Source organism: Mytilus trossulus, chromosome 6 (genome assembly GCF_036588685.1).
Source record: "Mytilus trossulus isolate FHL-02 chromosome 6, PNRI_Mtr1.1.1.hap1, whole genome shotgun sequence".
NCBI lineage: Eukaryota > Metazoa > Mollusca > Bivalvia > Mytilida > Mytilidae > Mytilus > Mytilus trossulus.
In genome coordinates, this window is record NC_086378.1 from 73302026 (window position 1) to 73374114 (window position 72089).

Genomic DNA, 72089 nt, shown 5'->3' on the forward strand with positions numbered 1-72089 from the left:
GTGATTTACAATCCTACTGAATACGATGAGATTCTGTCTTGATACATTTTCGCAGTCTGTGATTGACAACATAATTATCATGATAATCGTCTCTTATATTAATAGTACTTGATTTTTTTCGCTTGACTGGGCGGAGTTTAACCTGTTAGCTCATCATAGACCAGTCCATCTATAAACAGGTGTTTTGGGATAAATTGATCAATGAAGTGTCCAATTATGGTTATTGATCCACTTAAAATTTATTCTCCGCTTTTGCTTTTTGTCCGATAATTTTGCTTTTTGTCCGACACTTTTGCTTTTTGTCCGTTGCTTTATGTCCTTTTCGCTTTTTGTCCGATAATTTTGCTTTTTGTCCGACTCTTTTGCTTTTTGTCCGTTTTGCTTTTTGTCCGACACTTTTGCTCTTTGTCTGTTGCTTTTTGTCCGTTTTGCCTTTTTTGCTCACCTAGACCACAGCGTTAAGTAAGCTTTTCTCATCACTTGGCATCCGTCGTTGGCGTTAATTTTCAGAAAATCTGAGACTAATGGCAAAATTAAAGCAAATATGGCCACAATCATCCTAAGGGTATCTAGTTTCAAAAAAATATCCGATAACCCTGCCCAATAACCAAGATGGCCGCCATGTCTAAAAATAGAACATTGTGGTAAAATGGAGATTTTTAAAAATATTTATCCTGTCAAGATCTATCTGCCCGAGATTTTTCAGTTACAATAGACAACGCGTTTTTGGGTTGCTGACCCTGATATTTAAATTCTTAGATAAATTAGCATTTTTTTTTTAATTTGATTGGAGTTTTATTTTAAAGTCGTTATAACGAGTAAGCTTACTTGTTATAACGACTTAATTAACAACACTTTATTATCTTATAGCATACAATCTAACTCGTTTAAACCACTTGACTAACTTGTTAACTTAAAAACTACTTATTTAAAATACACAATTTTTTATGTGATATTTGATAATTGATAATAATATAATGATTAGATTTGATGCTTTAAGATAATAAAGCATTGATGGCGAAAATATTTATAACGGCCGAATTTAAAGTTTTGTCTTGGCTAACTTTTCTTGTGAGGCTATTCGTTGCATGATGGCTAAATACTGTGTATTACTGAAATCTAAATATTTTTTTCGCTGTTCTGAGTATTCAAGATGTCGCATGCAGCTAAAATACAAGTAAACCAATTGAAAAACAAATACTGGTCTGTTTAAAATGTACGCAAAAGTAAACGAAAAAAAGCCGCTGGAATGCACTTCTGGTCTCAGATAAGCACATTAAAAAAATATCAAAATCTATATTCAAAATGATAATCCGTTAAAGAAAATAATAAATATGAACATTTAAAATTTAAACGATAGATTTTAATTTTTCGGCTACAATGGGTATATGAAACATCCAATGTCGAATTATCAACATTGAGTTCTAAAAAAGAATGTTTTGTCACATGGAAGATGTAGTGACAACACAAGATGTTTAATAGGATCTGTGTTGGCTTTTGGTACACATACGATATTTTGTTGGTGAAAAGATATTTGTTTACACCGGACAGCTATCTAAACATCACCAAGGAAAGGTTGCCATGCTCAGATCTGTTCATTGTGACGTTGCGCACGATATTGGTGTCACTTTCGAAATACGGGTTTGAAGGCGGGTTATTCAAATTCAAGCACTTATCCTATACAATAAATATCCATGTTATGCATATCATTCGAAGGGAAATAAACCATAGAAATCAATAACATAGATTATTTGTGATTTGTCTATTTTTTAATGAAAAACTTTGCTCATTTCGATGCCTATAACGTCATTTCAAGGGTGTCCCGCTGTTACAATTTTGTTTTATGCGCGTCTTTGAAATCCCAGTGCAGATTCAGAAGTAAGAAGAATGGTTTAAAATTTTACAACTGTATTGTATACATTTAAAGTTAAACGAAGAAGCAGACGTTTTTAACTGTAAGGGTAGGAAGATCGTCAGAAGTGTTTAAATAAAAAAGAGAAAAAAATGTCCCAATTAGCTGCTCAACCCGCAAAAAAAATTTCTGCCTTAATTTTCATAGGATATAACGGACGAAAATAGATTTTAATGATATCAGATAAAATATACATGTTCTGAAGAAGCTTTCTGCAGTCACCATTATCTAACTGCGGTCTGATTTTAAAAACATCGTCATTTTTCCCGTGTCCAATAAAATGTCCCGATGTACAAAATAACACAAAGAATAATTCAGAGGCTTTTTATCAAACGAAATTCTACTGTATCGCAAGTTTGTAACACATGTAAACTGATATGAACGGAAAATACATTTAATTTTCTTTAAATTGATATGATATATACTTTTGTTTGAATTGCAAGTAGAAAATCCGAAACGATCTAAGATGTCCAATGACATGTCCCCGTATTACGGTTTAACCGTAATTTGACGTTCGCGTTATAATAACGTTAAACTGATACGACTTTTCTTGCATATTTGGCATAACATTATTCATGAAATGGTCTGATATATATATAAAATAAAGTTCTCGTTTAATACGCATTAAAATAAAGATCTGCATTGTTTCAAGGATACGAGATGTCGAAATATTTAACTCGGATACTTCATAAAGGCAAGACCCCGGAGCTATAACAAAGAGACAACTTACTTATGACCACATTCCCACTTTATAAAAGATGCATTGAAAAAGAAAATGCGATCAAAAGTGAGATCTCAATTTTCCTCCTTAGGCAGATAGTATTTGCAAAGTCATAGCGATGCTATTAAAAGATTCGAAGCTATACAAATGAATGAATATTCTCAGAAAATCTTATGAGAAAAAGTACTCCTTGGTCGTGAACCTTTCAGTAAAAAACGTGCAATCATTTAAAAAAAAGTTTTATCAGAGAAATACTCGTATGTCATAAGCGTGTCAGTATAGGTAACAATCATTTTTTTTAACAACTGTGAGTAGAACAATTCCTAGTCATCCACCTAGCAATGTGTGAATGAAAAATAAGGTTATTACATTTAGAAGTAGTGTAGCAGAATGAAGTTTATTTTCTCGAATCTCCAACAGAATTGCCTGGTACATAGGCATGTGATGAAACTAGTTTTAAAATTGAAATAGAAACATTTTTTTATCATAATTTGAGAAAGAACAAACGAGAGGGAGAGGGAGAGAAGTTGTCCGACACATATGATGAATGGCACATAAACATGCGGCAACAAGCTCCAAGGTATTAATTTACAGATACTATCAACTCTTTCGAGAAAAAAATATAACTAATCAATCTGCTGGGTGCAGATTATTTTATTTTTTGTGTGTAAAGCAGACCTCTTTCATCTTCGCAGAGCGCCACAAAACATAGCTGAAATAATGATTTTTACATCGCGATGACCGTGTAAAGAGTTTTCCATACTTTGCCAAATTCTATAATTTCAAACATTATAAAAAAGTATTGATTGCCGACCCTTTTTCGAAGCTTGAGTTTGTGAAAAAATATCAGATGAAAAGATAGCTCGTAAAATATGTTTCCTGTTGTCTACTCTGTGGTCAAATTGTTGTCGCTTGGACACATTCCCCATGTCCTTTCTCAATTATATTCCGATAGCAAACACAAAACAATACCATACCACTGTTCTCATTTTCATAATAAAGTAGAATATGCGGCCGTAAAAGACCAATTAATAATTTATATATGCAATCAACAATGAGCAAAACCCTTACCTTATAGTCAGCTATAAAAGGCCCGGCGAGAAAACCAACTGTATAAAATGTGTAAATTCCTACATAACATGAATTTTCTAAATTATTTGCTGGTAAAACAATCCTGATTTTAAAATTTTAATCAATGAAATCATTTTCTTTTTGAAAAGACTTCAACCAACTTTAAATCATTGAAAGCTGGTAACGGCAGCATAAGAGCACGTATTTCTTTTTCAAACTTGATGCACAATTTATTAAAAAAATTGTTAGAGATTTTTGAAAATATACTATTTTTAACATTTTCCATAAAATCGGGCTTGATGTTAATATTGTGGACTTCATAAATAACATGAATTATATAGTAGGTACAAAATGTATAAGTCACTGTTTAAGGAAAAAAGATAAAATTAAATTCTTGAACTATTATATCATCGGTAGTATAATAGTCCCAGGATTAAAGTGTTGATAAAATAAGATTATGAAAAGAAAAATAGCTGGCGATATACTACCTACACCTTTCACATAGTCAGAGACAAATCAAGAAGCATTTGATCATTAACGTACATAGAGGGAGCGTAACTACCAAATTACAACAGACATATGTAAACGTGTAATTGGAGAAAAGAGACAGAAACAAGAAACGAAATATTTACAATCTTACCAGCAAATATAGGAGACGTACTCTGGCAGATAGAACATTGCTTAGTTATAAGAAATAGAAGAAACTGTTAATACACAAATATCAAAAAGAAAAGAAAATAAGACATCAAAGGTTATAAGCAAAGACAGCTAATGTGATATGGCGTATGCACGCTCGTCCTAAGAGTAAAAAGGTTAGACTCAGATTTGTCCTGTATTTGTTTCACTCAAAGTATCAAACTAAATTTTAAAGATTTAAAACATTCTGAAGATAAAATAACGCCAAAAAATATACAAAACAGACTTTTCAGTTAAATTTTTAACATAAATTAGGCAGTTAGTTTTCTCGTCTGAATTGTTTTACATTGTCATTTCGGGGCTTTTTATATCAGACTATGCGATATGGGCTTAACTCATTGTTGAAGGCCGTACAATGACCTATAGTTGTTAATTTCAGTGTCATTTTGGTCTCTTGTGGGAAGTTGTGTCATTGGCAAACATACCACATCTTCTTTTTATATATTTAAATCAGTTTACAAGACATCAAAATTGCTATTGTGTTATTGTTGCAGACAATTCTTTGTATAAATTAAGAATTGTTCATGTATCTAAAATTTTGTTTTAATTCCATGGAATTTTGCATTTGCACCGGTTTGAAAAAATAAATCCATATAAAGAAGCAAGTTCGAAAATATCTGTACTTTAAGTGGCATTTTTACATGAGTAGAATATAAGGTCAACGTTTGAAACTTTCCGTGGAACAACGTCAAAATCGTTGTTTTATTTGGAACGTCTTGTAACGATAAGTGGCACCAATACCGTGCGTAACGTCTGTGTCTTTTTGTGTCGGGATGTATAAATACCCGGCCACGTCCACTTTTATTTTTTGTCTATCTGATGAGTTAAGCCTTTTTCAACTGATTTTTATAGTTCGTTCTTATGTTGTACTGTTATACCACTGTCCCAGTTTAGGGGAGGGTTGGGATCCCGCTAACATGTTTAACCCCGCCACATTATATATGTGTGTCCCTGTCCCAAGTCAGGAGCCTGTAATTCAGTGGTTGTCGTTTGTTTATGTGCTACATATTTGTTTTTCGTTCATATTTTTTTTACATAAATAAGGCCGTTAGTTTTCTCGCTTGAATTGTTTAACATTGTCTTATTGGGGCCTTTTATAGCGGACTATATGCGGTATGGGCTTTGCTCATTGTTGAAGGCCATACGGTGACCTATAATTGTTAATGTTTGTGTCATTTTAGTTTTTTGTGGATAGTTGTCTCATTGGCAGTCATACCACATCTTCTTTTTTTATATCTTTGTCAATTTCCATGAAACTAATATAGCCCCAATAAATTTGACATTCATACCAAATGGATACTCGTGTCAATTTGAATTCCAAGCGGAATCAATATCGGAGATGTGTAAGACAAATGTATCGATCCTGCTGGGCCTTTGTTGCTTTATATCTCCCTTGACATGGCCTATCATTAAAAAGTCCCTTTTGAGGAATTGTGGATTATTTGTTCTACTGTAGAGGGTAAATGTACAAATTGCATCATTGAAATAGCCTCCTTAAAAAACCTGAAAGATATCTGAGGGACAGTCAAACTCGTAAATCGGATATTAACCGAACAACGCCATGGCTAATAAAGGGCTGCGCTTTAGCGCATGATACGCCTGTTGCTCTTTTAACTTGTCTTTTAATGAATTTATATGATCAACTAGAAATAATGTGAGCCCTGTCAAATACCCCCCTCAAATAATAAATAAAAATGCACAAAAAAATTGGCACTATTAAGGCTACCTCAAATTTAATTAAGTTTGTTGTCTTAATTTTTCATCCATACATTCTATCTTGTTCACAACACGCTTTCTGAGTACCAAGTACCTTTTATATTTATAAAATGGAAAGGGAGCTTATGTGAGTTATTGTCTGAAGTGTAGACGACGACGGACAGACAGACGGACTGACCATGGTTCTATACCATAATACGTCCCGTCTGAAAGACGACGGGCGTATAAAAAATTCATGGAACCTATTTTTTACAAGAAATTTAATGTTTTAAATTGAACTAAAGATTTTACAAATTTTATGTTTTCATCAGATTTTATTAAGTATTATTTGTTACATCAATAGATATAAACAATTCACCAAAGTTTCATGGACATTGGTGAAAGCCTTTTTGAGTTATTGTCCGAAGTGTTGAAAATCCCCCCTTTTTTATGAATAAAGCCACATAAATCCAAAACTTAAAATCTGAAATTAAAAAAAAACGATAGGGAGCTTACGTCAATAGATATAAACAATTCACTTAAGGTCAAGTTACAGTAAACGGGCTATGTCACATATTTCAGTAAAATTTTGGCATACAACTCTGGCTCGATGAACTTCAACTGAAAATCGGAAAAAAAATGCATTTATCTCAATTATCATTTGAAATATTACTAATTGAATTCTTACAAAATTGGTGAACATTTGTATAGAAAGCACATAAAATCGGCGAAAACCCTTCTAAAATTTGTCGTAAAATCGCAAAATCTCTAATTCTACTCCATAGATTTTTCTTAAAAAAGTATATGTTTTTGATACATAAATTTCTGTTTTAATGATATAAAATAATCATAGGGTCACCGACTCCGTTTTTTGTCTAACAATCAATTTGTTATCTTGTTGGTAGTGAAAAACGTCAAAAATCAACGTTTTACGGCCTGCACCGCGATAACGTTACTATTATTTCGACGTTTTGTTGGATTTTTTCACGAAGAACGCAACTTTGAATGATGAATACCGTAAAAACGAAGTCGGTGACCCTATCTTTATTTTGCATCATTAAAACAGAAATTTATGTATCAACAACATATAGTTTTTTTAAGAAAAATCTATGGAGTAAAATTAGAGACTTGGTGATTTAAAGACAAATTTTAGATGGTTTTTCACCGATTTTATGTGCTTTCTATACAAATATTCACCCATATTAACAATAATCAATCTGCAATTTTTCAGATAATAAAAGAGATAAATGTATTATTTTTTTCGATTTTCAGTTGTAGTTCAACGAGCCAAGGTTGCATGCAAATTTTTAGCAAAATCTGCGACATAGCCCATTTACTGTTCCTTGACCTTAAGTTTCATGGAAATTGGTGAAAGTGTTTTTGAGTTATTGTCCTAAGTGTGGACGACGGACGGACAGACGGACGGACGGACAACGGTATACCATAATACGTCCCGTCTCGGGCGTATAAAAATGAAAAGGACAAACAGACAAACAATAGTTCACATGACACAACATATAAAACGAAAGAATACACAACACGAACCGCACTAAAAACCTCAGATGCCCCCGAAGGGTAAGCAGATCCTGCTCCACATGTGGCGCCCGTCGTGTTGCTTATGAGATTACAAATCCGGTAAATAGTCTCATTCGTTAGTTCACATTTATGAAAGGGACGGGGATTGTAGTTACGACGTAAGGAACATATCCGATATCATTTGTGAAACGGTTACTCCAGAACGGTCAACCAACTCGTGATGGCGTCCGTAAAATTTTGCCATTTGAAACTCTTGAGTTAACAACTTCCTTGTGAGCAACAGCCCTCTATCAAGAAAATCATGATAAGAAATCCAAGCACTGGAATATCGTATCAATTGGGAGATATATACACAGTATTCAGATGCTACTGGAATGTTGCTACCTAGAAATGGAAAGTTCACAATTGGAAAGCTGAAATCATCTCTTTTGTCGTAAAGTTTTGTTTTCAATCGACCCTCATTGTCAATGTCTAGATGTAAGTCAAGATATGAGGCCGACTTAACTGTATCTGTTGTATCCTTTATCTCTAGTTCAATGGGATAGATGCGTTCGACGTAGTCACCAAATTTTAAATTATTCAGTGAAAGAACATCATCTCTATAACGGAAAGTAGAGTTAAAGGATACTGCTAACTTCTTAAATTATGCCACAAATTGTGTTTCACTAGTTGTTAATAGAAAGACCTGGCATATAGTCTGCTGTCTATTGAAGTTTCGTTACAATAGGGGCGTGCATTCATGACATTAGCTAAACTTTACATGTCGAAAGTAAAAGCAAGAAAACGTTCGAACTCGAATTACGTCCGTTCAAATAACCCTGTACTTCTCATCTGTTCCAAAAATCTATCAGCGGAAATTATTTGACATTATTGTCTTAACAACAATTTTTAACCAATTATGCATAGTTCTAATAATAATAAACTAAATAGCCTTTGTGATCACCTGGGTCTATGTCCATATTCAACAAAGGAAACTCTCCAACATTGTACACAAGAATATTATTCATGACAAAATCTGTTTTGTTGATCATGTGTTGTTTGCATTCCTTCTATCTTGTTAAGTTTTGCTCAAAACACAAAAGAGGATAAAAAAATCCTCATTGAAGGGCAATTACTTCTATAAAGATTCACAGTCTACTTAACTTTGTCGACAACATTTGACATGATAGTAGATATTGACTTGCTGATCATTTTTGTGATTTAAAGTGTATTATACTAGTATCTATTATAATTTTCTATAATATATGACAAATCTGAAAAAAAGATAGGTGAAATTTTCTTTAAGGAGGTATGGAAGTTTAGATTAAAAATGCTAAAATGTGCCAAAACGTAGTATATATTGTGAAATGTTCAAAATTAAAAAAAATAAAATTTAGGTCATCGAGCATTTTTCGCAAGCTACAGGTTGTGACAAAATGGCACAATTTAAAGACCGCGCTGAAGTACGTCAATTAGCCATTTTCCATTTATATTCAAAATTCAATAATTATTAATGAAGTGTTCATTATTCAAAATTCAATAATGAATAATAAATTGTTCATTGTTCAAATTCAATAATGAATAATGAATTTTTCATTATTCACTATTCATCGTTAATTGGTGAATAATGAATAATGAAATAGTTTATATTTTAGAATTCAAGTTGCAAGTGAATAATGAAATAGAATAATAATTTTTGACTGTGACACTATATCTCGTATTACTGAATTCGTAATTTTGGTGTTATCTAACATAATATTATATTCAAATTGATATCAGACAACAAAAAAACCAACACAGTCTGAAACTTTTAACTTTGTTTATTTATCTAGTTTCGAAGGAAAATTTTGAACTAGAGGGTTCCCTAACAATTTTTAACATAAATTTCTTGGTTTAATCAGTCTTATTACATATATACCTTATACCTCATTCGAAAGCTTATTTATAGAGGAGCAAAAGGTATGTAGTCAGTACGTATCGCCTATTAGAGGAGAAACGAAGGACCTCAAAATCGAAATGTGACTATTAAGTCATAGCTTATTTGGAATAATGGAATAGACTGCAGCGACCAGTCAGCCTCCAATTAAAGAAACCCTAATACACCACTTGGAAGCTCATTGATAGAGTATTGAATATATACACAATTTTTTCTTACAACGTGTATTTTTGCACCTCTAATGGTCATTGCGGGACATATTGTTTATAAGGTACGCTTTTGACGTATAAGGTAGCAGTACCCAGTAAGGAAATTGGTTGAAAGAACGTATTTTGGCCTCGATGGATTTTTCAAATATGAAGTTATAGTGCAATAAAATTCATTTCTAGACAGCAGAGTACTAATTTAGCCTTCAAAGACAGTTTTTATACGCCAGACGCGCGTTTCGTCTACATTAGACACTTCAGTGACGCTCAGATCAAAATAGTTAAAAAGCCAAACAAATACAAAGTTGAAGAGCATTGAGGACTCAAAATTCCAAAAAGTTGTGCCAAATACGGCTAAGGTAATCTACTCCTGGGGTAAGAAAATCTGTTAACAATTTCAAAAAGGTATTACTTCTGGCCAAAGTTTGGGAGGGTATGTGCCATCTGATATGCATATGCATGTGTATGACACAAATATTAAGCTTTATTTGCAAGAAAGCAATTCAAAGTGGATGGTAAACTTTATGAGGGTAAATTTGAATATCGTTTTATTAACTTTTTATTGCTACCTAATTTTATAAGTAGCGGAAGGGTCGTAGCTCTCTATTCAATTATTCAAAATATCTTTTTCATTATTAAAAATTAACTGTTACTCCATTTTCACTCGTATTTTAGCATTTATGTCCACCGTAAACCCTCTAACCGGTCATTGCGGGACATATGGTTTATAACCATTTCATTCCTCCTTTTATAGGCTTTCGAATGGTGTATACAGTTTTCTATAACTAGGTGCTGACGGGTAGCAGCAGTCCATTCCATTATTCAAAATAAGCTATTTCTTTATGTTCACGCGTATTTAATTGGTTATGCTTAATTTTCTCGCGTACATGTACTTTGGCATTTAAGTCCTCCGTAACCCCTTTCATGGTTATTGCTACACAATAGACCTGTTATATATATAATCAGATGATTAAGGATAGCAAAAAAAAAAAGACAATGTTTAGTATTTTAATTTTTATATATGTTTTGGTATTTAGGTCGTCCATACATCAAACAAAGGAATTTCGGTTGTATGTATTAGATGGGAGAAAACAGCATTATGTAATCAAAAGCAAATCTAAATTATAGAATTATAAACAAAATGCAAGAAGATAGCTTTAAGAAAAGGCTTTGAGAATATCAATAGATAGTTTTTTTCCTGCTAAAATTTAATGTAGCAAAAGTTCATGTAGATTTCTTTCAGAAAAATCTCTCCTAAAAACGCCTTCATATTGTTTTTATTGTAGATTTAAGATATAAGGTAAAAAACGCCCCCTCAACCCTCCCCCCCCCCAAAAAAAAATGATCAAAATCATCATCAATTGTCATTATCTGTAATAAGGAGTCGATTAACATTTTTTGTTCATGTTGTCTCATTTGTAGAACAGAGCTTGCTGATCAGCATTAAGTTTTCTGTATCAATTATAATTTTCAAGATACTATAGTAGTAGGCAAAAAAGTTTGCCAATTTAAGGGCAATTAATCCTATATTAGAAAAGGAAATGAGTCCATGGGACACAGATTATGCCCCTGCTTGCATATAACTTTAGAAAGGTACATAACTTGATAACGACAAAGTGACACTACCCACATTTGCACTTGATATAACTTCTGTCATACAATTTGCTTGAGGCCGTTAGTTTTCTCGTTTGCATTGTTTTACATTGTCATTTAGCTCATTGTTGAAGGCCGTACGGTGACCTTTTGTTGTTACTTTTTGTGTCATTCAGTTTCATATGGAGAGTTGTCTCATTGGCAATCCTACCACATCTTCTTTTTTATATTAAGTTAAGAAACACAAACAATAAACAATAAAGTTAGTATTTTCCCCATTTATATAGGGGATAAGAGGAAAAGTGAGGCCATCAAACTTCTTATTTGACATGTGTTTTGTGGTATACTCAGTTCATATAAGCTTCATACCATTTTTTTAAGGCAAACTACAGTCAAAGAACGGATATAAAAAGTTCAACAGTTTTTCCATTTCCAAAACTCTAGAGCAGTAAAAGCAATATGTTTAAGTTTCATAACATTGCGATGGGGCGAACTTTAGTTAGAGAATAGAGACCAATGTTGCACGTCATCTGATAGTTTGACAATTGGTAGAGCTCAACATCCGGGTGTTGTCAGATTTTCTCTACTTTTAATGGTTTTTAAAATAATGGACAAAACTCTAAATTTACCCCATATGTTCAGTCATGTTTGTCACCTTGGTTGGTAGGCGAGGTAATCAGAAATTTTATTTTAAATAAGATAATGTAATGATATTTTTTTGAATTTCAAAATAAAACCAGCGAAAATATATATGTTTTTATATCGGACATAAAGCAAAATCAGCGGACAAAAAGCAAAACGGACAAAAAGCAACGGACAAAAAGCAAAAGTATCGGACAAAAAGCAAAATTATCGGACAAAAAACAAAAGCGGACAAAAAGCGAATCGCGGACAAAAAGCATCGTATCAACAATTGATTAAGTTTTTAAAGTTTTTATTAATATCGAGTTTGAGCGTCCTTCACAACAACACAAGATATGGAAATTTTTGGAATAATTCAAACCGACGGACCAAAAAAATAAATAGTGACATTCAAATGAAAGATCTGAATAAACTTTATGTAATTGACAACAAGAAATGTAAATATAAAAAATCACAGGTAAAAAACCGCGAATGGTTTAATTATATAGTTGACTGCAATGAAATGGATTGTATTATGTATATCATGGGAACAATTTGCAGTGACAGAAAATGATAAATGTATTTATGTAACAAGATCTTTAAATTTTAAGTAAGATTCTGTACTTGCTAGTGAACAAATAGAACAGAATTAAAAACCTAGGAGTATAAAGGAAAGGAAAATCATGAAAATAAATGTAAACATCTCTTATCCATATTAGTGTTTGTCAAATAAATTTCATTTGTGGAGGACCAGTAGATTTGGAGCCGGACAAGTATATTTTCAGTCTACTGGTCCAGCTGGCCAGTACACAAAAAAGCTTAAATTCAACCCCTGGACACAGTCGTAAAGCAAAGTTTAAAACCACGTAAAATTTGTCCAACTTCGATATACTGAATTATGTAACAGTTGAAGTCCGTACGGTGGTCTATTGTTGGTAAATGTATGTGTCATTTTGGTCTCTTGTGGACAGTTGTCCCAATGGCAATAATACCACATCTTCTTTTTTAGATGAATAGTCTGTTGTTAACAGAATAATACAATATCCAATACTTTAAAGTACTATACTTAAGGACATATAAATGCTACAAATCTTAGAGTATTTTTTTGTCCAATATCGTACAATCAATTCTTTTGTATATCTTTTTGGTGACACTGATAGGTGATTATAAACCAATAATAAAATATATAACGACAATAATTCTTATCACACATATCTTCGAATAGACTGTCATTATGCAACTTGAAAGGCAAGCTCCACCCGATTAGTTGAAATAAAATTGGTAATATACTAACCGCGTTCTATTTCCATATAATTTGTATTCGGAGTTCAGTATTTTTGTGTTTTTACTTTTTGCATAGCAGATACGGTAGCAACTTTACAACACGAACCCAATCAAAACAGAGGGGATCTCTGGTGCTCCAAAAGGGTAAGCAGATCAACATGTGGCACTCGTCAAGCCGCTCATGTTAGGAAGATTTTATTTTCCCCAAATTTCCGTCGTCTAAAACTGCTTGAATGCAGTATTTCGAAAGTAAATGAAGAGGTGTAAAATTAAAAATATAATTAAAATTTTATATTGAAATGCTAGGATGATTTAAAGGAAAACTAGTTTTAAAAGTTTATTTTCAAAACTGGTTGTCTAGAAAATAGTAGACTTATCGCCATATGAAAATGGTATGTAAACAGAATTAGTAATTTAATTATAGTATGATCAGTCTATGGAAGGAGCGATTCGATAAAAGCTTTTCTTATATCAACGAGCGATATTGTCTTATATCAACGAGTTGCATTGTGGGAAATTTCAGACGAATGTTAGCATTTTTACGAAGAAAGGCAGATCTTTCGGTATAAAGTAATGACTCTTTTCTTAAAAAAGGGTGACATTTAACCCGACATACTTCTGGTGTATAATTTTCATGAGATATTTTATGTAATAACAAGCAAGGTGTATTTAAACGAGAAAATTGAATTATTGAATAAATGAAACATTAATGCACGATTTATCATTTGTAAATGTATACATTCTATAAATATTATGTAGCGAATTCAGTGGAATGCATTTGAGATGAATTCAATTGTTTGCTACGCCAAAATCACCTGTAAGTCAACGATACTGCTATATTTTAAAATATCAATGCGATATTTGTCTTATATCATAGCGATGATTTTTTAATATCCAAAATTTATGAATGCGATACTTTTTTAATATAACTACTTAGTTTTCTAATATAAAATCAATACGATGACACGTCACAATGCATGTCAAGAAAACTGCAAATATAATTCACAAACTTAGATCATGACCGGTTTAATTTTTTATGATCAATACCACTAAAATTTCGTAACAGTACTGTTACAAAATTAACGCTTACATGACTTATCATTTCAAAAATGTTTCTTGACCCTATTGATAGTTGAAAGTGTCAATAATATGTTCAGTCTATTGTTTTCAATCACATGGTTTAACCGACTAACTAACATGTTTAACCCCGCAACATTATTTATGTATGTGTCTGTCCGAAGTCAGGAGCCTGTAATTCAGTTGTTGTCGTTTTTAATGTGTTACATATTTGTTTTTCGTTCATTTTTTTTATATAATTTGGGCCGTTTGTTTTCCCGTTTGAATTGTTTTACATTGTCTTATCGGGCCTTTTATAGCTGACTATGCGGTATGGGCTTTGCTCATTGTTGAAGGCCGTACGGAGACCTATAGTTGTTAATGTCTGTGTTATTTTGGTCTCTTGTAGACAGTTGTCCCATTGGCAATCATACAGAAATTTAAATTTATTTATTATTAACATAGAAAAAGATATTGAGAAGGAAAACTGTTCTTTTTGGATATCAATGGCTTTTCCCGTTGGTAAATCGATATCTCTATGAAAATAATCAGCTCGCCGCGTGGATGCTCTTTTACATCGCGATGACAATGAGGGTATTCCGATGTACTGTTACCATAGAGATTTGACTTTCGTTTTTGGCTAGTAACCGATCGTATAAATACGCGAACTTTTCTTAGTGCAAAATAACAATCCATATCGCTTGTTATAAATTCATTTTTCAATGAGTACTAAAAAAAATGTTAAGAACACAAATAAATAAGATGTAAATGTCTTTTGACGTTAGAAATGTGTATATATCTTTTCTATATTCATACATTCAGATCGTTCAGTTGGAGGAATGGAAAGCAGTTATTTATAAGGGGAAATTTTAAAGATGCATAGATTGTGCATGAGTTCGAATGAGACAACTTTCCATCAAAGTAATATTTTGTTTAAGGTAGCACTACAGTCAAACAGTGATTTTTTGAAGATATTTTTTTTATCACATAATTTTTATGTACTTATTATTCTGCACAGTTTGTAAAAATCCAAAAAATATTAGCATATCACAACAGGGAGTAATTTGCTAATGAACTTATGTAAATAAAAGCACATGGTGATTAATCTAAATATATAGGCATTTAGGTGGGGCTAATATGCCAATCATCTGTTGATGCCAGTGTCCAGCTGTTAATCTCTGACCACAAGATAAATAGTGAGGTCTTATTTCATTGCATCATGTGTATTGCAACTAACTGAATTTATATATCTTTGAAGTAAGCAGAGAAAATAAAAAGGGAAAAGATATTAAAAAGGAGAAAATCTATAGGGGAAAAATCTAGCCAAAATGAACAAAACTATATATATTTATAAGGATAAGAGTGTGAAAGTATCTTTGAAAGCCTCAGAGTCAGACATACTTTAAACTTTTAAGGTTCTAATACTACAAACAAGAAGAACATGGCTCTGAATCTGTCCACTGTTTATAAGTTTTAGGAGCTTTAACCAATTTTAAGTTTATGTGATATTTTTCAATTCCATAAAACTCAAAATTCATGTGGGACAGTCTATTTTCAGGAAGGAGATGGTCTTGATCTCTTTTGGAGCATGTCTTTTATTGAATAATTTTAATGTTCTAGCTAATTTCATTGTATATTTCTTTTTAAAAAACAAATGAAAATCATTCTTTTTAGTGATAATAGTGATGTTAAATATTGATTATATGCAGCTGGTCATTCCTGTTATTCTCTTATCTTAGACTGTCTGGATAGAGGCGGAGCTTTGTCTATATTTAATTACTACATCACAGATGTTGGTCAAATCTGTGACGTCAAACTCCCGCCAAATGCCAAGTTAGTGTTGGTCAGTGCACAAATAATTCAAAATTTACAGTATTAGAGCATCAAAGACACAAAGTGTGTGGTTTTATTGATAAAATAATGGTGTCAGAACACTCCGGTGGTGTTCTCAGTGGAACTTTTGTATTAATGATGCATTTATAGGGGTTCAAAGGGGGGAATTCAGTTTTTAGGACATTTCTCAGAACAATTTCTCATGAGAATTGTTAGCACAAATTTAGAATAGAAACTTCATGGGTACCCCTTTTGGTTTGACTTTGATATATGTGATTAAAGGCAGTATTTTCTACAATACCGTGTCCCAGTTTTTGGATAATTTGTTTCTAAATGAATTTATAGGTGTCCAAAGATGAAAGGCGAATTGAGGTTTGGCACCCAGCAGTTAAATCAATATATCTTCTTACTGGAGGCCTATATCAAAAATCTGAGTCACGGTTTTGTTTATAGTTTAAGGTTGATTAAAGTGATGAAAACAAATTTTTACTGCCATTTGACCTGAATGTGCCATTTTCATCCAAATTGGAAGACCACTTTTTTGGCAATTAAGGAGCTATAATTTGAGATTAATCACACTACAGATTAAGATGAATTAATATTTCAGCTTTATAATGAACTAAAGATTTTAAAAATCCATTGAGTAGTTTTGGAGAAATTAATCTTTATAGACTGTTGGTTGGAGTCAGACAATTCTGACTGTAGTGCTACCTTAAAAGAGAGACGAAAGATACCAAAGGGACAGTCAAACTCATAAATCTAAAACAAACTGACAACGCCATGTGGCACCCGTCGTGTTGCTTATGTGATAACAAATCCGGTAAAGTCTAGTTCGGTAGGTCACATTCATGAAAGGGAAGGGGGTTGTAGTATAAAGTAAACCATTATAGATCAAAGTAGGCCATTACACACGAAGCCTTGGCTCATAGCAAACACCACGCTATATAGGAACAAAACATTGCTATTGTTAAACCTATCAAACAGGAAAACCAACGGTCTAATTTGTAAAAAAAAAAGGAGATTCAAAAGTACAGGTCAGATTTTGTCGAATCAGTCTGAACGAGGACAGTATGATTCATCTTTGTCACAAGTTAGTTTCATTGTTATCCAATGAAAGACTCCCATGCGTGCGTTGCGAGCATATCGGATATATATTATTTCGGTGCGTTCATTATGAAATTTGCTAAATGTTATATAATCCTGGTACCTTTGATAACAATTATATATGTGAACAATCATTTGATACTTAGCTATTTGATTACAGCATTGTTTATTAAACCCTTATGTGATTAGTTTTGCTTCCAAAATTAATTGAGAAATTTGAAAGATGTTACCAAAAACAATTTGAATTTTAAAAGCATCAATGTTCTTAAAACTGCTTATTTACATACAATACTACTAAGAAGTAAAATCCCCAAAATACTGAACTCCGACGGAAATTCAAAACAAAAAGTCCCTGATTTAATAGTTAAATCAAATGATAAAACACTCCAAACGATTGATAACAACTGTCATATTTCTGACTCAGCACTGGCATTTTCAAGTTTTGAAAATGGTGGATTGAACCTTGTTTTATAGCGCTTAACCTCTTACGTGTATGACAGTCTCTTCAAATTCTGTCATATTTACAACTATGCGAGAACAAAACATACGTACTAGGTAAAATTGTCAAAATATGAGTACAATAGTCTAATATTGATACTTATCGGTACTAATATTGATATAAGAAAAACACTGCTTTGATATTTTAAAAGTATCGCATTGATATTTTAAAAACATCGCATTGTTTATTTATGTATATTAGAAAAACACAGCACTTCAAATTTTACACGGACATAAACTTTAGCTTCTAACTAACTTCTCAATGTATATTTAGACTCAATTGATGTTTATATTTGAAAAATAAGCTTTAAAGTTAATATTTTCTTAATTTTTCGTTGCCGAAAACAACAATTTCCGCATGGAATGTCTGCATATTTACAATTGATATTAGACAATATCGCTTTGTGATATAAGAAAAGTTTTTATCGATACGCTTCTTCCATAGACTGATGATTTGTATAGGAAAACCATCAAAGGCGTAACAACATATTACAAAGGTTCTCCCGTAAGTACTGATGATTTATTATTAAAAGTGAGATTTACAAAAAATCTAAAAGAGAAGTTAAATTCATGACGTGCTATTGTGAAACAAAATAAAAAAAATCATTTAAATGCGTGAAACTAATATTTGAAAATACATAAGTACATGGTATCACCATATAATAGTAAACCCATATGTTACTCACACATCTTAAATAAAATATATCTTTCCAGCTGCATTTTTTGTTTCCCATAACTTATCAATATGGCAAACATAAACACACAAACACTATACTAGTATGCCAATTTATATAGAATATTTATACTAATTATAACAAAACCAATCACCAATACATCTTTTATGTCATGATAAAATGCACAAACTCAAAAAAAATATCTGAAGTGAGGAATATACAAAACATTACTGTTCTATGATAAGGCCAGTTATTTGAATTATAATGTGCTTCTGTGCCAAATAAATTTCAATAATTTTTTGTGTTCCTGACCATCATCTCTAAAACTATATAAAAACAAATCAACAAGCAGTCACAAGATCTTCAAAGATGTCAATATTGTTAAAACCATTACTTTTCCCCTTATTTCCTACAAACTATGATTTTATGCTAAAAATGACATTGTTCGTCTATTCCAACTGAAGTGGAATTCAGTGAAAATTAAAATATGACAAAACCTACAATTTATGTTTATTATCCTCCTTACGGAGAGTATGAATATACATGAATATACATGAACATAAAAACAAATTTGGTATAACCCGGATAACCCTTGACTGCCTCACAAACTTTTGGTCCTCGGCGATCTTCAACTTTGTAGTTGTTATGGCTTTTAAACGTGTTACATCTAATCGTAGTTTTGCGCGCGACTGTCGTATAATAATATTTTTAACCTGTTACTTTTTGATGGATATTATTCGTGTGTTTCCCTGTCCTATATTTTCTCCCAGTTATCAGTTTATTTATTATAAACCTGTCGTGTTATTTTGTCATTTTAATGTTATAATTAGCATTGCCATTAAAGCGGGAGGTTTGGCATGCCACAAAACCAGGTTCAACACACCATTTAATCATTAAAATGCCCTGTACCAAGTCAGGAAAATGGCCATTGTTACATTATATAGATATAGGAAGATGTGGTGTGAGTGCCAATGAGACAACTCTCCATCCAAATAACAATTTAAAAATTAAACCATTATAGGTTAAAGTACGGCCTTCAACACGGAGCCTTGGCTCACACCGAACAACAAGCTATAAAGGGCCCCAAAATTACTAGTGTAAAACCATTCAAACGGGAAAACCAACGGTCTAATCTATATAAACAAAACGAGAAACGAGAAACACGTATATATTACATAAACAAACGACAACTACTGTACATCAGATTCCTGACTTAGGACAGGTGCAAACATAGTTCGTTTCTGTGTGTGTTACATTTCGATGTTGTGTCACAGTTGTCTTATATTTGATACGTTTCCCTCAGTTTTAGTTTGTAATCCGGATTTGTTTTTTCTCTATCGATTTATGAATTTTGAACAGCGGTATACTACTGTTGCCTTTATATAATACAAATCGAGTTACCAAATAATAATAAGAATGTTAATAACGATTTGATAAAATAAATGAATGACAAAATATTAAAATTAATGAATAATTAAATAGATCATTGAAAAAATAAAAAAAATAAATAAATGTTCAGCTGAATCGAAAAATGTCTTTTTAGATATTTCAGTTATAAATATCAAGTTAACTGCCATGTTCCTTACAACATAAATCTATATATATAAACTTTACACTTGAGTGCGCGAAACTATCTGCATCTGAACTTTCAAGAAGGAAAATCTTGTCACTTTTACATGATAGCAGTGTTAGTGTCAAGTATGTGTCTTATTATTATTATTATTATTATTATTATTATTATTATTATTATTATTATTATTATTATTATTATTATTATTATTATTATTATTATTATTATTATTATTTCTTATACAGTATTTATAACAGCGCATTATATTATATCAAAATTACCCTAAGCGGTTCACAACATATATCCATTCACATGTACAAATTTTAACAATAACATATGAAAACCCATGTTAAAAACTTCAAAAACAAATAGATTAAAAAAACATATAGCATTAATAAACAGTAAGATTTATATAAAATGAGCATGATATAATTAAGGAGACATTGAATCCGTACCAATAATAAAAGTAAGTTAAAAAAATGAAAAAAAATAATTTGGTCGTCCATAGCATGAAGCGTTGCGCTAAACTCCAATATTAATCAGATATATCGTAAATAAGCCTCTTGTAGACGTTACACTACAACATTGTATTAAAATATACACAATTGCATTGTCATAAAAAAAAGAAGTTTAAAACTACAAAAGATTACTAGACAGACACTGCAATAAAGCCCCCCCCCCCCCCCAAAAAAAAAAAAAAAAATTATTAAAAAAAAATAAAAAATAATTCAGCAATTCAAGTCAAATGGTTAAAATAGTCTTAATTGGAATTCTTATCTTGTTGGTGTCCCTATGTTACATAACTGCACAATTGTCGAATAATTTGGCCATTAATTTTACATATAAAAAAATGTTTGAATCTTTGTCTTTATGTTCTATTAGTTATGGTCCGAATTGAGAGAATTTCTCAATTTAACCAGTTTGTCATATTTCTAGATACAGTTTCTTATAACTTGATTGGTAAACAAATTCTTATACATAATATTAATTGCAAACAGCTTTTTTTATATATGAAATCAATATTGAAACATTTGCATCAATAAATTATATTTTGAAGTAATTTTGGCAAAATAGAAAAAAACAAGAATGTGTACAAAGTACACGGATGCCCCACTCGCACTTTCCATATTCAATTGACCGTGAAATTGGGTAAACATTCTAATTTTAGAAAGATTATGGGAATATGTGTACTATGATTCGAGTTGATTGGAATTCAACTTCATCAAAAAACTACCTGGACCAAAAACTTTAACATGAAACTCCCACTTTCATTTTCTATGTCCAGTGGACAGTGAAATTGGGATCAAAATGCAAGTTTAATTTGACTTTAAAATTAGACAGATCATATCATAAACAACAAGTGTACTAAGTTTCAAGTTGATTGAATTTCAGCTTCATCAAAAACTACCTCGACCAAAAACTTTAACATGAAGCAGAACAGACGGAAAAACAGACGCACGGAAGTACGCACGGACGGACGGACGGACGGAGCAGAAAACATAATGTCCCTCGTATTATCGTAGATGGGGCATAACCATACTTTGCTTTTGAAGTTTTATTCACATTGTTTTGATTCAATCTAAGTATAAAAGCAATCATAGCTTATTCATTCGATGGTTTCTGTTTTCTTATCCTACTTCTTTTCCGTATACCCCAAGTTGGTATCCATGAAGATCCTTTCAATACGTCAACATCTGACACTGAAACAGAAAAAAATAATATATATAACAGTATACTTATGTTTTAGAACCGACTCTGTATTTGACAATGAGCTTTTATTTTGCGATTCCTACAATCTAATTTAAAACCGATCTCTCATCACTCCCGTTTATGATATGTGTAAAAATATGTTTATATGTATATGTTATATCTCAAAAGTCTCTAATAAATCTTTTTAAGATTGTGGCATACAACGCAAATTTTTTAATGTTTTAAATCTATTTATGAGAATCTCATTTTATGTTTGTATGCGGTAAGACTTCAATAAAATATTGAATCTTGAATCTATGTCCTACAACTACAAGATACTAAAACAAACTTTTTGTATATTTTAAAATGTATCTGTTATTGTACGCAGATAGTATAATACTACTGGCTAAATCTAGCCATGAGTAACAATTTATGTTGGACACATTTTCAGAGTAGTGTCATCAATGGAAATTGAAAAAATAAAACAAAAAATGGGATATTTTCAATAGGTTAAATACCTCGAAACTTGATATTTAATATAAATGGAAATGCAATTAAGATAGTCAGTAGCTATAAGTATATTGTTATTATATTTTTCTCTCGATTTTTCTAGGAGTGGCTCATTTCTTTCCACCGGAGATTATCTACGTGACCAGTCGATTCAGGCAATATACGATGTAAAAATAAATCCAGATTAAATAACTTGTAGATCGAGTGCCAAATAGATATGTTAGACAAAGCTATTGTTCCTATATTAATACATTGGTGTGAGATATGGGGATTTGAAAATATAGATAGTCTTGAAATAGTTTATTTGATTTTTTACAAACATATATTACGGTAAAAAATCAATCCCCAATTTTATAATCTATGGGGAATTGGAAAGATACCATATTTCAGTTACCACCAAGTAACGTATAATAAGCTTATGTAGTCGCGTACACGAAGGAAAAGAGAGCAACTATCATGGTTATTATATAAGCTGATATATACACCTAGAAAATTGTATTGCAACATCTGATTTTTTTCCATAAGACAAATTGCAAACCTTACGTGTACCATTTTTTCACTAAAATATGGTTAAATGTTCATACTTTTGGGGTTAATTGGGTCTTTTAAAGCTGATGAACATGTTAAACACTGAAAAATTCAAATTTAATTATACAAAATTCTATTTTTAAAAAGACATAGTTGTTTAAGCACAAATACACTGTATACAACTACGAGATTCCAATTCCAGCGCACAACTTCGAGATGATGTCAAACACACCCATTTTGGCCAATTTGGTCAATTGAAATCGAAAATTTTAGTAACTGTCGTACACACGGATCACTGCTTTCAGCTGCCTTCTCACACCACAACGTAACCGTCGTATTTGTTGTTGTGTTAACTGTTGCCCTTCATGGTGCAAGGCATTGTCCAATTCTGTATGATTTTGCACAGGTGTAATTTTACGCACTTTTCGACCGATGATGTCCAAAATGTGCTCTATCGGGTTCAAATCGGGGCTACATAATGGCCAGGGCAATGTCTTAACTGAGTCGTCATGGAGATACACTGATACAGCCCGCGATCGATGTAGTCTTTGACCATTAAGATTACCACGAACAGTTTCCAGGTCCAACTTGCAGTTGTAAGACACGCATCCCCATACCATAACGGAGACACCATCGAAAGCCGTCAAACACGAACTCGGCCATCCGTGACATGCAACGAAATTCTGCTTGTCGGACCAATGCACCCTTTACCGAGATACCAAATTCCAGTGACGACGAGCTCGACACCACCGTTATCGTTCAGCTTTGTGTCTAAGCGTTAACAATGACGTTTAGACGGGCCTTCGGGAACGGTATCCTGCCCTTTTGAGTCGATTTTTTTTTAAAGTTCTTTAGGAGAGTGCACGATTGAAACCACTGTCTTTCCAATACTGTACTGTTAATGAAGGGGTTTCTTCGAATAACTCGACTAAGAGCTCTGTTTTCACGATTGGATATTTACTTAAAATTCTGCTGATGGTTGAATGGTGGTGGCCTACGCGCCGGGCAATCTGCTTTAACGACATTCTTGCTTCTCGCATACCAATAATGTGCCATCTAACATCAGTAGAAAGTCAAGGAGGCCCATATAATCAAATGTTGATATTTTTTTCAAAAACAAGCTTACATACAGTATACATTTTAACCCGTACCTCAAATTTATTTTTGAAAGTATTGCAGCCACGCATGGGAAAATTCATGGGCGAAAAAACCAATTTATCTAAGATTAATCAGTAGGAAAAGTGTACTTTATCAGATAAATTAAAATGAAAAAAAATAAATAAAAAAAAATGAAATTTCAGTTTTTTATTTCATTCTATACTTGGTACTGCAATACTTTTTTCCAGGTGTATATATAAATTTCAAAAACGATGTTTGGTATAATAAATGGTATCATATATAATGTACTTTTTATGACTGTGGAATGTCAAATATATGGCGAGTCAAACATATTTCACGAAACATAGGGTTGTATTAAGTGTTCAGCAATGATTAAGAGACCAGTTCATTCAAGAATGGTCAACAGAAATGAACAATTCGCCCAATTGGCTCTCTTATAAATTGTACAGCAATCGTTTTAAATTTGAAGACTATTTATCAGTACTACCATTTAATTTTTAAATAATTTTATGTAAATTTAAATGTGTGAAAAACTGTTTATCAATTGAGACGGGAAAGTGGCGCAACATTCCTAGATGTGAAAAATTGTGCCACCTTTGCGTCTCAGCTGACATTGGTGATGCATATCATTATATCATGTCATGTAACCATTTTAAAAACGAAAGAAGCAAATACCTACCACAATATTGTTTTAAAAATATACAACCCAAAATATTGTTGAGCTTGAGAAACTATGTAAATTTATCAAATCTATTATATTTCTGTAAAAATATATCCTCCTGGTTTATAACAACTATATGTTTATTTATCTTTGGTAAATATTTATCATGTTAATTTGTAATTCACACATGCGATATCTTATATTTTTTTTATTGTTATATCTTCTCTGTAACAATTTTTTTGGTTTATGAGAATAAAGATGATTTATTTATTCAGAGATCAGTTTATGATTAGATTGCGTATTAAAGAAAAAAATCCATCTATAAGCACTGATTTTTACCTAATATAATGTCATGAAAACGAAAAACAAATACAATTCTTATTCAGATTTAAATACCATTAAACCAGGTCAATTAAAATTAACTTAAGATCAGTATTAGTTTCGAATAAATAAGATATAATTTAGAAGTGGATGATAATTTAACACTATATTTTATAATGGTTGTATGCATGTCACAAATGCGACACTAATCATTTCTAAGCTCTTGAGTAAAAACAACATGGTTGCTCTACCAAAAAAAACTTCAAATTGAAAAAAATGGACGAAAAGCATTCACAGTATAAGATCCTTTAGAAATGGTACAATAGGAAACGTAATGCATAGTGTCAGATTATGTTGTCAATAAGAATACTTGCCATTTGTACCACGAGGACCAGCGACGTAAAAAGACGGTTGTGGTTTCAATCTCGGTATTGTTTTTTTTAGTCGGGCGCTATTGATCAGTTCATCAGAGGCAAGCTTTTCTGCGTAGTCTTTATCAAATATTTTAGCGTAATTAACCATATTAATAACATCTTTTTCTTTCTGTGCTGGTCCATATACTTGACCTTAATCAAAAATAAAATGCTATATTTTAAACATTGAGAACTATTTTCTGTTTGTAATATTGTATAGGTGATAATATTATCAACTATAAATTATGTTCTTTATTGGTGGAGTTTACATATATAAGCAAAATAAGGATGTTTAATTTGAGGTAAGCCTATTTGTGATTCTTCGTTACATTTGTTGTTTTTATAGTTTTTATAAGATGATAACACAATGTTGACTGCTGTACCCCTATTTTGACATTTTAGCCTATTGTGTCTGTTTGTTTTGTTCACGCATCGTTGACGATGTAGTGGAATTTGATGCGACTGTCATATAATTGAGAGGTTTAGCTAGCTGTAATAACAGGTTAAATCCACCCTTTTCTACATAAGAAAATAATTGTACAAAGTCAGGGATATGACAGTTGTTATTCATTCGTTTGATGTGTTTGAACTTTTGATTTTGCCATTTGATTTGGGAATTTCCTTTTTGAATTTTCCTCGGAGTTCAGTATTATTGTTTTTTTTTAAAACTTTTTATGATGCAAGTACAACGTAGTATCGTACATCATTCAATAATATGAAAAAACACCTTTCAATGAGCTGACGACTGGTGCAAAAAATTGCAGCGGTTTGTAACGTTTAAAGGGTATCAAAATTTTACCCGTATCTGATATAGAAAGTTAAGACACACTATAACATATTAATTGAAATTGATTGACTTAATCAAAAGACATATTATATAGTCAGGCCCGTAGCTAGGAATTTTCAGGGGGGGGGGGGAGTGGTTCGTTGGACTCACAAACTCGACTTTAACAGTCAAAATTCGAACAGAACATTGTCTTAAACAGTGCTTATTATCAACGATGCGTGAACAAAATCAAAAAGACACTATTCAATTAACAGAAACTCTTTGATATAAATCATAGGTCGATTGATAGCTTCAATTAAAATAAGGGGGAGTGATGTGAGTCTAAGTTCAACAAAAAATCTCAAAGTTTGTATAAATTAATTGGACATCTCGAGGATAACCACATCCAATAATCATTATTCAACAATACGATATATATTATTAAAATGAAACAAAATATGACTAATGAAAATTATTGACGTCAATTAGACTTGTTATAACCCGTATGAAAATTGTAAAATATTAATATGACAATAAGTGCTTTCAAAAGAGGCAAAAATACCTTACTGAATATACTCATCATAGATACCAGGATTGAAATTTTACAAATGCTTGTTTCGTCTTAAAAAGACTCATCAGTGACGCTCGAATAAAAAAGTTAAATAAAGTAAAAAGTTGAAGATCATTAAGGACCTACAATTCCTACACGTTTTGCATTTTTAACTTTTTTGATCGGAGCGTAGCTGATGAGTCTTATGTCTGATGTGGAAAAACGCGTCTGGCGTATCAAAATTATAAGTCTAGTACCTTTGATAACTATTTGCAAAATACAGCTACGGTAATCTATTTCTATAGTAGCCTCAACAATTTTTAATTGTATGTTTTGTAAACAGTAAATTTATAATTATTACCATATAATTGATATTCATGCCAACCCATTAAAAAACCACCAGCAGTGGCATCGACCCAGTCTTTCACATACATTAATTGAATCATATGAAATAGACACTTAGGGGTTTAAAAAGTGGTCAAAATATTTCGTCAGATGAAAATGAAATTTGAGGCCAAAATCGACATCATACTTGTTACGATATTTTAGGTAGCAATAAACAGTTAGGAAAAAATACTAAAATTTGCCCTTATGAATTTTACCATTCCCTTTTCATTGCTTTCTTGCAATATCAAGCTTACTGTTTGTGTCATATATGGGCATATGTATGTAATCAGAAGTTTCCATAGATTTAATTTCCAGTATATAAAATGGTAAAATATAATTTCTTTTTGGTGTATCTGTTCCGGACCATATGAGTATTTGGACCATACGCGTATGGTCATGACCGTATGGGTATATACTCGTATGGTCCGACCATACGCGTATTGTCCGACCGTACGCGTATGGTCGTGGTAATTAAGGTAGATCACAGGTATATATTTTTTGAGACAGAATTTTTTTATAATTTGCCAAAATGAAGATTTTACTATTCTATTTTCAAAAATTAAATAAAAAGTATGGGTCACCGTGCTATTTTTCAAGCTATAAGTCGTTGAAAATTGCCAAAATTTGGTTAGTTTGTTCATGAAAAAACACATTAGTGTGCATAAAAAAATTTCTATGAGATAGAATTTTGAAATAAATTATGAGAAGAAAGGTTTCATAATATGCTTTAAGAAAACAAAAAGAAAACATGGTGTCACCGAGCTTGTTTTCTTGCTACAAGTAAAAATAAAAAAAATTCCTAATAGACCAGTATAAATTTTGTACTAATAGAGTTATCTCCCCTTAAATGGCTTCTTTGAAAAAAAATGATTTTAAAACCCCCAAAAATGATATTTGTTAATATATTTTGTATTATACTATTTATTAACAAGTTGTTTTTCAATAGAAAAACAGTTTAAGCATTGAAATGCAAATCTGTCTTCAAATTTGTAGATTTAAGCAAATAACTAGACCGATTTTGTACTGTGATTGTACAATCCAAGATGGCGGTATACCATGAATCTACCTTAACACTCTTTAAAAACGGCTCAACTCTTCATATGGTATGACTGTTCATTAAAAAGACGCTATTATATAGGTAATTTTATATTGATTTATATAATCGTAACAAAAAGATTAGCTAAAAAAAATTCGAAGTTTCAAATAGTTAATTTTATTTACTTGTCAAAACTATAATAAACGCATTTTATACCAATGGTAATTGCTGATCGTCATTACCGATGGTTATTACCGAATGGTTATAAATAACGAGTGAATGGCAATATGTCGACTCAAAAAAATATTTCAAAAAAATTCTTAATGAACTGTTACACAAGAAGTCAATTGAAAGTATCACATTTTATCTAAGTTGTCTTGTGAATATGGTGTATTGCAGTCGTGTTACGATATTTGAGATCTAGAGCTTCTTAAAACATCGTAGATTATATATCGGAATGGCCAAAGACCTCGGTATTACTGTACGCAGTTGCAAAAAGGCTAACTTTTCATTCGCAAACAAAAGATGTAATTGAAAAGGATCGTGTAGTACAGCACAACAAGGACTAGTAAATGCAAAAAAACTATGATACCGTGTTGACGTAACTGTCACCTCAAGTCTACATGCAAGAATGTAATAAACGATCAAAACTAACTAGGGTATCAATATTTAATTTTTACGTAGTCTTTGAATTATAAAATAATACATTTCATGCAACCATCATTGCTTTTTTAGATAGTTTTTAAATTGATACGTTTATAATGTAATTTGAAAAAAATTTACCTATATGGTCCAAATACTCATATGGTCCGACCCGTTAATAACCAAACGAGTATAATGCTCATATGGTCCGACCATACGCGTACGGTCGGACCATATGCGTATGGTCGGACCATATGAGTATACGCATATGGTCATGACCATACGCGTATGGTTCAAATACTCATATGGTCCGGAACATATATAAGGTTCCAGTTGATATGTAATAAAAAAGATCTTTCAACTTGTAATATACGGATCTATGTTTTTTCCTTGTCAGTCTGCTACATCTTTCCGTGTTTCTGTGGAAAGGTGATAAATATTGTATCTATAACTCTATTTTTTTTATCAGATGACAAGTGAGAGTGTTGATAACATTTGAGGACATTTTAATGAGTTCTAAATCTAGTTAGATTTTGAGTTTAAGTTCGAGAATTGTTTTGAGTTCGAATATTAACTTAAGTAAGAGTTCTAGATAAGGCTCGAGTTCCATTTAGAAAATTCAAAGTTATAGTGAGATAATATGAGAAATTCTGGTAAGAGTTAAAATTTTGAGATCAGATAAAATCAAGAGAAAGATTGCAGTTTCTATTTTCTGTTGGTGCACCTCTTTTTCTTTAAAAGTATATTCTTTTATCACATTTGTGTTTCAATATGATGCAAATATTTCAGTGGCAAATATAACACGAAATCTAGTTTAAAAATTTCTCAATATGAATACTTTATTAAAAGACGGACCCTGTTGTGATGGTTAACACTCTGAAAGACATGTAAATCTACAAAAATATGTGTATTTAATATTTCTTTTGTTGGTGACTTGTAAAGCCAATTATACAGTGTGGAACGTTTTTTTGTTGTGGTCATCAATAGGACAACCTGGTCCACCTTCCCAGAAGATAAAGAAAAAAAGAGAGAGAAAGAGAGACGTAAGAAACCAAAAGGAATGTTTGGGAAAGATGACGACACTTGGATAATTTCTGTCGTCACATGTGAAATAAATAATATTTCAAACATGTCACACATTAACGACCAGTGGCAAGTTAAATACATAATCAGAACTAGAACATATTGACTTATGAATTTTGACCCTGCATTTATCCGACAGGCTGAACCGGATAAAAACAAATGTGAAATTAATGTTTGATGAATTGTTTATATGCATGAAGTATAGTAGACTATAGTAATGACGTTTCATTTGATATGAAAAAACTGACAGTCGAAAGAAACTCATTGTTCTTATTTACATCCCTATGCTAAACAGAAAACTACAAATTCTGGAAGCTGTACGCTGATCTACGCCTACATGCTGCTTCTCTTGGTGATAATGTATTGTTATTTGTTTCCGGACAATATACGCTGAATCCCACATTCATGTAACGCATCGCGACGATACGCTGCCAACAGCTGGTTTACACTAATAACAGGACGATTGCCCGGATTGTGACAGGATATTCACTGGAACTATCTTTTTTTTTGATATTTGATAGATTGTTGTAATATTTGTAGACTTTAAAGATACAAGACTATATTTTTTGGAAATAAAACAAAAATAGTTTTTAGAAAATAATTTCAGAGCAAAAAAGTTGACCGGATGGATTTCGCTCTAATAACGCTGTACGTATATTGGAACTGATCGGCAAAAAGTGTTAATATCTCTTTTTTTACAATATTTTTTCATACAACTAAGAAATCTGAAAATTTAAACTTTATAGGAGTCCTTCTTAAATGCGCCCGGGAGCGTACGGGTAAAGAAAAGGCGCCCGGAGCAAAGAAAAAGCGCCGGGGAAAAAAAAGCACCCGGGGAAAAGAAGAAGCGCCCGGGGAAGAAAAAAATAGCGCTCGGGGAAAGAAAAAGCGCCCGAGGAAGAAAACATGCATCCGGGGAAATTATACAGATGCATATTAATTTAATCAAAATTAAAAGAGCTACACATAATAGATCAGCAAATAAAGTAGTACTATACATGTACTGTAGTTAAAACAAGGGGGTAAAACAGGAGTTTGGTTTAAATTAAAACCCTAACTAAGCATTAAAACCCTGATAAGCATTGCTATTAAAACAGTTGTAGTTTTTTAAAAAGATTTCATATATCTTAATCAGCATCTGCATAAAAAAAGGTGTTCACCATGCAGTTTCTAAAATATTAGACCTCAGGCACTGATTATTTTTAAGTAACAAAAAATACGTTTTGATCGAGGAAGATATCGTTCATGATTCTTCTATATACTTTCATTTATATTTATTTACTTATTTATATACAATTTTGAAATCTAAAATGCAAAAGTGCTACAACCGGCACTTTATGAATTCTGCAATTAGCAGCAAGTGCATTACCTTTATCTAGGTATCATAGGTCATGTTATAAAAGCTACACAAGTAAGCAGAATTTAAAATTAGTATTATGTTCTTCAGCTGAAAAGGAAACACCAGGTCTAAATTCCGATTTATCTTATTCGTTGGTGCCTGAAAATATTGATAACATAACATCAAAGTGCATTATTTGCAAAACAAATGTCCCATAAAAGGGTGAAAACATTACATACAGTCTCATCTGCTGAAAAAGAGGGACGAAAGATACCAAAGGGTACAAATACATAAATTTAAAACAAACTGACAACGCCATGGCTAAAAATGAAAAAGACAAACAGACAAACAATAGTACACATGACACAACATAGAAAACCAAAGAATAACAACACGAACCCCTGAGTAGTAGTTACATTATACATAACAAACTCAATATCCGAGTTCCAGTGAATCGTTTGTTGGTTTAGCAACAGTTTTATTTCCAAGCATCAATAACATTGTGGAACACTTAAGATTTTAATATTAGACAGATTTCTACATTTTCATTAGTATAACACTGAACAATCATCGTCATATGGTGTTGACAAATGCATTATCTGCGATTCTGAAGTAATTTTAATAACATCAACAGAATCTGGAAGACAAAGTCTGATAAAAGCTGCAGTAAAAAGACGTGATGATTTTTTTCAGTTATTTTAATGAATTCTGCAATAAACATTATTATATAACACTGAATAATCAACGTCAATTAGTTAAGCCTATTTTTAACGTCAATTGTACCACATTTCATATTTACGACAAACATTTTTCTAAAGCTGAATAGTCCAAAGAAAATTTAAGACCTTAAAATTCTATGGGGTATTTAGGATATTTGAAATCTTTAACTAAGCCATTATATTAGGAACATAGTTTATTGAACCTGGCTTTATCCCTTACTTGTATGATTTGTACGACAGTTGCATCAAATTCCATTATATTATCAACGATGCGTGAACAAATCAAAAAGACACTATTCAATTAACAGAAACTCTTTGATATAAAACAGAGATCGATTGATACATTCGATCAAAATAAGGAGGAGTGATGTGAGTCTCAGTTTAACAAAAATCGTCAAAGTCTGTATGAATTAATAGCCTGAAAGGTACGTCAATCCTAAAGATGCTGCTGTTAGAGCTTGCAACGCAGATATGATTAATTGACTAGAGCAATATATGCCTAATAATGCAGTGTATCACGCAGCATGTCTGACCACATACTTGGAGTATAGACCAAAACCCAAAGATAAATCTGTATATGATTCGGCATTTGAAATAGTATTTGAAATTACAGACAGACCTTATTCGTGACAAAAAGTCTATTGTATTGTCATATATTTTTTAAATGTACCAGTCTTGTTTCCCTGGTAAAGTAAGTAAGACATACAATGTACTGCTATTCCTCTTAATTCAATGCTTAACTTGAGAAGCACTACAAGGATGCCATTGTATTTTTTAGCTTCACAAGGACAAGGTAAATCTAGCATTGTATTTGCTAGCGATATTTCCCTTGGAGACGCTGTTAAAGCAGCCAATAACATCTAAGCACAATTAGAAATGCTTGAAATAAAAGCCGACTCAACCAAAACCAACGAACAAACCGATATGCATGTATTCATGGATCCGCCTCAATATAAAGACCAAAAATGGAAAATGTTTATATATCTTATTATTATGATGCAAATGACAAAATATCGTTGGAAACGTCAGAAGCAATTTTGCGCCAAGTTTGATGAGTTTTGTTACTTGGCTTCTTGAGAAAAAGTCTTTTGATACATTTTCAACAGTATTAATGGATATTTTGCATAAAACTCGAAAAAAATGTCCTGCTCTCGCAGAGTGCCTTATGTCAAATTGTAATAACATAATTATAAATAAAATTGAGAATGGAAATGGGCAATGTGTCAAAGAGACAACAACCCGACCAAATAAAAAAAACAACAGTAGAAGGTCACCAACAGGTCTTCAATGTAGCGAGAAATTAACATTTTTACTCTATTTAGTTTTCATCTTGCAGTATAGTTGTATCATGAGTTCAGATTGAAATCTTCGATTGAAAATTTAATTGCACATGATTTCTGTGTCAGGTATGACAAGGTTCGGAGGTTTTTGACTAGTGTAGCGAATGTTGAAATAGCAAAAATACAAGTTGGTTGTTATGTCCCGTTCAGTATAGCTAAATATGGCTCCTGAATCCAAGACAATGTGAACAATATTGACATTAGTTGACAGTAAAAACACATTTCACTCGATGGCATTTGCTATATTCCCAAAATTCAGTTCTTCATGGAACACTCGGATTTAGTATCAGACAACGGTTTGAAAGGAAACAGGACAAATCATTAGTCGATGAGGAAAACGTATACAGTGATTACCCTTTACAAATCCAAAAATAAGAGGCGAACCGTCGCGACGTCAAAATGCACTAAAACTTTTAAAAACTTGCAAAGATCCAATCGGCCTGTCTCGAGAAATGTTGTGGGTAATTCTTAGAATGAAATGCAGAATGGGATCTGTCTTGCCACAAGAACTGTCTAAAATTGTACCGAACAACTTGTTCCATTTTGACAAATTTATCTAGCCTAAAATAATGGCCCCCTATGTGCTTTTGGTTGGTAAACTGCGCAGAATGACGTTAGAGACCAGTTTTTTCTAGGGAAAAATAGCATCAGAACTTATCTGTTCGTGTAAGGGGAAATAGCATGCCAGACAGCATATTTTGCAGAAATCAGGGTCTTACTTGCACTGAATTATGTTTTCTGTCAAAATGAAGGTAGGTGTAACAATGTCCAGGCAGAATCAGCCGACATGGCTGATGACACAAATGAAAAAAAAAAAATGAAAAGAGTTCTTGTTGCAATATTTCGTTTTAATTTGCTATATTTTTCGACCTGTTATTTGGTATGAAAATAAACTCGTCATGGAAACCAAAAACAGTCATGTCGCAATTTTTTTAATTTGGTCTACAACACGCTAGCACTTATTTTGAGTAATATATCACTTCAATAACTATATATGATATGAAAAGGTATCTTGTATTGAGATAGGTAGAATTCATTTTTAGAAAACTCAGTGACATGTCAAATCCTTAAAAACTGAAAAGAATTTTAAAATGACTGCACATTTTGTTTAATTTATCAACTATGTATTTCGGATACTCTTTGGAAAACTCTTATCCTATTTTAGTTATCAAGAAATGCTATTTGTCGAGGTCAAATATCAAAGTTATTCAGTTCCTGTTTTTTTTTATTAGGCTTTATAAATTGTATACCACGGACTACCTTCGAAATTTTTAATTGAAACATTGTTTTGACGTCCTGTGCAAATATGAAAAAAATTTGTATGAACTAACGCAGTTCTACATAATACTTTTAATACGTCTAGAAATGCAAATGTAACTGTCCCTTTGGTATCCTTCGTCCTTCTTTTACAACAGTTATAAAATGTAAGTCTTTATGATTTTTTTTTTTATCTAATGACAAAAGCCTTTAAGAGTTCATAGAAAATCAATAGATTAAAAAAACTATAATTACATGAATTTTTCGACTTTGGCATTACCAGTGTTTTTTCAACTCATCGGGCGGAGCTTACGTTTTTATTTGCATAAGGACAGTATATTTGAAGATTAACTCATCATAGATACCAGGACTAAATTGTGTATTCTCGTCTACAAAAGACTCATCAGTGACGCTAGAGTCTAAAAAAGTTAAAAGGCAAAATAAAGTACGAAGTTGAAGAGCATTGAGGACGAAAATTCCTAAAAGTTTTGCCAAAAACAGCCAAAAGTAATCTATGCCAGAGTTAGAAAAGCCTTAGTATTTAAAAAATTTCCATATTTTGTAAACAGTAAATTAATAAATATAACCATATCAATGATAATTCATGCCAGCACAAAAATGCTGACTACTGGGCTTGTGATACACTCGGGGAAATAATATCTCAACCAACAGTGGCATCGACCCAGTGGTTGTGAATAAACTCATCATAGATACCCGGACTAAATTTTGTATATACGCCAGACGCTGAAGATGTGTATTATTTTTAAGGATGAGTGCCGTTATAATTATTGTTGATTTCTAGTCACCTATCAGTGTCACCAAACGAAATTACTAAACAATGTGTATATGATATAGGAGGAGTAGAATAATTCAAATTAAAAATATATATATATATATGTACTACAGCTAAGACTTTTAAAGTATCGGCTATTGTATTAAATATTTCTAATTGTGAGAGAAATATAATGACAAAAATATATATTTCAAATAAAATATGTACACCCAATTTGTTCGTTTAACGCGTTTATGTTTTGCCTTTTCTTTAATGTTTTAGGTTTACTTTTTAAGCACATCTTCTAGTTCTGGTAAATTACGACCGAATAAAAAAGTCTACAATGAGTCAAAGTTTTTTGAGTCACAGTCCACCGAGGTCCCAATGAGTTCATATATGTACTTTTAAAATGAAACTGGTTATATCTTATTCTAAATATAACACAATACTTACCCTCTTCAATTGGCATGTTGGGTGAATATCTGAAGGCCTTTAAACGACGAACAGACTTCCACAGAAAAGCAATATTAATTTTAAAATTTGTTATAAGCCTTTGAATGTCGCTTTGGTCTTGTCCAGTACCATGGTATACTATACCAGTGACATCTTCATCTTTTTGTGCTGGTATTATAGTCCATTCGCGACTTGTAAATGCAACTGAAACGAAACATAATCTTGTAAACATTGTGCATATGGAAATATTCTGTTTAATGTTTTTTTAATTATGCAAGTTATTTTATAAAATGTAAAAGTTATTTTTTACAATCAGCAAATTTTGTAACCAAGAAGAAAAGACTCTTTATGGGGAAAAAAAAGAGTTACTGGACAAATTTACAAACGGGGTTCGAGATTCAAAGTAAAACCAACCCAATGAACAGTGAAGTGCATTAATAAGTACTGTAAAGAACTATTTCATACCATATGAATATTGGATGGAAGAAATACTTCAATGATTGATTGATTGATTGGTTGATTATTGTTTGCTTTTCATCAAACGGTAAAAATTTAATGCAAATTCAAAACAAACTAAAAAGGAATAAGTATTCTGTGAATTGATTCGACCGAGATAATTAATTTGAAATTAAGAATGATTAGTACTTGTCTTGTATTGAAATAGAGTAGGGAGAGACACGGCACCTATGATCCACACAGAGACATGTAGCAAGTATTGAAAATGTACAAAAGTCATGAAACTATATTTATACGATTTATCAGACTTCATGTCCCTACTCTGGCTGCAAACACCTCTCTTGAGCACATGTGTACGTAAGTTTAGAATTTTTTTATTTTTCATTTATACGATTATACCATAATGATTTATCGTATAACTCTTATATATCAATTCCTGTTTGTATTCAGAGATAAAAGATAAAACTACAAGTGCTTATTTATTGATGATATCATTAGCAAGAGCACATTATGGTTTCGTGTATTTTCAAAGAAATATTCGCTTGATTTATATATGAGTTATACGAGAAATCATTTAGTATGAATATACAAATGCAAAAAAAATATTCTTCACTTACGTACACACATGCTTAAGGTGGTATGGGAGTCTAAAATAAAAATGATAGAATTTGTTTATACTTTGCCAAAACGTAGTATCTATTGAAGTATGTTGAAAAATATAATAAAAATGATAGGTCACCGTGCATTTTCCCAAGCTACAGGACGTGACAAAATGACACATTTTGTATGGATTATACAGCAAAAAACACCATTTTGTGATTAAAAACTAAACAAAATGATAGAATTGTAAAATACTTAAGGAAAAGATAGTTTTCAGACGATGATTTAAGAATATCAAAAGAAAAGATAGGGTCACCGTACGTTTTTTCCCGCTAAAATACAAAATAGGAAAATTCCATGTAGAATCCTTCAGAAAATGTACCCTTTAAGAGTTACCTCCCCTGAAAATGACAATTTTAAAAAAATAATTAAAACAACTAATTAATAATGAATAATCAACATTTGCAAAAATATTTGATCTTTATAGAGAATTGCTCTTAATACTTATAAGTTATATTCTTATAAATTGGTTCTTTTAAATGAAAATTCACATTAAATATCTGCATTCCTGCATAAAATTTTGGTAATTTGATAAAAAAAAATATGGACCTTTGGTTCTCTGTTTTTTACAATCCAGGATGGAGGAAGACACCCATACCACATTAAGAGAGGCGATTTGCCATTGTGTTATTAAATCCACCAAGCAACTTTCATTAGTCTTGGACAAAGCTGTGTAATCGATACATTGATTAGTAACTTTATTTCCCAGACTGACTTTTAGTATATTTTAAACAAAAGAAAGCAAATGTTAACATATATGTTAAAATTAAAAAAAAAATTATAGATAGTGTTGCGTTACTTCATTTCTTGAATATAACGGCGGATGTTCGATTTTCTAAATTTTCATTAAAAATATTTATGTTTCATTTAACTATGTAAAGGTTTCGGCTAGTTTCATATTCGTTAATTAATATCAAATAGGGACGACATATACCAAAGGGACATTCAAACTCATAAATCTAAAATACACTGACCACGTCATGGCCAAAAATGCGAAAGACAAACAGACAAACAATGGTACACATGACACAAGATAGAAAACTAAAGAATAAACAACACGAACCCCATCAAAAACAAGTGGGATCTCAGTCACTCCAGAAGGGTGAGCAGATTCTACTCTACATGTGGCACCCATCGTGTTGCTAATATAATAAAAAATAATCCGGTAATTAGTACAATTCGGTAGGTCACATTCATGAAAGGAAGTGGATTGTAATTAAGGCATAAAGAACATATCCTTTAACATTTGTGAAACGGTTATTCTATAACGGTCAACTAACTCGTGATGGCGTTCGTAAAATTCACCTAGGGATGATTTCAACTTCACCATTTGGAACTCTTGGTTGCTAACGGGATATTCGATATTAAAAAAAATGTTTGAAGCAAAAGAGTAATTAAAATTTGAATATTCGATAGATTTAAAAAGATACTCATAGTTCAAAGAGTAGGACTTCTATAAGAAATCGGATATGCTTTTGTTGTCCTCGAAAATAACCCATTACCTAATAACATGAATCTCGATTTTCTTTTTGTAATCAATAGAAGTTAATTAATAAAATGAAATCAAGGCGTGATATACAAATAAAAAAAACAGACACTCTAGTGATATGAGAAAAAAACTATAGCTACAATGTGTGATAAGACGAACAGAAAATGCTAGATTATCAGAACATAATTCAGTAAAAGGCCACAGGCATTTGATATCCGTTTTTGATTTTTAAACGTATTTAAGTAAGGCATACTTAAAGCTAAATTAAATGGCATAAACCAATTTTGGAAAACTTTTTGTCATCGGTATGCATGGATTCTTATAAATGCTAGTTTGATATTAAAGGTATATTGCATAAAACTGTTTTATAGTTAAGTTTAATTTTCATTAAGATCAAAACATCATAGCGGTCTATCAAATACTAGTGCATCGACCAAACAGCCATTGGATTTCGAGTTATCAACCAGAAAAGTGTTTCCACGCATATATTAAATATGACAATTTTGGAAAAAAAATTGTTTTATCAGTTTGTTTTGTCTATACAGCTTTACTGTAAGCAAATTGTTTAAGATAATGTACGATCATGACAGTCATTTGATATAAGTGATACTTGGTAGATTTTTTGCAATACATTTTGAAGATAAAACTGGCACTTTGAATTCAATGTACAATTGTAGACAAATAGTTCCTGAAGAGGATTACTAACTAGGTAACAGGATTATAATTTAGTACGCAATGTTCCTGAATCTTATTTTTTCTTGACCAAATTTCATAAAGAATGAAGGCGGGTTTGTCCTTTGTACTTTAGATTACTAAGTGCTCTGGACATATATGTTCCTGTTTTTCAAGGTTCTTGGTTTTTTAAAAAAATAGACCATAAGCTTTTTGTCTGAACGCTTTAATAGTAGTACTTTTTGGGACTTTTATAGTTTGAAGTTTGGTGTTAGCCACAGCACCGTGTTGCAGACCGTACCTTGACCTATAATGGTTTACTGTTACAAATTGTAACTTGGATGGAGAGTTGTCTTCTTGGCCCTCATACAACATCTTCTTTATTAGATATTTTTCACACGTTAATAAATTCTCAATCGTCAAAATCTGTACATATCAGGCGTGGTCATGTTATTGAATCAATCGAAACTTAATCGATTGAAATACTATAAACTTAGAAACGTTTTTCTATTCAATGGTTACAATTGAAGTTACTATTTTAATCAATTTATCCCTTCATCACTACTATAAGGTGCAATACCACCAAATCATAGTACGTCCCATACGGTTGCATACAAAAAATGGTCGAAATAAATAATCCCTTGAATTTGACATTTATATATAAAAAAAATTGTCATATACATATATATTGGGTGTTTCAAAGAACCATTATGTTGTTATTTGGTGTTTCTATCGAATATTTTGAAAATGGTTTCATGGTTACTAAAGCTTGTGCATAGGAAGAATAAGGGTAAACATTTGATTTGTTATATTCCAGTGATGGTTATGTTCCTATGAGCAATGGAACATTATATTTAAATAAAATATTTTCTTTTACCTAAAACTACACATATACTGAAGGTAATAAAACCTTATTTGGGTGCTTCTTGTTGGGCATTTTTTTTTTTAAATCTTAATTTATCAAAATGTCTTAATAAAAATTTACATACTAGGTTTTATGGTTCCATACTGTAGTAACATTATTATCTTTTAATGAGGTATATGTAGCAACGGTAAGCGGACCGAAAAGTTGCAGGACAAAAAGTTACAAATAATTCGTTGACAAGTGTTTAGATATATGAGAGAAAGATCTTGAAATATTTTCGTTTTGTAACATATATTTATCGTTAAGTGTATGCAATTATTCATAAGCCTTGAAAAATGAAAATTTATCAGAATTTTATCAAGCGAAGGATAAATATTTCTTGGCAGACTGAAGTCATTTTAGTATCAAGTTCACTTTGATATTTTGTTTTCATAACAATTATTTAATCCTTATAGATATGTATTGAATACATGTTTATTATAGAGTTGCTTCATATATAAAAATAAATATATGTCCTACATTCGTAGCAACAGCCACAAATCACTTAAAATGTTCAACCTTATAATAGTATTATATACATTTTATTATAATTTTGGATATATTATATGTAATTTATATCATATTGAAATAAAAATAAAAAATTGAATAAATAAATAAATAAAAATGTTTTTCTGATAATCATGATAATTGTATAAATAAATACCTCCTGCTTGGGGAAAACTCATTAAACATCTCACACCTGGTCAGAATATATTAAATTCTAAATAACATTCATGCAAAATTACAACATCCTGTACAACTTAAATCACAAAGCCTATTGAATTCACCAATACACGAGTTTCAGATAAGTATGGTTTTCTTTTCATCTGTTAAAACACACTAATGAAATTAATCTGTGAAGTGCTTCTTGTAAGCCATAGTCTTTAATTTTGACAAAAAATATTTGAATTCAAATGAAATATATTTTTGTTTCAAATCAATGCACTTTCGGAACACATTTTATTTTTTAAAAGTTTATCAAGAATTGTTAAGTTTATTTATAATGATTTTATAAATTCATGGTTCAACAAAACTATTCAAAGAAGTCTTTTTTTATAATTGCTTTATATACTATTTTACATGTAAATGTATTTAATTATAAAAACAAAAATTCACTGCATTTTTTTTTAACTTTACTCAACTGAAACCCTAAATCTATACTAAGCTAATTAAGTTTAAATTCTTAAAATGGTCCAGTATCAAATCTTAACATATATCTGCAAGATTCAAAATTGATAATATAACATTGAAAATATAAGTCAAATTTCAATTTTGAGAAAATTTGATCAGCTTGTTTTACTTTTACTTTAAGGGTTATATATAGATGTATAAATGATAAATATGGTTTTGAAATAATAAATATATGTTTATTGGGAAATGTTGGTTTAAATGCTATAATGAATACATTTATACTTTGTAATTGTTTAAATTTCCAGTTCCTAAATTGATACAATGCAATGTATTGATACAAGAAAAAAATCAGGTCTAGGTTGGTTAAGACTTGGTCGAATCTGGTTTAGATTTGGTCGAGTATGGTTCACACTAGGTCGAGTATGGTTCAGAATAGGTTGAGCATGATTCAGACGCGTTTAAACTTATTAACTACAAGTTCAGACCATCAAGTATGGTTCAGACTACAGCCGAGTATTATCTATTAAGTGTCAGACTAATTCAGACAGGTCGAGAAAAATCAGTACAGTCGAGTTCAGATATAGGCTATTTCAGACTTTAACTGTTTTTTTGTGTATTATTCACCATGAATATTCTTTTTAATACTTTTTCTTAATTAATTGATTACTAAGACATTCTTAATATCTACTGCCTTCCAGCGCCCGGGTTGATATTGAATATTAAATAAAAAAATCAACGAACTACACACAAACTTTAAAACATGTCTTTATATGAGACATACAGTTTTTACTTGCTGCTTTGCATATAATGGAGCTTGTGACCAGACAAAACTCTTGAGAATATTTGAAAGTAGTCCTGTAACTTTGACGTTATTTTATTAATTCATTATATTACCATTTGTCTGATCCTCTTCATAAGTATCGTAACATCGATCATTGTTAAGTATATCTAAAAATAAATAATAATATGAAAAAAGATCAAATTATGACACATAACTATAAAATCAGAACTTCTTGTTTTCTATCATTTTGTTATAAATTCAACTTTTAGATAAAACTGATCATGGTTACTACACACAACACCATTTCACTCTTTTGTTACAATCAAATTCAAAATAGAAACCAGGATTGAAAATTGATATAAGCACCAGACGCGAATTTAAAATCAGTTACAAATAACAAATATTGTACGACGTTGTTGGACATTGAGGATTAAAAATTCCTAAAGTTTTGCCAAATGCAGCTAAGGCAAATACATGTCATGTGTTTACCATGTTTACTAATACAAATCTACGGCAGAAGCTTTTTCCCTTAACATATACTTCTTTGACACACACCGTAAGATTAATTTGTTAGGAAGTAGAGGAAAGATGGTGGTCAAAACTATGAACTTCAGTCATAAGGTGTTTTACTAACTGCCTAGTGCTATCTTAACAAAGTATTTTAAGACTAGGTGGACGGTTTATCAATTCAAAAGTTACCTCATTTTTTTTTTGCATTTCCCAAATCAGAAATATGTTATCAGTGGTTATCGTTAATCTGTCAGATTTACTTCCAATTGTTAAAGTATAAATCAGTGAACTAGATTTTTTTAATCGTTAAATAATAATCTAAAAAATATGTCGGTGTCATTTGTCAATCGAGTTTCTCACCTGAAGTAACATAATTCTAACTTGAAATGTCAAAACATCAATGCATACATTCTATTATGTTAACCTTTTTAGAAGATTTTCCAATGTTATTATTGGAGTTATTTTACGATGATTTCTAATTGATAAGATAAACATTCAAACAATAAATACATGAAATAATAAGCAACTAAAATAATAATAGACTTATGTGCATACTTCATACTTTTTATTATCAGCATAGGCATTGAGGAATACACAAGCTAAAAGGGATAAGTAAAGTGGCAGTTATTTAAAGCTAAAAATATTGATAGGTCATGGACCTCCTTTTCGAGATATTTGAGATTTAAAATATGGCGGGAAATGACTGACTCGAACTTTTACCTTATATTTGCATTGGTATTATAAGGTCTCAAAACAAAAGAGAGAAAATTAAGAATCTTCTTAACTTTTGGTAAATGACCTTTCATGAGCTATTAAGTCTTATATGAAAAAATAGATGGATGTTATGGGGCAAAATATTTTACATTATATTGAATGGAAAAACACAAAGGAGTCCGAACATTTGACACAAATTGCAATAACTCACCTTAGTACTTCCTTAAGCATATACAGTACAGTTAATAGAGATTATGACGTTGCTAACGTAAATTGTTATTTTCGCGACTTCAAACTATTACTTATCGGGAAAAAAATCAATTTTCGACTGATTTTTATCAATCAAACTTATCTAACTCGAACAAGTTCATGGACCATTCTTTTACAAAATACCAATTGGTTTGATTATGTAAGAAGATTATATGTGCCCATTTTCATGAAAACGTAAACAGTGCAATTTTTTTTTAGTTTGATAAATATACAGCAAAACATGACGGTTTTTTTCTACATTCGTGAACATTTGATCAAAAGAAGTTATTTGAAAAACAAACTGCACAAATAATTTTACAAAAACAGCTTGTGTTATTTTAAAAAGTTATTTATTACTGTCGAAATAAAAATTAAGTTCACAAAACCTAATTTTAAGCCAGTACACAAAATTTTGACCTACTTTTACTAAAACAGAGCCCATAAAGGTATATATTTATGCCCCATTTTTGGTCGAGGTAGTTTTTGATGAAGTTGAAGTCCAATCAACTTGAAACTGAGTAAACATGTTTCCTATGATATCATCTTTATAAAATTAATTCGGTCCACTGAACATGGAAAATGATAATGCAAAGTTAAGTCTAATGTTTTGGTCAAAGTTGGCCAAAGTTCAGGATCCACTGAACAAAGAAAATGAGATAGTGTGGATAGGGCATCCGTGTACTTGGGACACATATTTGTTTATTTTATAGTTGCTTTATTCAGGCAAAAAAATAATATGCAAATCGTCAGCATAATTTTAATATGGGATCAGAACTGTATGATATCGTATGACATCGCATGCCCTTAATCAAAATGTGTATAACAATAAAATAGATTTGGGTTAAACGTATGTGTGAACAGAAGTACATGTAAAATTGATTAATCAACATCAACGATTGTACAATTGTCTAAGAAGCATTGTTTAAACTACCTGAATTACTCCCGAGAAGTGGAATCTTTTCAGATTCTTCACCATAACAATCTCTCGTCTCCCAAAACCTTACACAGCAACGTTCTGACCTTGTTGAATTTGCGACACTGCCTGCATAACATTGTAAATGTTCTTTGAATTTAATCACAATCATTAATTGATGTAAATTTGCTCATGATTACTGGTCCCTTATTTATGTTTGAAGTGTAAGTGTTCTCAATTAAATAAAGCACTATAATAAACACTCTGAATAGATATACAAAATAAAGATGGGAGTATTCATCAAAGATACAAGGCTTATACTTTGAAACTTAATACATGCATCTCGTGTTTTTAAGTCTCGTCAGTGTTACACTTCAAGTTTAAGTTAATTCAATATTTTGTAACATTGAGTTCATAAAACGTAACTACATAAATGTGATTATCTTCAACTAAGCAGTATGTACTACTAGGCTGGTGTTATTCCCAGGAACAAATCATCCATCTGCAATTGCATCCATACAGTGTTTGTAAAGAATCATTAATATACCAGACTTATAATTAACGAAATCCGAAGATAAAATGCAAAACATTTTTTGTAATTAGTGAACGCTAATATAAAACAATCTCAACGGATGAGGTAGTATTAATGTTAATCATTTGATTACTTAGAGCTGTTAACGTCTTTGTTGGAGAGTTTTCTCATCATAAATTATCCGACAACGTCTTATTTCTATTTTTTTAAAATTGAAAACACATTAAAACAAAATATCGAAAGGGGAAAAATAAATTGAGCATTTAAATATTGATCTTGAATTTTGTCTCTTTAATTTTTTATTAACGACTATTTTAACGTTTGTTATTTTCGACGCTCTTTACTTTTTTACTATGGGTGAATTTTGTCTCATTTTGAAATGTCTTAAGGTAAGATATAGTTGTTAGCATATTTGCTATTTGGTTTCTAGCTAATTGGTTAGCATACATCTTCCATTTTCTATAATATTTTAAATTCTAATCGTAAAAACTATATAAGTGAATAAACTAATCAGAATAATTGATCATATTTAAAGACGATGTTGGTGACGATTAATAAATTGACAAATGCATTATAATTTGATCTGTTAAACTTGAAAAGAAACAAAAACATACATTTGTTAGATAAAAAAAACATGTATACCTTAACCTAAAGGAATTTCACATTTTCAATATTTCGTATTGTAAAAATTATAAACGAAATAGAAAAGATACCATTATTGACAATTACTCTTCCTGAAATGGTATGAAATGGATGTACTTTTTATATGCAATACCAATGGCTATGAACAGAAATCATATTTAAAAACACCAACATGATGTTCCATGTAACACTTATTTGTATAATTTTGAATATGAACTGTTCATATATTTTGATCACCATTACCTTCTAAACTTGAAAATATTGTTCTACTGGAACGTTTCCTTTTCTTCCACATTAACACAAATACTATGATGAGAGTTGAAAATAGAAGTAGACCGGAAAATATAAATACTACCAAAATCGGGTGATCTGACGAGTTTTTATCAGACTCTAACGAGTCGTTTATATCTGTGAGAAATAAAAATACATTGTAGATTTGGTAACTCAAACTTATTTTTTTGAATACTTTGAACTCAAAAGTAATGAAAAAAAAAAGCTTTTCTGATTTCATTTCATCTGAAATGCAATCCTTGATTTTCAGAAAGCGGACAAATATACAAAATTAAAAACGAACGTTCCTAGATTATATTTACTTATGTACAAATGTATGAGAGAGTAAAATATTTTTTTTTCGTAGACAATGTCTAGGATTCAGTATTTACTGTTTGATAATTGACACATATACAAAATCAATTGAAAGAAAATAAATTATCAAACAGTAATGCTGTATAATAGATTTGATGAGACCTAACCTTCACTTGAAGGTTTTCGATTTACTGTGCACTCGCATTTCTCTTTTATATTTCATGTTTCAGGTGTGTTTTCGTGTCGTTCGTGTTTATTTGAGCTTAACCGAAGATATAGTTAAAATACAGGTACATGCGGTTACCAATGCTGCTCTTAAAAAGCTATAGATGCAGACATGTTGTCTTTGTATTACTATTTGATGTAAATAATGTTTGGTTTCTTTAGTGCGGTTAGACTGCTGTCTTTATAGTGTACACAAAGGTTTCGTTTACATATTTTATTTGGAAAGAATCGAGTTTCTGGTAAATGTGGATTTCTTCTCATCGGTTATGAAATTATAAAGGTTTTATACGTACAAATGTATGAAAATCCCTTTACTTAACCGTTCCGACAGTTACACTCTAGCAATATGGGATTCGTTTGACTGTGAGGAATGTATAAATACGCAGCAGAGTGTTTAATCGGATTATGACCGTGAAATGTAAAGACTCGTATAGAGAAAATATTATACTTTATCTAATTGTTGTGCTATTTTTACATTTCTTGACCGGTGTGAGAAAAATATTCTCCTCACTAGTGAAAAATCTGTTCTCGGAAAATTACCCATTGAAATTTAGTTATGACGTTAATCTTTCTTGTTTTCTTATGAATTTTCTTATTGTGACTTCATGAAAAAGGCGATCATGCCTGATGACGTCACTCAAAAGTACACAATGTTCCTCAAATCTTTGTAAAGGAAGGATAAAAATCATTAGAGAAACAGATTCCACCACTGCAGCTCTTGTATTACGATATTTCTCAACAGTTATGTTTTATTATTCAAAAAGGTCGTCAGACCTTGCGCTTTGAATAGTAAAATTTAATTGTCTCGAGTGGAGAAATATCGTAATACACTTGTTGCAGTTGTTGAATCTATATATAACCACTTTATATACCCCTTCTAACTACTTTCCAGAACCAACAGATCAATCACACGACGTAAATCAAAGAAAATCAATCAATTATCCTATATGACTTTCACCAAAAATGAGCGTATATCCATTAACACGCTGTCAATAGTTGAGGCAGAACCGTTTCCAAACAGCTGTGTTAAGTTTTTTATTTGTTTTTAACCTTTAGATTTCTATGTCGATTTATAATTTTAATTGCGTGGTAAACTAGGTCGTGTGTGAACAACAATAAGAAACTGAAATACCAGGACAGGTTGAAATGCTTCTGTTTTGAACGACCATCTCATCTTTTCCGATTCTACACAATACTGCAACACTTTCCATGCATTCAGTGGGGTGTATCTCGCATACAAGATGTAGTTTTATTTGATAGAAGTGTCCTATTTTTGCTTCTTCTTCTACTGTCACATTTGTGTTGATCTTCTCTTGCTAACAAAATATTAATCGACATTCGAAATAACACATCCTGTTACAGTTTTCAAAGAAACAAAGATTTGGTCTCATTATATATAAATCACCACAACTTACAGAAGTAAACACTGAAGAAAACAAAAAATATTGAGCAGAAAGATAAAATAAAAACAGATAAAAAGGTTGCAATAAAAACTTGCGTAAAATCAAACAAATAATCTTGAAATGAGGAATTACGTTTGTCTTGATAATTTGTAAAAGTTCCAGCGGTTTAGCAAATATATGATGAAATAGGGTTAGTGAAGTATAGATTTCAGGTATCGATTTTGTTTATCATCTTATTCATTAATTTCATGTTGTATTGGTTTTTTTATTTGTTTTTGTAAATTATCACTTTTGCCGTTTAGTCAATTTTTGGTAGTGTCCATCTGACATGGCTGGCTACTATTACATGTTAATTCAGTCATTAATGTGTTACTATGTAATGGTACATTTTGGTATTCCTGTCTTTTGTTTTGACCTATGTGCTTTCTTGTTTTACTTTGTTGACATATGTGTTTGATTTATTTTGATTAAGACCATAATACGATGTCGACTACGGTACAAGTATTTATTCACCTTTTTACTTATTATTTCTGTTTGTTTTGTTCACTCATTGTTGTCAATCTTGTAGCAATTATGTGACCGTCATACAAGTAAGGGGATTAGCCAACGAAAATGTATGTACCAAGTCAGGAATATGACAGTTGTTATCCAAATAATTGATATATTTGAGCTTTTGATTGGCCATTTGATTATGGAAATTCCGTTTGAAATTTTCCTCGGGGCGTGGCATTTTTGTTGCTACACATCATGCATTCTGTAGCATGATCATCAAGATATGAATTGGTGCTACCACAAATGAGGTCATTGTAGTTTTGCAATTTTTTTTGGTGGGGGTAAGCAATTTTTTGTGTGATTTTCATGAAGTTATAGTTTTGATTTTTCTTCTAGGTTTCTCATCACACATTCTTACCGAAATATCGTTCAAAATAAATGAAAAACAAGGCATACATGTACATGTATATCAATTGATAGCTATAGGTAAATAAAACATCTTCGAGTATAGACAAGGAATGCATTACTACAATGTATAAATAAACACAATGTTTTAGAGCAATATCATAAAAAACAACATTTTATATATAAGTTAAAAAAGAATAAATTTTAATATCTAAGAATAGGCTAAAGGGATGATACACTTCATAATTATTTCGACTTTTGTAAAATGATAATCATCCGTTCAAAATTATTAAGGATGTTTTATTTTGAAAGAAGCAAAGTAGATCTAGCGTTGCCTTTGTGTTTTGAGTCATTATCTATAAAGGAATCTCAAGTTGCTTGTAGGAGTTATATCTTATCAATGGACGAATAGGATTAAAACTATATAAGTATATTTTACATACATTTGCGACTAAAATGCAGTCCGGCAGTGGGTACACTTTTAAAAAACTAACATCAGCAAAAAATTCGAAATCCGAAGTTTTATTTATGTTTGCTTTGAATTCATCTTTATTTGGAATATCTGGAAAAAAAATATTTCGTAAATAATTTGAACATTAAGAATCAAGAATGATGAATGATGAGAACAGTTAGATTAATGAAATGACCTTGCTGTGTTTTATCAAGGCGTATTTAAACTCGTGTTCATTATGTTAACGCTTGATATATTGATTTGTAAAGCCGAGTAAAACAGTATTTGAACGAACCAATTATATGTTGATAAATCAATAACAGACAACATTCTAGAACAAACACCTATTTTGTGAATTAAAGAATTATCCAAAAAGGTATTGATATTTGTTACGCCTCGTTGTATACAAAAATATAAACAAACGCAAATTGCATAACGATTCAAAGTTGCAATTACATTCAGTATACTTGCATTTAAAATTGTGTAGGTCTATTCGTATAACTGCACTGTATGAGGAAAAGTCGTAAAGACATGTGTACTGCTGGTTAATATCATATTCATCAAAGTTTTTGATGATCAATAAAAATCCATTACTTTGTTTCTCCTCGATGTATTTAGAATAGTTTGTAGAAGCGCCGTGGTGGACAATGACATCAAAACCTCTCATCCATGTAGCGGTATTGGTGCAGCAATTTTCTGCGAGTGAGGCATTACAAAACAACACAACGTCTCGGCCGAACACAATTGGAGGATTAAATATTTGCCAATTGACTAAAAATAAATTTATATAATATATAAATAATATACCCATTGATTAAATGTTCAGCATACAAACCACTTTGTTTTTGAAAGTTTAAAAGATTTGGTACACACTCGAAGTGTCAGAGTTGACAATAACATTAACATCTTTCAAATATTGAATAAATAACGATTCCTGGTTCATTGATGAACTCATGTATGTAACAACGTATTAGATTTTATAGAGAGAAATTTATGTATTACTGAAAAATTATTACACCAGGCTTTTTCGATATCACAAACAAGTCAAAACATTTACTAAATTTTATCATCGGTATGAGGAAATAATTTGTAAATATAACTCAAAATGCAGACATATTATACATTCAGGTATTTCATATAAAATCTTTTAAAGCAGTATTCTTTACAAAGCACAAAAATGTCAGTATTCGCCTCAAATTCTTGCAAAACCTTTACAAAGACTTATTAAGAAGGGATATAGTTACGATACTGTTGGCAGGTCATTAAAGCCTGCATATTTAGTTTTTAATATTGATTCAATTATAGGGTCTTTGCATCGGAACTAAACACATTATTTAAAAAAAAACAGTTTTTGGCATGACAAGTCTTATGTTCTTTTCATATATTTTATGATAGTATGATACTAAACCCCTAACGGGAGGGATTGTGCCTAATATTCATATGACGAAGACATACACTTACAATCAGTCTAATTGAGGTCTGGAGATAGCATGTCAGTTAACTAAAAAAATATATACATGTATGTCTAACCATTTAATATACCTGATGAATGTTGTGTAGATGATAGATAATTATAGTTCTGCCTAACTCTTTATAAACTAGTTCCAAGGCGATTGATGGCTAAAAATATTTCATACAACCGGGGGGATTGAGGGCTAGATGTATTTTATACAACCGAGGCGATTGAGAGCTAGAAAAGTTCTATATAACTGATTATTGTTGTTGTATGTCAGATGACTTCCGGATGCAATTCAATTATTTGTTTCATTGGGTTGCTGTAATATTTTTTGTTAACCAAAAACTAAAAAAAATTAACAAATGAGCATTATAAAAACGGAAATGCGTCCACAGACTTACGATTTATGTAAACATCGCTAATGCTCTTGAATGTGTTGTACTAAAATGTAATGAGTAGAAACATTATGCATGCTACCTTTTTTATCATGTAGCTGTGCTAGATCATTTGTGCTGATTTGAAGGACAGAAGACCAAATAATAAAGATATAGAAATCATGGAGAAATAATTATATAATTGTAAAGTTCGTCATTTGTAGAGAATTTGACGTGAAGAAATAAGATATGTGCTAGAATATTTTTTATGCAAACGTGCAGAAAAATTTAGACGCTCTTCGTTTTATTGTATGAAAATTTAATCCCTTAGGTGAAATGTGTCAGCCTCGAAACGAGCCATCATATAAATCAAAATTGGTACATGGGAATGTTAATGTTATGTTATCTACGAACATTTGTTGCTGTTAAGATTTCTACTTTGCAATTTAACAATTCTCACTTCCAACAGGTTCAAGGTGATATTACTTCTTTTCAAAATTGACATTCCTCATTCCCAAGTTGGAATTTCTTGCTTAAGTACACATGTCTTTTATGCTTCTTTGTTATATATTTGGTTGTTTTCATAGCGATTAGAATTATAACACAATGTTGACTGATGTAACACTTTTTTGTACAAGTATCCTTTTATAGATATAGGAAGATGTGTGAGTGCCCATACGACAACTCTCTATCTAAGTATTAATTAAATCATTATAGGACAAGGTACAGCCTTCAACACGGAGCCTTTTACGTCTGTTTGTTTTGTGTAAACATTGTTTTTAATATAATGAAGTTTTATGCAACTTTCATACAAATACGAGGTTTAGGTAGCTAAAAAACAGGTTTAATCCTACATTTTCTACAGAGGAAAATGCCTGAACCATGTCTGGAAAATATCAGTTGTTATCCTTATTAAGATGTGTTTTATCATTTGAATTCGCCAATTGATAAAGGACTTTTCGTTTTCAAATTTTCCTCAGAGTTCAGTGTTATTTTGAATTTAACTTTTTATCAATTGCATTTTGACATTGTTCTCTTCACACTCGACATTTTACAATTGAAAACACACAGTTCACTCTTTAAACATGCCATTTTATATTTCAAACAACATTTTGCACTTCCAGTTAACATTTCACGGTTCCGACTCAACATTTTTAAGTTCCAAGTTGCATTTCCCAGTTAACCAAGTTACAAAATGTATATTTAAGAATAGTAAATCAAATTGATTGATATTAATTGTCAATGTAAAAATTTTCAGAATTCTGTTGCCTCGCTTTTATGAGAGGACGATTGAAGAAATATTATCATTGATTAGTTTTACGAACATGTGTTGGCATTCACGTGAAACAGACAAGCTTGAACCAGTACATATTTAGTAACATCCGCTAAAACAGATATTTGCCAGAAATTATCAAGCGTAATGGGTTTAAAAAAAAAAAAAATTTCATTGAACCATTTACGATTGTTAGTGAATTTAGTTGAAAATTATCTCGTGACCTCATATCAAACGATTGTCATCAATCTCTACTAAAAAAATATTCTTTTGAATACAAATGACTATACTTAATTTGAGAATACATAGTTTACAATACTTGAATAAACATAACTTACTTAAATGATTTATTTCTGCACTGCTATGCTCAAACCTAAGAACCAGAAGCGTTGCACATAGAACATTGATGCCTCCTTGTAGCATACCTTCATAACATAAATGTAGAAGATATATCTGTATTTGCTGTGTAGGCTTTAGTGGCAAGAGACAACAGTTGTTCCGCCCACTCCTTCAAGGTCTCCTTTTCGCCTTGTGTTCTTGTCCGTAACTGAACCTGTGATGTTTGTTGCAGATCTTGATGACCGAAGAAAGTTTAATCATTGAATAATGTATCAAAACAATCACTGATTTAACTTTGTGCATGAAGTTATACTATTTTTCGTATTTATTCTTTGAACTATCCAACTGCAGAAAGAAACAAACACTTTTCTAGTATTTCTATCTAATTGATGTATGAAATAACATAACAGTAGTTTTTGTGCAAATAATACGTTGTTCCTGACAAAAAAATTAACAACAGATATACTGGAGACAAATACCACTTAACCGAACGAGATTTAAGTTAGATAAGGAGTTCGTAAATCAGAAACCAAGCAGAAAAATATAGCTATAAGTCAACAAACACTCTTCGACAATACAGAGATGTAATATGCAGTACTAGTTTGTGAAACTCAGAAAAGTTAATATAAAATCAGAAACTATCAGCTTAGTCTTCAAAACATGTATTTGTCTCAAATGATATTTAGCTTTGAAATGAATAAACAAAATGCTTTTAAAATGGCATTTACCAAAATACTATGATAACATTTCATCTGGGTGAGGTGGTTTCCTGGAGTATTGCCTTGGCAGAAGTTTGTGGATACTGTTTTGATTCATGAACAAATTTGAAGTAAAAAAACCGAACATTCTTTGATGTAAATAACATTTATTCTTTGGCAGTTCAAATTATTGAAATATTCTATGGTTGTTATTAGTAGCCTTACTGTTATATAATGACAGAGAATACATCTGAAAACAAGTTTAATCAGTCGACGAAATTTACAAATACGAGGGGAAAGGGATTGGATTTATGTTTAGAGGGCAGCATACAATTTTAATCAATAGTCTGGTATCCGTAATATGACTTCGTTTTAAATTTATAAAACATTGTTAATACTTTAACTTCTGCCTTAAAATCGAAACTAGAAAAATGTATCATTTAGGAAACGTTTGATAATTGAAAAGTTACCAACAATTTACTTCTAAGTATCATTTCCCGTTTACACTACACACGTAATGTTATAGGAGCGTGTCATCTTGTGTGAAATGGTTATAAACCAATCTAATTAATATGTCCTGTAATCTGTGCGGCTTTGATGACCCTTTCAGAGAACTCTTCCTAGTTCCAGCCAAATAGGGTACCCGAGCTTCAAAATGAAGTGATATATACCAATTTATTTGGTCAATGAATTTGAGAATTGCAAGAGACAACAACCTGACCAAAAATTAAAACAACAAACAGCCTAAGTCCACCGGTGGGTCTTCAACAAGGATTCTTAAAGAAAATTTCATTCTAAGGACAGTGGACGCAATTCTTAACTCTAAAGCATAAAAATTAACTAAATTAAAAACTAGACTTACAGAGGCCAAGTGTCCTGACTAGGGACAGGCGCACACAATGACGGATTTTAACATGTTTTGTGAGATATCAGTCCTCCCCTTTACCACTAGCAAATGTAAAATAAAGAAACTCATAGCACATTAAAACTCAGTTTAAATGAAGCGCGAGTCTTATGTTGGAATAGGTAACTAAGGAAAATAAGCAAAAACAAAAGATACATAAATTAACAAAGAACTACTAACTGATTGAAAGATTATGTCTTCATGATATGAAGATGAAATACAAGCCCTCCCGTTAAGAGTTTATGTTGCATTTCTGTATATATTAACAATGCAAATCCTAATTTGAAATTTAAGTTGAAAAGAAGGGCCATTTTAAGGCCTTATCGAACCTACTCCTTAAAATTCTGATATCTATGATGAGTTTATATACAACCACTGGGTCAATGCCAATGGTGGTGGATTTTTATTTCCCCGGAGGGTATCACCAGCCTAATAGTCAGCACTTCTGTGCTGACATAAATTATCATTAATATGGTCATATTTATAAATTAACTGTTTACAAAACTTTTGAATTTTTGAAATACTAAGGCTTTTCTACCTCAGGAATAGATTACCTTACTTGTATTTGGCAAAACGTTTAGGAATATCTGTCCTCAACACTGCTCTTCAAATTTGTACTTCATTTGGCTTTTTTGTCTGAGTGTCACAGATGAGTACACTAAACGAACGTCTGGCGTAAATATAAAATCTAAATCCTGATATTTATAATGAGTGTATGGACGCAGTTTCAGATATAAATTCACTTAAAATGTTAAAGAGATTACTGCAAACATCGTATTATTGCATAAATACCAAGCACACTTATTGTTTTCTATATCAAAAACTTTAATATCATAAAATAATAGCATTTACAAGTAAAATTATTTGTTTTTTTGGCCCAGGGGGTAGGCAGTTTTCTATATTTGTTGCCACTGGGGCCTCAAATTTTCTGTTTCTAGCAATTTTGAATATTAAGAACATATTCAGGATAGAACACACTATTGTGAGTTTTGTTGAGATATCTTTGTATTGCTAGCTTATATTTTTTATGTCGTGGTGACAAAAAAGTATATTAAGGTATAATGGCTTACTTCGGGTTATCTAAAGAACACAAACACCCCATAAATAATATTCAGGAAGGATCTTTGAGTTTCAATGACTGCAAAAAGCAAATATAAGCACTTCTTAACAATGTTACTTATATATATGCAAATATTAAGATTTTTTTGTATTCAGGACATGAAGTAAACTATGCATACTGTAAACAGTTAATTTTTAATTTTTCATACTTAGGGCCCAGGATTCTATCAATTTTCATGAGATATTCATAAAACGTCATATTTAGCTTAATTTTTTTGCATTCCGTATGATAAAGCAAATTTAGTCAAATTCTGAATGTTCTCTTTTTTCACCCAATATAGGTTGCATTTATTTTAAATATTGGTAGTGCAATTTCCCATAGGAACTCCGTTTACGGCAAACACTATACCACTTTTATTATGAAGTTTTGATTTTTTCCCCCCTATAATTGAAAATTCATTTACAATACAAATTTGAAAACGAATGTTGAATGATGTTAAGAATGTTGAATATGGAAAACGAAAGTTGAATGTTGAAATTCAAAAGGTAAATGTCGAAAACGAATGTTGAATGTTAAAAGCGAATGTTAAATATTGAAAACGGATGGTGAAAGTTGCAAACGAATGGTGAAAACGAGTTTGAATGTTCACAATGAATATTTAGAATAGAAAATCGAAAGATGAAAACGACGGTTGAATGTTTAAAACGAATGTTGAATGTTGAAAAAGAATCTTGAATGTCATGATTCGTATGTTAAAAAAACCGATCAATATTGAAAGCGAATGTTGGATGTTAAAAACAAAGGTTTAAAGATAAGAACGAATTTTGGAAACGAATGTAAAAAATTGAAAAGTCGAATATTTAAAATGAATGTCGAAAGTTGAAAATCAAAATTAATAAACGATATTGAATGTTGAAAACAAATGTTAAAAGTTGAAAATCGAATGTTGAAAGTCAAAAATCGCATGTTTAAAACGACTGTTGAATATTGAAAACGAAAGTTGAATATTGAAAACGAAAGTTGAATGTCAAAACTAATGTTAAATGCTTAAAACGAATGTTGAAAGTAAATATCCAAATGTTGAAAGTTGATATCCGAAAGATGATATATTGAATATTGAAAGCGAATGTTGAAAGTTGAAAGCGAATTTTTAAGATAAGAATTTAAAATTGGTACATTCAACTATTTTCTTACCGTTCAAAATGATCGTCTTGATGATATATTAATTTATGTAAAGAATGTATTATACAGGTTTTAAAAATAGAATGAATTCCATTTAAATTACGTTTCCGATAAATCTAGCTGTTCTTGTAAATACATGTACAGTAGTTTAAAACTAACTAAAAAAATAGGTCTAGGTTTTTTGTTATTTAAATTGGTTTTAACAAAGATACTTATCTGACCAATGACGATGATCCTCGATTTGAGGAAATACGATTTTAATTATAAATGGCTGAAAGATTTGAAAAATAGCAGGAACCAAGAGAAAACAACAGTTCGGTAAAAGCCCACTTTGAAATGAAGGGCAAATAATATCTTTTCAATACAATTATGTATTTACATCATAGACATCAGTTTAGTTTTCACCTTCTGTGGTCCAATCAAAACACCACGTAGAAAGCTATTTGCAACGAGTTTGCTATGCATGACACATGTTATAAATCTAACGCGGATAGATCCATTTATTAAAGCAATGTTTCTATGTCTTTTCTAGAATTTAACAACTTAAAGGTTATGTGGGCAGATGTTAAAAAAATCAAATGAGATATTTTTCAAAAAGTAGGTTATCCGCATACAAATTTTAATTAATTTTATAAAATGTGATTAAAGCATATTGCAGAGAATTATACGGTAAGAAGAAAAAAATATACAAATTGGTACTTCAAGAAAATTACCCTACCATAGAGTAGACAACAGCGAAAGGCCTCCAATGGGTCTTCACTGAAGCTAGTAACTCACGCACCCCGGAGCGTGCCTCAGCTGGCACATAATTACACACAATTTTATTTGGCAATCATCAATGGCAGTCAGCAGGGTTTAAGAACATCAGTTGTTCGACCTGTTAGTCAAATGCGTTTTGTTTAAATATACTTTTTCACATTTTTGGTCTTTTGGAAAATGTTGTTTGTGCTGTTTTTAGACCCTTCTACAACGAAATTTGTTTGACATGCACACGTATAAAAATTGCGGTTTTTATCCAACGCAATCATAGGTTTGAACGTAGTCTTCAATTTAGACTCGTTTATATATATATATATATATAACATCGTCATGCCTTATATATCATGTACTGTAGTACGCCGCTAGATTAAAACTGACGTGGAAAGGTAACATATGGCCACCGAAAGCTCTTTATTTTGAGAGCCCAGGTGGTCGTGTGGTCTAGCGGGACGGCTGCAGTGCAGGCGATTTGGTGTCACGATATCACGGTAGCATGGGTTCGAATCCCGGCGAGGGAAGAACCAAAAATTTGCGAAAGCAAATTTACAGATCTAACATTGTTGGGTTGATGTTTAGACGAGTTGTATATATATACTAATTCAGTGATAAAGGATGTCATCCTTGTACCGATGATCAAATTTAGAAAATGCTTAACTAGCTTGTGATATCGAAAACCCTGTCTATATTATATGATGTCCTATTTCAAGTTTATCAAGTAATCGTCTTATTCAATACCAAAATGATTAAAAACATTTGCTTGTAAAAAAATAATGTTAATAATCTTTGATGACATTGCAAGTATTGCATAGCAGAATGTGTATAATTTTCCAAGAAAATAGTAATTGTTTGGTTGGTAAAATGTTATGCAGAAATTTGCCATCATAACATTTTGATTATATTATCTTGTATTTAGTAAAAGTACAGTATTTATTGTCTATTTTGATTTTGAAGTGTCTCTCTAATTATAATATATACCAGCTTTGAAAAGTGTTAAGTATGACTATACATTTTCAATTCTGTTTGCCATACTAAAAACAAACACATATATCCGTTATTCACCTTACAACAAAATCATTTTCTTTCACACGTGTAACATTTTCTATTTGGAGGCAATGGTGATTGTTTAAGGTTATGTTTTACCTACTGTAATTATATAACATTCCAAAGCTGTATACTACTAATGCCTTAATTTGTATACCCCTTTATTTTTTTGTTTTTGATTTTGTGGCATAGATAAATTTTATTCGTTCAGAGTATGGTCACGTTTTATTATATGTCTTTTGATAGGTCTTAGCAGTTTCAATTGAAATTTTATAGTATGTCTTTCTATGTTGTGATCTAATATAATTGTTTCGGGTAAGGTTGAAGGTGGATACCCATTAAAACGTATAAACCAGCTGCATTTGTTTGCAAACAAAGAGCGCAATTTGATCACATTATTACTCTACTTTAATTTATGGTAAATATAAACATTTAAAAAAATTAATCGACAATAGATGTTAGAAGAAGTTGAATGAGTGCCAATGAGACAACACTCCATCCAAGTCACATTTTGTAAAAGTTTATCATTATATGTAAAAGTACGACTGGTAACTCGGAGTTTGCTCACACCGAACAGCAAGCTATATAGGGCCCAACATTTGAAAGTGTTAAACCATTCAAAAAGGAACACAAACAGTCTTACGTACATACAAAACAAGAACCGAGAAACACGCATGATTCTCATCAACCAACGACAACCACCTAATATCAGGTTCCTGACTTAGGACAGGTGTAAACAAATGCAGCAGCTTTAAATGTTTTAATAGGTGTCAACCTTCATTCTAACTGAATCAAGAGTTATATTTAATGACTACAAATAAACTCATCATAGATACCAAGACTAAATTTAGTATATACGTCAGACGCGCGTTTCGTCCACAAAAGACTCATCAGTGACGCTCGAATCCAAAAAAGTTAAAAAGGCCAAATAAAGTACGAAGTTGAAGAGCATTGAGGACCAAAATTCTTAAAAGTTTTGCCAAATACAGCTAAGGTAATCTACGCCTGAAGTAGAAAATCCTCAGTATTTCAAAAATTCAAAATTATTTAGCAGTTAATTTATAAATATAACCGTAGCTATGACAATTCATGTCAGCAAAAAAAGTGCTGACTACTGGGATTGTGATACCCTGGGGGAAATAAATCTCCACCAGCAGTAACATTGACCCAGGGATTGTAAATAAACTCATCATAGAAAACAGGACTAAATTTCAATTAAAATGCCTCATTTCAATTGAAAGGGATATTAACAAAAACAAGTAAACGTACATTGAACAAATACATTTGATTGATGACCCAACGCAAATACAAAATTAATAAATGAAAGGGGTAAACGAAATACAGTTTCAGAGAGATAACCATACCCTTAGACAAAATGCCACAAAATAAATTAGCGTACACAGATAAATGAAAATGATTAAAATATAAAGTTTACTTGGAGTACGGCAATAAGTTTTACAAAATACAAGGTTTGTTCATAGTACGTAAATAGAATTAAAAATATATAGGTCATACTAAATAATCATCAAAGATTGTATATGTTAAAAACAGTGAGACGAGATATAACACTTGATATAATGAAACTGTCACAAACTCCATTTATTTATTTATATTTGTCTATTTCATATAGGACTATATTTTATGTTAAGGCTTATTTTCGCTAACACATAGATCAACGACAAATCGATAAGTGATTTAAACAAAGCAAAATCACAGATTGTTTTTATGAGATTGATTGTAAAGTGGTTGCTCGTAAATCTGAAATTTGAATTTCATTGTTATTTATAGAGAGGATCACAGATAACTGACTTATAATTATGTACCGCAAACATGGTTTTATCTTCAAAATATACATCATTGGCGCATGAATAAAACACGATTGTAAGAATACATAAGGCACAATGATGAAGAACAAACGATCTTTAAGATTTTATCAAAAACAGCGTACCGTGTATATATATATATATACACCATCATTGATGGCGATCCGATGGATAAATCTGTTGTAGAGTTGTCACTGACTCAGACGTACTTATAAATATAATTATTTTCTGTGACTGTATCTTATATTAATTTGTATGATCCTTTACTATAGATAATTGAGCTGATCTGTAACAATAACATCTCCATGCCTTATATATCATGTACTGTAGTACGCCGCTAGATTAAAACTGACGAGGAAAGGTAACATACGGCCACCGAAAGCTTTACTTTTGTGAAGCACAGGTGGTCATGTGGTCTAGCGGGACGGCTGCAGTGCAGGCGATTTGGTGTAACGATATCTCAGTAGCATGGGTTCGAATCCCGGCGAGGGAAGAACAAAAAATTTGCGAAAGCATATTTACAGATCTAACATTGTTGGGTTGATGTTTAGACGAGTTATATTATGATGTTTAGACGAGTTGTATATACATAATGTACACAGCCATGTATCACCATCATTGATGGCGATCCGATGGATACATCTGTTGTAGGGTTGTCACTGACTCAGACGTACTTATATATATATATATATATATATATAAATAAAGTTCATCAATTAGTAGGAATTCCTCAGGGCACAGTAAGTGCCCTGAGGAATACCTCCTAATTGATGAACTTTAATCGAAGATTTATTTCTGAATTGCTATGAATCTCAGTTTATGACCAAACTTAGTAAAGACCCATCATTGTTATATTTGGTTGATACATTCAAAAATATCTCCCGTTATCTGGATGATATTCATTTCGTTGAATAATTTTATTTTGTTCTCTAAATATACTTCCGAAATTACCCAAAAGAAATTACTTAACTACATCTAACATAAACAGCAGCAGTTGTCCTTTTCTCACACCACATCCGCCCGTATTTATTAACTCAATCAAAAAACGTAAATTAATACACAATGAACGAAAAATTTGATCTGCGATATCTGAATGCAAATGCACAGTTAATAAAATATTAGGGACAAACACTCAGCTCAAAAAGCAAACAAACAAGTTCAAACAACGCCATGGCAAGACACCATCGCGAAATATTTAACCCTTCGAAAATATCACTTTTGAAAAAAAAAAACGGTTTTAATAATGTATACGGGTGAATAAAAATTAAATTTGTCGTTTTATGTATACTACTTATGTGTATACAATTCTTTCATCAATTAGGAATACCAAAAAAGTTCTGTCATATAAATACATAATTTAACACTAGATACAAATTGGGGTGAATATTAACCATAAAACTATAAAATAAGAGTAAGCTATTACGACCCTGTTCAGATTAAAGGAGAATAATATTGACGTTCATACAAATGTAGTAGGAAGAAGTGAAAATTAGTAGATATTCCAAATAATCAAACCTGCCAATTGATATTTTATCGTGTGGTTTTCTATGTTGTGATGTTATGCTATTGTTTCAGAAAAAGGGAGAAGGTTTGGATCCATTAAAACATTTAATCCCGCTGCAATTTTTGGCACCTGTCCTATGTCTGGAATCTGATTACAGAAGTTGTCGTTTGTTTATGTAATTTATACGTGTTTCTCGTTTTTCGTTTTTTATGTAGATTAGGCCATTGGTTTTTCCGTTTGAATTGTATTACACTAGTAGTTTTGGGGCCCTTTATAGCTTGTTGATCGGTGTGAACAAAGGCTCCGTGTTGAAGGCTGTAAATTGACATATACTGTTTTTTTTTATAAATTGTTATTTGGATTGAGAGTTGTCTCATTGGCACTCACACCACATCTTCCTATATCTATACATTAACATTTCCTGTGTATAAAACATCAATTCAATGTTGAGTATAGCGAAAATTTGTAAATACGACAATATCAATGGAATGGTATGCTACTGTCATACAAGTAAAGATTTATCTATCTTTATAACCAGATTGAATCCACCATTTTCTACATTTAAAATTCGTCATTCGCAATATTATTATGATTCTAATAACTACGTTTACAGCGTTAACATTTATATTCATTGCTTTAGTAAAACCAAACAATTTTAAGATTCAAATAAGTGGGTTTAACTTTGATTAGTTGTGATCAATGGATTCTTTATATCTATCTATAAAGTAAGTTAGGTGGTACCAACTTAATTTGTTCATTTGTATACCCGTTTCATTTGTATTTGACAAGTCTTTCTAGAAGTATGCAACAATTACTGCAAATAGAACTACTGAAATACATATATATATATATATATATACTACTATGTATCTATTTTGCAGGTTTTTTTTTGTCATACAGCTCTTCAGGTGTTTGATTTTTATACATTCCCAGCTTCCAAATATTCGGCTAAGAGCGTTCCTGGTGAAGGTTTATCCAGAAAAGCGCTTCAAGCTAACACAATCTCTAAAGCGTTGATTTAATTTGTCTACAGAATACTTATTTAATAATCTTGGTTTCCAGGAAAGTAAATTGTTTGATAAGTGACACACTATCACCAAAACTGATAAGTCTTTATTGATATAGTATTTTATTTCAACTTCTCGAACACAGAATGTTTTCGTTATCTTATTAATTTCAAATAACTGAATCACCAACATGACCTGGATTGCGTTTTTACACCTTCGAATGAAAACGAGAAGTTAGTTCTGTCATTGGTGAAGCCGTTTGATACAGGAATCATCCTTAACGGATTTGTTTTCATTGTGATATTATACTATTAGTTATTTAGTTATTTCAAAGTGCATTTTCGATTGAGACTGTAGGCAACATAAAAAACAGACTTTTAAAATGTTTATATCATTAATAAACCTATAACTTTCTCTCTTTTGTGAAAATAAAACTCGTTTTGTATGAAATAATTTTATTAAATCATCGATGATCTATATTTGTTTTCAAATTAGCTGTACTCAAACTATACAATTGAACAATTTAATGATATACCCATTTCATAAAATAACAAATCAAACTGGCATTGTCTTAGCTTTAGATGGTATGGGTGTCTTCCGCTATCTTGGATTGTAAAAAACAGAGAACCTAAGGTCCAAATCTTGTTGGCAAAATTTAATGCAGGAATGCAGATATTTAATATGAATTTTCAGTTAAAAGAACCAATTTATAAGAATATAACATATAAATATTAATATTTTCACAAGTGTTGATTTTTTGTGGTTGTTTTGAAAAGTTTTGAAATTGGAACTTCAAGTGAGGTAACTGTAAAAAAGTCCATTTTCAGAAGGATTCTACATGGAATTTTACTATTTTGTATAATTTAGCAAGAAAAAATGTACGAAGACCCTATCTTTTCTTTTGATATTCTCAAAGCATTGTTTGACAGCTATATTCTAGTATTTTATTTTACAATTCTATTATTTAGTTAGCTTTTGATTACAAAATAATGTTTTTTCCTGTATAATCTTAACAAAATATGTAATTTTGTCACAATCTGTAGCTTGAAAAAAAGTGCGATTACCTATCATTTTTAATGAATTTTTGAAGAATATGTATCAAAAGATTATACATTTTGGCAAATCATGCGCAAATTCTATCATTTCTATTTTAGACTCCCATACCACCTTTAAACTAGTCAAATAACTGTTTCGTAGATCTCATATACTCCTTTATTTCACCTGTGTTATTTTTTAAAAGTTGTACAGAAATGTACATAACTTACAATATATTTTAATTTCAAAGTCTTATTATATACTGGTATTGTACATTGTAGTTTATGTTGATTAAAAGTAAAAATATGTTCACACCAAACAATAAGGTATACAGGGTACCAAAATTACTAGTGTAAATCAATACAAAAAGAAAAACTAAAAGTCTTATTAATATAAAAATCAGGACATGAGAAATACTTATGAATCACTCCAAAAATGAGAAACACTTAAGAGACACATCAAAAAACGACAATCACCGCACGACAGGCTCCTGACTTCTGGTAGATGCGGACAATTTGATCTATGACATTATATAAATACAATTTGTAAAATGATGTCTGAAAGACAAATAGTATGACCTGGTACAAAATAACGTAAAAAAAGCAACTTACAAAGATAACTTTAAATATCAATTTTGTAGTTATCAGTGCCGAAATTGTTTTATACAAACCAAATTTGCTGTTCATAGTACGAGAACAAAATTGAAAATTTAAAGTAATGCTTAACACTGCCCAGAGGTGATACATATGAAAAATGGTGAGACGAGATAAAAAAAAAAAAAAGAATTACAAATTGTATTAAAAGGTCATATCAACACTAACGTACGATTTGAGAGTACTTGCAGGAACTTAAAGCTAGTTTAAAGCAAAAAAAAACAATTATTAATAAAAATAAAATGATGCACCAGACAGAGACTAAAATCAATCAACGCACTGCCAAACGATTTATATTTTTAACGCCATGGACAGTCAAAGACGACATGAAGTCCATTTGTGATAGTCAATCTATATATACATGTTTGAAATGATTTGAGGAACATGGTTTTGAAAATGATGCTCGAACTTATGTTGAAAGAAATATTTCGTTATTCGAGTAATACATAAATTTGACATTGTTATTTATCAATGCGAATAATTTTTAGGTCAGATTGGTACATGCAGATGGACTAGATCGACCATTTTCACAATTATACACATAATGTGATTAAGTAATGCTGATGATAAATGAGAAACAGACCACGCAAAAATAATGTTATTAGAGAACAATTAACAAACGAAAATTAACATTGACCAATTAACCAATAAAATTATGTCAATGTTATGGATCCCGATCAGACAGATATCTGAAAGTGCGGAGATGTGGTGTAATTGCAAATAGGACAACTATGAACCACAATTTTCATGAATTACTAGGGAAAAATTAAAGGCAACTATTCGGCTTTCCAAAATGAGTTAAAACTACACCGTACCATATAAAAAACACTTAATCAAGTGAGCTAAAATTATAACTAACAGTATCTGAGATACGAACTAGAAAAACTTTACCGAAATCACTGTTGAGAAAAGAAATTAATACAAAAATAAAAAACATGCAAACTTCATATTGTTGTTATCAATTCTTGTTCATTTGATCAGTCAGTGGCATGATACTTCTTCTGTTCTCCTTATCGACGAAAGTATCTACAATATAATTTAACATTAATTTTACGCGTTTAACAAATTAATCGTTTTTGTGTATTTTGTTGTTAGGTTGCTGCCTCATCGACATACACTCATTGTCCTATATAACTCGTCATGACATGAACTACGCGCGTTATTCAGTGTGTGCAACATTATTGGTGCTCTTCAAAGACATAAAACAAAATTTACAGACATTCCTTAAAAGAAGCATATTTTCACTTTTTAAAGATAAATTAATGTTTCAACATTCAGCCAATGACTTTATTGATAATGATTATTTGTAGCAAAAGCAAATGGTGACGTCTCTTCTGCCTTAAAGAATATATTATATTAATATCTATAAATAATTAATTAATTGCCAGATTTAAAAGAAACCAACCGCACGTTTTCTTCTCAAACATGTATGAAAAATAAAAACTTTTGTAATTTGATACTGCAAAGCACATCGTACTATTTACAAATAATATAATTTGTTCCTTTATTATTTTCACAATATCAATGGTATGAAAGAGATAATCGTAACTGCAATTACGAGTATCCCAATATGGCGACGGCAGATATAGGTAAAATTTTTCTTAACTGTAGCATGTTTTTGTCAATATTACAGCTTTCCAATTGTGAACTTTCCATTTCTAAGTAGCAACATTCCAGCAGCACCTGCATACGGGGTATATATCTCCCAATTGATACGATATTCCCGTGCTTGCATTTCCTATCATGATTTTCTTGATAGAGGGTTACTGCTCACAAGGAAGCTATTAAACCAAGAGTTCCAAATGGTGAAGTTGAAATCATCCCTTCGTAAATTTTACGGACGCCATCACGAGTTGGTTGACCGTTATGGAATAACCGTTTCACAAATGATATCGGTTATGTTCCTTACGTCGTAACTACAATCCCCTTCCCTTTCATGAATTTGACCTACCGAATTAGACTATTTACCGGATTTGTAATCACATAAGCAACACGACGGGTGCCGCATGTGGAGCAGGATCTGCTTACCCTTCCGGAGCACCTGAGATCACCCCTAGTTTTTGGTGGGGTTCGTGTTGTTTATTCTTTAGTTTTCTATGTTGTGTCATGTGTACTATTGTTTTTCTGTTTGTCTTTTTCATTTTTAGCCATGGCGTTGTCAGTTGTTTTACATTTACGAGTTTGACTGTCCCTTTGGTGTCTTTCGTCCCTCTTTTACTCAGCTGCAAGGTTTTTCTATACCATTACATCATATTTGAATCGTAATGGTGCACTGGAATTGGCTTAGCGCTTTGAAAATTGCCGTTGAAAAATTCGGGATGATAATCGTAACTCTATGGAATGTTTCTTACTTGATAATCGTAATATCTTTTTCGGATAATAGTTACTGAAAAATAATTTTAAAATGTGTCGTTCAGCATTTCAATGATATTTTGTGTGTTTAAATGCAAATGTCCAGTTAATTGATGACATTAACTGAAAATAAAGATAAATGAAGAAACTTACAGGTTAATATCTAAGACAAATTTACTCATATCTCAATTTATGGGCGTTTTTCAACAAAACCGTGATTTATTGTCCCAGTCACTTTAAAAATAATGTGTTTGATCTTTACAAGTGAGTTTTTGTTCAGTCAGTACAGTAATTAGATTTAACATTTTTAAGCAAAGAAACATACTATTTTAAGAGGGACTTATAAGCTGTTGATTCCTGAATTAAGGATTCAAAATAACCAAAAATAGCATGTCCCTAAACGCCCTATTCAACATTCATTCTCAATGTTTGCAAGAGATACAAACATAAGGGTCTTACAAAAGATTTTATGCTTTTATAACGGCAGCTTAAATGTTGGAAACAAAAAGAGCACATCATATGGACCCGAGTGATACCGTATTTTTTAATGTCCACTACGAAACGGTTCAAATCTCCTTCAGTATGTGGTTTTAAAATTAGGTAAAAAAAATCAGTGTACAGCTTAGTACGTGCTTTGATTAATAGAATCATTCTTGTTACTATTGCAATTTAGGGATTGTGAGGAAAAAAAAACAACATGTGAAAATGTCCACTACAAAACGGTCACCCACAAAATAAGTATTGAAGATTTTGTATTTGATCAATGCATTTTATTCGTACAAATCAAATAACAAGGGTTAGTTTCATATAATTTTCAGTATGTTATCAACATCGAATATGATCAAACTGTCTCTGGCTAATAGTTAACATTATTTTTACTTCATTATGGCATAATAGGGGATGGACTAGAATTGAATCAGCAGTGGCTTCCCGGGGGAGAAATATCACATATAGCTACCTGCAATAAATGATTTAAAACAATATTTTCTACATTTACTATGTTTTTATTCAGGATAAATCAATGTTTTTTAACAGTCTATGTTATGCTATTGTTTCAGAAAAAGGGAGAAGGTTTGGATCCATTAAAATGTTTAATCCCGCTGCAAATGTGTGCACCTGTCCTAAGTCAGGAATCTGATGTACAGTAGTTGTCGTTTGTTTATGTAATATTAAGTGTTTCTCGTTTCTCTTTTTTTTTAATATAGATTAGACCGGTGGTTTTCCCGTTTGAAAGGTTTTACACTAGTTATTTTGGGGCCATTTATAGCTTATTGTTCGGTGTGAGCCAAGGCTCCGTTTTGAAGGCCGTACATTGACCTACATGTATAATGGTTTACTTTTTTAAAAATTGTTATTTGGATGGAGCGTTGTCTCATTGGCATTCACACCACATCTTCCTTTATCTAACTAATTACAAATCTCATGTAGGGTGACACATGCGTTTCGCCTGACAATTATTGCCATATATCATAACTTTTTCCTTTGAAATTGCCTCTTCGCTCATTCCAATTATTTGTCAGATTCCTAGTTTTCTGTATTTTAACATAGTTCGTGTTTTTCCCATTTCCAAATTCCTCTAAGCTTGTTGAACCTTCCAATTTTATGATATACTGACCGACCTTAGAAACGCACACATTATGTTTGTGGTATTGTTGAATGAATGTGGCACCGTCAAAAGCGATGACTGCCTATTACAAACGCCAAAATGATTGTCAGAAAGGTCAACAAGTATTCTGTTTGACATGTTTTGGGTTCTGTTTTACACCTTCTGATTTTGCATTTGTTCAACCCATTAATTGGTTTTTGGCAATTATGCGGTTGGAACTAGAGGGCTTTAAAGCTTTCCTTCAGTCAATTCTTTGGCAATTCAGTTGATGGGATACATTCCTGGCATGAATCTGTACTCAATGGCTCTCGGCAATATGATTAGCAGTTGACGTTGCGGCCGTAAACATGACTAGCAAATGACGTTGCATTATCAAATTCTGTTGACATTTTATTGTCACTAAACGTTGATCTGTTCATTTATGGCCAGCAACAAATCTTGTCTACTTGTATCGTTGTCGGAAAGACAGTAAGACGAGTTTCTGAAGTCATACAGTATGGTTGCAGCACGTTTATGTTTTTATTTTTGCAGTATTCTTAAGGGCTAATTCAGTGTTTTATTTCTCAGTCTTGGAACAAATAGAGATGCAACATTTTTAAACTGATTTAAGTGATGCAACGGATTGAAAGAACTGTTTCACGAAGCTAAAAAAAAACTGATAATCTTTCATGGGTCCAAAATTTCGCTTTAAGAATTTCGTGCGACTTCAAAAATTTCATATGTTCAATAAACACAGTTAAGTCAGATTTTGAGTTTTTGTAAGGAGAAAGAAGCATGATAAGCATGAAAAGTTGTTGTAAGAGAATCAAACAAGATTTGGTAAAAAAAAAAAAAAAAAATGAGTGTTACGTTTCTTTAGTCGTTGAGTATATTATTAATATATTCACAAAAAGAAATGTCATAAGATGTTGAAACGTGATTAATCCATCACCATAAATTAATCATGTGCTATCATATTTATGATCCCAGATATCAATCATCTATCTTCACCATTATCAAAAATTAATACCTTCAAAGCTAAAAAAAATAAAATTAAAATCACATTTTAAAGACTTGTGAAACACTGAATTGGTAAAGCGTTCAGATGGTAAACTTAGAACTTATGTTACATTTAGATCAGTTTTTGGAAGAGAAAAATATCTTTCCATTATAGGGAATTTTGAACAGAGACGAAGCTTAACAAAGCTCAGAATTTCATCACACCACTTAAGAATTGAGTCCGGAAGGTATCAGGGTACTCTCCTAAATGACAGAACTTGTACTCGTTGTAACTCCGGAGATGTGTAGGATGAATATCATTTTTGATTCCAATGTGTTAAATTTTATGATGACCGCAATCATCTATTTCAAGAGATAACTAAAAGTTGCCCTAACTTTTTAACTCTTAACGCAAGAGATAAACTGATATGGCTTATGAACACAGAAGATAAGTCTATTCTCACTGCTGCATGTAAAATTATTTCGAAAAATTGTTAACTATGTGGCTTTCTTTTCTGCTTCAAACACGAGGAGTACTGTGTAAATACCACAGCTCAAGGAGTACCGTCCCTTGGTGTCTGTTGCAGTAAGGAAACCTACACTATTCTCAATACCTGTTTACTGCAGTATATGTTATTTGCTGTGAATATACATGAACTTTTTCCATTTGTGTTTGTTTTTCTGCATCAGATACGAGGAGGATTGTTAGAGCTTTTAAGATCGCAATCCTAGAGCATCGTTCCTTGGTGTTTGTTGCTGCTAAACAATATTTCATATTTATACATTTTCAGCAAAATATTATAAAATCAAGTGAAAAAAAAGAGAAAAAAAAATAAGTAAATATACAAATAAAGTTTGCCACATCTCTGGTGTAGCAACTCTGAAATACTTTTTTATTTAACAAATAATACCTGTATGACTATTTCAAGTTTATTTTACAATGTTATGTAAAATATTGTATGATGTATCAATTATATATGTTATGTGTATATGCCCCCCTGGGGACCTAATTTGGAAAATACAATTTATCTTATCTTATCTAATCTTATCTTATCTTATCTTATCTTATCTTATATACGTTTTCAGTGTCACTGACAATAACATACTATCCAGTTACGATTCTCTTCTCATTTTTCAATACCATAATTACGATTATCTTTTTTTCCGAGTTACGATTATCATCCCGAATTTTTCAACGGCAATTTTCAAAAGCGCGTGGCCAATTCCAGTGCACCGTTACGATTCAAATATGGTGTAATGGTATAGAAAAACCTTGCAGCTGAGTAACTATAAACAAAAACATGCTACATTTGAGAAAAAATAACTGTAAAGATTTTACCTATATCTGCCGTCGCCATATTGGGATAATCGTAATTGCAGTTACGATTATCTCTTTAATACCAGTGAATATGATATTCAATTATCCACAAGATCAATGAATTCATTTAAATATAAGATACTAATAATTTCATTTGTCCAGATTTAGCCCGTTCCCATATTTTTTTTCTTTTGGCATAAAAAATATTCCAGATATACACGAATCTCTTTACATTTTCGATGTCAGTGTAAAAATCATTCACAGAAACGAAAAACAAATACAATCGAAAAGTCGCGGTTTAGCATCGATATTGATAAATCACCTAAATATCTGCCAATATAACAACAATAGTCTGCGTAATTTGGCAACACAAATAAAGATAATAGCAGGACATTAAGAAAAACAACAATTGAATAAATTACTAAAAATAAGCAAAACAACCATTCCATAAACTGGGGGGAAATCCTGGTGTTTCCGAAAGTAAGCAGTTCAAACTCTGCTGTTATATGTTGTGCTACTCATTAGTATGACACATGTGGATTTTTGGATAAGGTGATATTGCAATCCGGGAAATATGTCATACATAAAGTAGGGGAAAATGTAAATAAAGGCTAACATCATACCTCTACATTTCTTCTTTATGCATTTGTGACATAGCCGTATCATTGGTATCATTATAACTCCAAATACTACGATTCCAACAACTATGCCCACTGCTCCACCAACAGTAAGTCCACCATCAATGATAAATTAAATTAAAAATATACATTTGATATGATTGGAGCTTTAAAGTTTCTCTTACACAACCTATATGAACGTTTCGGCAATAAAGTGTATCGGCAAAAAGTAGGTATTTCAATGGACACTTTGTGCGACCCTTTACTAGCAGATTTATTACGGTATTGCTATCAATCTCAGTTTATTACTAAACTTACTTAAGACACGTCATTGATACATTTGGTTGATACATTCAACAATACCTACCATTATCTGGATAACAGTTTTACGTTAAATAATCCAGAGTTCTCTAAATATACTATCGCAATTTACCTCAAAAAACTTACTTTATCTAAATCTAACATAAACAGCAGTCTGAAGGAAAACTCTTTACTGAAATGTACGACAAAAGAGACGTTTTTCATTCCCTATTGTTAACTTTCATTTTTGAGACGGCGATGTTCCTTTAGCTCCATCATACGTTTGTTTATATATACCAACTCGTTCGTCATGTGTGTAATGGTGTCATAGATTTTGACGAACGTAATATATGCATCACTGGTAAATTATCAAGTCAGAGATTTTGTTACCATAAATTACTCTAAACTTTAACAAAAGTCTTTCATAGACACAAATATTTGATTAGCAAATTTGGCTATACCTGTAGAAAACTTATTGAAAACTGGACTATCTTACAACTTTTGTAATTAGATCTTTGAATATAGTTTACATCAGTACAAATAGAGATTTTGCCATCAGTAAATTCAAACATAATACATTATAAAGGTTGAATTATGACCTTTATGTGAACCAACATCCAAAAACTAAATGTACAAGAAGATTCAGCGTATCTATAAACACCAATAAATCAATATTTTTTGAAAGCAAACAAAGTTAAATTCTGAACCTATTAGGTCCAAAACTTTAACAGTGTGCACCACATTTTTTATGTTATTTCGAATAGACAGAAAAAAATATTACAGTCGTTTCTTATAATTTATTTCTAAATTCCATTTTAAAACGTAAAAAAGCATGAAAAAACGTTGATGACGTCACGGTCACGTGACTAAATAATGTTTATGGGCTCATAACAAAATAAGGTCAGCCGATCAGAAGACACGTTACAAAACAAAATACTGATTATTTCATTTTGGTTCAGGTAATTGAATTGATTCACCCTTACCAGCAACATGTATTGTCTTATAGACTGTTTTGAAACATAACTT

At 31.3% G+C, this 72089-nt stretch overlaps 1 protein-coding gene across 1 annotated transcript; it reads right to left on the reverse strand.

Annotated features, from left to right (window-relative positions):
* Positions 1–21587: 21587 nt before the first annotated feature.
* LOC134723000 (uncharacterized) lies at positions 21588–45518 on the reverse strand. Its single transcript, XM_063586629.1, has 6 exons — positions 45467–45518; positions 44068–44178; positions 41777–41830; positions 35571–35774; positions 25188–25379; positions 21588–21685 (listed from the first exon to the last, which is right to left on the reverse strand). The coding sequence occupies exons 1-6, from the start codon at positions 45516–45518 to the stop codon at positions 21588–21590; spliced, it is 711 nt and encodes a 236-aa protein (XP_063442699.1).
* Between the last annotated feature and the right edge of the window lie 26571 nt (positions 45519–72089).

Excerpts from the sequence above, each read along its gene's own strand:
- LOC134723000 (XM_063586629.1), bottom strand. The coding sequence starts at position 45,518 with ATGTGGAAGAAAAGGAAACGTTCCAGTAGAACAATATTTTCAAGTTTA. Across the intron at positions 35,775-41,776 it reads TGAAGAGGATCAGACAAATG|TTGCATTTACAAGTCGCGAA; the intron begins GTAATATAATGA and ends GTTTCGTTTCAG. Across the intron at positions 21,686-25,187 it reads TGGTCCTCGTGGTACAAATG|TGTCAGATGTTGACGTATTG; the intron begins GCAAGTATTCTT and ends TTTCTGTTTCAG.